Raw genomic sequence first — 70,193 nt, 5'->3', positions numbered from 1 at the left:
GGCGCTTGGTGTTGGGTAATGAATCAGAACCAGAATCATCAGAGCTTACCAAACTTCCCTTGTGACCGAAACAACTAGTACCACTACAATTGCAAGAGTCTTGGTGTTGAAGTCGCCGTGGTGGAGGAGAAATGGCAACCGGTGGAATTTCAATGTACTTTAGTTGGGGAGGAGGGTGCTCCCACTGAGGCAGCGGTCCAGCCAGGAGAAGGGTTTGAAGCAGCGGTCCGGCTTCAATCACTGCTTGAAGTAGCCTCCCTTTTTCCGGCAACGGCTTCATAGCTCCCAATTTCAAAGCAGCCAGTGGCAGTGGCGGCGGTGATGACAATGGTGCCGGCGGCATCATAATAGGGTCTGAATTCGGAGATGGAACAATGGTTTCTTCGGAGTCAGAAGAGGTAAAGTGTTTGTTAGATTGACTGCCTTTTGATTCATTATCCTCATCTTTTTGCTGCTGCTTCCGTAGCTCTTGTTGGAGCACGAGTTTGTCCAAAACTAGGGTTTGGCATTTTGCTTCAGCTTCATTTCTCTCTTGGAGGGCTTTGCTGAGGAGATCTTTGAGACGAACAATTTCTTCTTCTCTTGTTGAAATCTTCTCCTTTGCTGATAAAATTGTTGTCTCAAGCTCCAAAGTTTTGCACAAAAGAGAATGCCTTAGCTCTTCTATCCCCTGCAAAATAAAAAATAAAAAAAATTAATTAGCCATGCGTATAAGAAATAGAATTTGAAAAATTGAAAGCTGAAATAGTTATCATACGAGCTCGAACGAGACCCAATACCTCTTCCTGATAGAAGAATTCCCAACTAAAAGGGCTGCACTGAACCTCCATTGGGGTTAGTGTTGGTTGCTTGGAAGTATATACTTTGGTTTCTAGTTCTTGTGATATGATGGACGTTGAACAAAACACACAAGGCCAAAAGCATTTATAGATGCTCAATTGCGCGCCAAGTGCTTTTTTTTTTTACCCTACCTATTGTGTACACAAGGACTAAACTTTTGTAGGAATGTGAAATCTGCAGTTTGAGAGACCCAAGTCTTCATCAGCTGCACCTTATGCCTGTAGCTGAGCCCCGCATAGCACGTGTGACCATCGACGAATTTTACACAGTAGTATTCGAATTACCACACTCGCTGATTACACTGTTCAACGCGTATTTTATATATATATATATATATATATATATATATATTTTAATTTATAACATCACTAATCACATCTCAAACAAAGATAAAATCATTATCGCTTCAAGACGTTAAAGTGACAAGAGCTTCTCGAATCATAAACAACAGACAATCCATATCCATTACTTTAATGTTGGAGAAATTCCTTGGTCAGATAATATAACTATAAGAAAAAGATCATATTTGATCAATGATTAAAGCCGATTGATCTGTAACACTTTTCTCCTTTATGGTTTAATCTCAGGTGTTCTTTTTGACTCTTAGAAGGAGAAAAAGTCGAGCTTATACGTATTTCATTGAGCCATAACCATTGCTTAAATTTTAATTTATTGAATGTGAAAATATTCTACCATTGAAGGCAGACTATCACATAAGGTGACAACGTATTTTTAGCATTGAGTAAAACAGTATGCCAAAGCATAAAAGATAATCTCAAAAAACGCATGTTTGGAAGTTTGAACATGAGTTGGGATTTCAACCTTGCTCATTTTGTACTCGACCAAATCCTTAGAGTTAAAATTTTGAAACTACTAATATTGACAATGGTGACCGCACTAAGATATTGCGGCTGTAAAGCCACTGAATCTTGATGGATTAGGATGTGTGATTTGCGGATAATTGCATGAATTAGAAAATTACTTAAAAAATACAAATCTTGCAGCTGATGAATGAACAGTTATTATATAGTACGATAACATTGCAAATTCTATGTTGGAACAAATACATGTTCACGTAGCACACAATAATTTTTTTAAATAAATGAATGGATTTTATTACTCATTAATAAAAACTAGATGTCACTAGCAGTACAATTTAATTAGTGATATTACTTTTTGCATGTAAAATTTTTAAGAATAGAGAGATTTCAGTATGTTGAAATACGACTTGGTACACCAAGTATAATAATACAATTGGTTGGAAACTTGAGATAACGTTTTTCCTGCCAATTGTATTATAACACTTGGTGTACCGGACCGTGTTCACTGAAAATTTTCTTTTAAGAATGGCCAGCTCGATACTAATTATCCATGGTTGACTTAGCTCAACCTCCACCCTAAGAGATATTTTTCAATGCAGGGGCACATAAAGTGGAGGAAAATTTGAAAAAAAAAAATATATATATATATATATATATTCTTTCTACTTGTATAATAGTATATGGCGTACAACTCCTTGGTCCGAGCACATAAAAAATCTCTCCCAACCTAATCGTATATTAAAAATATTAAAACTTTGATAAACTCAAAATTGAAAACAACAATGGCATCATGTATGACGTTATGGTGTGTCGTAGAATTAGAATGAATATTTTTCCTCCAACCACATGTGACAATGTCTGCATGGAGATCTTCTTTCATCTGGTTCATATCCATGACTGAGATAAGTGAACTGCACCAAAAGTAACGTTCGACAAAATGGCAGAGGAGATAATGTTGGGTCCAGGACCCTCTTTAGGGTAACAAATTTATCCCAAAAGTTTGAAAAAGAGAGAATCCTCCTCCTATTCGATCCTTTGTTTTCAGATTTCGTGAGCTCGTCGTATTGGAAGATCTGTCCAACCATGGCTTGCGCGTGGGTCCTCCTACATCTCACATGCCATGATGAGTCCACGTTCTCCAATTTGTCATTTTTCATGGCTCTATATTCACATGCACACACATGCAAAGCAGATATGAAAAACTGGGCTCTTTTGCGTGGTGCAATAAGAATGTGACAGGTCATAAAAGATATTAAATAGAATAGTACTATTCAAACAGATCTTTTTACCTCACACACATCACATCTTTGTTAATTTTGTATATTGACCTTCTTCAATTGATTCGATCTTATAGTTAAAAATTGAGAGAGGTGTGATATTGGTCTATGTAGTGACGGATCCATAATTTGAATCTTAGGGGTCCCATTGTTAAAGACAAGTTTTTTAGATAGGAACAGAGTGCGAAATGCGCAAAAAAAAATCAGCTTATTCACTGAGGTTCGTCGAACGCTTGGTGGGCTTGTTGTTGTCAGCCAAACTATATTGCACACATGACAACAAATAGCGGCATATGCCAAAAGAAATCAATGAGTAATATTTGTTGAGTGTTGTTGACATAACCTGTGGAGAAATGCCCAGTATGCATTACATCAAACATTTAATAGGCACAAAAATGACCCGTCCAAACATTTGAAGAATCCTCATAAGACCCTCACAAGTATATTTTTGAATCTCAGGATCACTTTGACGCTACTTGCATCCATCTATAGGTGTATGGATAGCACCATAATGAATGCGCTTTTGAGAAATATAGGACAATTATAAATTCTTTTTACCGTTGGGAAATTGGCACGATGGACACGATGCATTGCAAGTGAAATGTCTCGCATGTTTCTTTACATATACCATGCAAATTAAAAAACGTGAACTAAGAATCTTGCATATGAAAGACGAAATTGAATTTAAGGTTGCCGATCGTATTGATTGATCATTTTCCGTGTCAAACTTCTTGTCGATTTCGTCGGTTAGTTCATTTTTCTATTTCAACAAACGGAATTTGTAATGTCCTATAACGCACATTTTCCTTATACATTTTCCTAAATGTTATGTTTCAATGGGTACAAATTTGAGTCTCGACCACTTCCTAAATTGAATTTGAGGTGTAGGATTGTTAGCGACACTTAAAAATAATAATCAATTCATTTTTCTTTGTTAAATAACAATACATGATTTTTTTTTTTTAATACAACGATATATTTTACATTAAAGGAATGAGAGAGTTCGGCTAGACCACATAATGGGCAACCTAATTTGGTATCGAATTCACCATCCACGAGATTCAAACCTAAGACCTCTCACTCACAAATGAAGAAAAATACCACCAGACCGTAGTATGCCCATTATAATTATATATACAAAAAATCTAGTCAAAGGGTACTCACAATTCCAAGTTTAAAGCATATTTGTTTGTTGTCCAACACTCTATAAAACAAGCTTTTTCCTCAACTTGGGTCATTTGCTTAGGCTTTCCTTTTCCCTGCTTTGTTCGTGCAAGAACGCGGCTTGGCGTTGTAAAGGGGTGATTTGATCACGATGCAAGAAAGAAAGAATCGACCCCTTTTGTCTCCTCTTTTGCATGTGAAGATGTGATATGGGCTAGTCATTTATTTATTCAAGATTAATCTAGGTTATATACGAAAGATTTTTTTTCAATTAAAATGAAAAAAGTTGTTCCTGAGATTTGAAATCGATAAAAGTTGTTCCTGAATTTGTCCACCCATCAATTATTTTGGTCTTTCCGTGAAAAATCTCTATTAAATGAATATAAAATAACAAAAAACACTCTATTTCTATCAAATGCACATTGTTTATTAAGTTGAGGATACCTTTGTCCTTCTTATTTAACATAATTTTTCATAGAATGACTAAAATGATTGATGGTGTACAAACTCAAGGACAACTGCTATTGATTTCGAATCTTAGGGAACAAAGTAAAGAGTTATGCAAATCTCAAAGACCATTTTAGCTAAAAAGCCAATACAAAAAAAAAAAAAAAAACCCAGAAGGGAAAAAATCATAAGCCCCTGTGATTAGATGACTGGTAAGAAGTAAGTACAATATTTACCTGCAAGGGAAGAAAAAAATCGACAGAAATCATATTTTCAATGATCACAATACCTTGAGAGAGAGAGAGAGAGAGACTTGAGTTTTGGATACAATAGTAGGGAGGAGGAGTTGAACTTAGAACCTCGGATGCAAGAGTATGCTCTTAACTGCTTGAGCTACGAGCCCCATTGCACATTTCAGGTTAAGTTTGTGCATTTTAACCCATCATCTGCTGCTTATATTAACGGAAACTAGATTAGCGTTAAACTTTACAAAGTTAAAGGCATGTTTCCTGAACCGAGAGTAATTTTACAAAACAACTAGTTAATACCAGAAGGCACAACAATGTAGTTAATCTTTTAAGCATCAACTCACTCAATTTTCTCTGCGCATCTTCACATTAACTGGAGTTTCCTTGTATGACTTAATCATCTGAGTTGCTCGCCGCAGTGGCCTTGCAGATGATCTCCGACATTCCTGGCCTTCAGATCTCGGGGCAGTGTATCCTTCATCCTCCTTTTTCACCGAAGAACATGTTGAACCACTTTCATGAACCACATCGTCACTTAGAGGAGAGACATGGACTGTGTCATCGTTGGTCTCAAACAATTCTTCAGTTTTAAACCTTGCAGATTGCCTAGTCAAACGCCTATCAGGAAACCATAAAGAATCTGTAAATAAAGTTAAAGCCGACTGAAAACATGTACATCCTTAAAGCAATCAAAAATACACAAACAAACCTTTTGTTGTCAGCCTTCTCTTTGGCTTGGACTGCTGCAGTAATAGGATCCTCTGTTTCCAACACTGAGCATGTCGGAGCACTTTCATGAACCACATTATGACATAGATGAGAGACGTGAAACTTTTCACCATTGGTACCAAACACTTCAGGTGCTGCCTGTACTTCGGTTTTTAACTTTGCAGACTGCCTCGTAAAACGCCTATTGAGTAACCATAAAGAATCTGTAAGCAATGTGAAAACCTAATGAAATCATGTCCTTGCTCAAAGCAATCAAGCATAAATAAACAAACCTATTGTTGTAAGCCTTCTCTTTAGCTTGGACTGCTGCACTCGTAGAATCGTCTTTTCCTCCTAATGGACATATCGTCTCACTTGCATGAACCACGTTGTCACGTAGAAGAGAGACAGGAATTTTGTCACCATTGGTCTCAAACATTTCTTCAGTAGCTTCCTGTTCTTCAGTTTTTAACTTTGCAGACTGTCTTTTAAAATGTCTATTAAGAATCCATAAAGCATCTGTAAGTAATATGAAAACCTACTGAAAACATGTACTTCACAAAACAATCAAACATACACGAACAAACCTTTTGTGGTAAGCCTTCTTGTTAGCTTGGACTGCTTCAATAGCAGGAGCCTCTTTTTCTGCTGATGAAAATGTCGTCACACTTTTATGAACCACATTATTGCAAAGAGGAGAGACGGGAATTTTGCAACCATTGGTCTCAGGCATTTCTTCAGTTGCTTCGTGTTCTTCAGTTTTAAACCTTGCAGACTGCCTTCTCAAGCCTCTATGAGGAAACCACAGAGCACATGTAAATAAAGTAAAAACCCGAAAACATGTATGCATTAGGAAATCAAACATATACAAACAAACCTTTTATTATCAGCCTTCTCTTTAACTTCGACTGCTTCAACAGTATGAGAAGCCACAACTGCATGCAAATTATATCTCAAGATTGTTAGCACAGAAACAAGATATCAGAAATACAATGAGTTGTCAAGTTAACATCTACGTGGATTTTTTGGATGTCGATCCCTTTGGGTATTACAAGGACCATCCTTCTTATCTGCTTGCAAGGACTCCCCCGCTTCAACACACTTAGTTAAACCTTCTACCTGTGGGTAGTGAAAGGAAATTTGTAAAGAATACAAGAGGTCAACAAAACAGACCACTCCTTCAAAGTTTAATTCAGAAACGAGAAAGGAATGTGCTAACTACCTGATTTTCTGTACTTTGGCACGTTACTCTTTTGGGTTTCTCCTAGGAACACAGGGTTTACAGTTCAACAAAAAAGTCTATAACCTTACAAAACAGGTTAAAGTCTTAATTAGTTAAACTCACCTCAGCCTCCAGTTTTCTCAGTTTGAGCAAACCATTTTTGCACCCGATTTCATGTTGAAGTGCCTTTAGCTAAAAGTAAAAGCATAATGCTGTTAGTTCATGCTTCTTCAATTGAATATAAAATAGAAAGTGAAAGCACATACTACTCAGACTTCACCTGTCGAAACTTAACTTACCTTATCTTTACCTGAACTGAGTTCCTGCAAAATTGAATTAGAAAGTCGATTTTATATTAGTTGATGAAATTACCAGGTATCGTGGAAGATTGGAATAATCAACAACTAAAACATGTAAAAAAGTACCCCTAAGATCTGGCTATTTGCTTGGGCGAGTTGTAAATTCTGAAGTTGTACTTTCTGCAGATTGATTCTCAAGTTCTGTATCTCTACTCTGCTCAATTCTATGATTTTGCTACCAAATAATTAAGAAAACCAAAAAAGCAAGCCATGCCGAAGCAGATTAGGAACATCAATGAGAGAAACACACAATGAGGAAAATAGATGGCCAAAAGGATACTTTCTGTCAGTAAGAAGTTTCATCAATGTCCTATTTTCCTGTGAACACGTTCAACAAACCCAAAATTAGCTAAACCAACCGCATCATCAACATACTTAGACATATGAGATTAAGAGAGATACAACCGAGAATGTACCTTCTGAAGATTGTCAATATACTCTTTATTTGTATCTGAATCAAATTGCTGCTTCACCTGTTGAATCGATGGTTTCAGTTGCTGCGGCTGCAAGTTGCTAATATCAGCAAGCCTCTTCCGTGAGTTACTTCCAATCGACAACCCCTTAGCAATTTTCTCACCTTTTGCCTTGTTATCTGGTATTCACACCAAACATTTTGTCATTTCAGCAAAACCTAACCAAAAAATCCCAATAACTAATTGGCTACCAAGCCTACCATCACAACAAAGTAGATGTCCACAAAAATTTCCAGATAACAGAAAGCTCCCGTGGACTGAATTGAATAGCTACACTGGTCAGAAATAAAAATTCACCTCTTTCCCTATATTTGTCAGCAACTAACCAGAGCTTGAAACTAGTTGTGCTTGTGCATCTCGAAATCCAACATATTTGCACTTATCCTACACAAATTTTACTCGAGAAAACCTCGATAGCTAGCAATATCGAGATTTAACGAACTTCAGCAAACCCTGGTCCTACGAATCCCACCCAAACAGCACCAGAGTTCGTAATTTCAGTTCGTCCTAAATCGTAAACCCTCAAACATTAGTTTATTTAATTCTATATCAAGAAATGAATTCATACCACAAATTCAAACGCTGATTCATGAATAAACAAAAAAAATGGCAGAAGATCGAGTTTCAAGACCTAAAGAAAATCAAATTCTGAGAAATTTTTACCTCCGGCGCCGCCGTTGTCCGTATCGAGAATGATGAGACCTTCCATCGTGAAACCCGAGCTGAAACCCTAACTTCTCTCTCGATATCTCTCTCCTCTGTCTTTCTCTCTCTACAATTTCATTGCTTGTGACTTGTGAGACTGTGAGACACTGAGATTGATGGAGGGAGAAACGCCGTCGTCGATCGTACCGTATTGGAAATTGAATAAGGAGGGAAATGGAGGGACGGAGGGAAGGGTATAATAGTAAATATGTCTTGAGAGGTTCGGGACACCTACGGCTTTCCGAAGCTAATCCCAGACCCCGGACCTATGGCTGACGGTCGCAATTGGCCAGTGGCCCAAAACAAACCCATTGGGCTAACTCAACTCCATTCGACTGTAAATAAAACTCAATTCCACTTGAGTGACATATAATAAAACTCAACTCCATTCAAAGGTCGGATTGTTGGGTCACGTCATCTGTCGGACACACCTAACAACAGATCCACATCAATTGAGTATGGTGCCTATTCAAAGTTTTCCACAAGAGTTTCTTTTGATGTAGGTACTTGTTGGGAAAATTAGATAAGCAAAATTAACTTTATTAAGTTTTAAATTTTAGTGCTTGTAAGTATATGAATCGGATGATAGTATAGCATTGAAGCACATATATTGTCCCACAGAGATCGAATTGATTCTCAAAATCTTACTAACTAAATTGAAACAAATTATAGTGGAGAAGCTTTAATGGAAAATATATGATATTTTGAATTATACTTAAAATTAGTAAAGCTTGAAAATAAAATGCATTATAAATTGAAACATAAGAAAAAAAGACCTAGGGCATCTGAATTCACCGTAACCAATTCTACTTAATTTCCTTAATATGTTATGCTCAAGTAGTTCTTCAATATTGTTGATCAATTTTCTCTAAATTATTCAACGGTCATGGCATCTAATTGCATCAAAAATATCCTTACATGTTAACCCTATATGGCATCTAATTGAATTTAAACAAGTAAGAAGTAAGAACCCATTAAGCTCTATGGAAATCGTTGGAAAATCACATAAACCCTAATTGTATGGCATCTACAAATAGGTGTACATGGTATCAATTGCAAGAAGCTAAACCCAAGTTAAGCATGGCATCTACTCTAACTTGTATCAAATAAACTTAATCTAAACCTAAATGGTGATCAAGCATCTAAATAAAAATCAAGCACATTACAAATAACAAAAGATACTCAATAAGGAAGAAAAACTTGATAATAACAATATCACGAGACAACTAAGTATTCATGATTAAGCTACATCATAGCCTTAGCAAAGAAAAACTCCAATGTAACTCTTCCTCTTTGCCCTTCCTTGCCGCAGCCCCTAAGTGAATTGTTCTTTGTGGTTTTTTTTGGTGGCTGACCCCGAGAAGGATCTCCTTAAATAAAACAAGCGGCAAGCAAGTGCTTAAAGGCAATTAAAAGCCTACTAATTACTAATCCTAATGGACTTTATGTCCTTATTTAAGAAATGAAAATAAACAGAAATAATAAAACTAGTAATTAAGCTCTGTCCTAAAATTCATTGAATAGTATTCCCATGTCTAGTTGATTCCAAAACTGCTCGGTTTCATCTTGTTGTTGTAATGCATATGTCTTGGTGCAGTTAATTAGCCTCTTGCTCCACCAAAATTACTCTAGACACCCAAAAAGCTCATTTTCCATTTCTTTTTCATGTAACTCCAATATTGAATGCCTATAAATAAAACAATAGAATTTAGTGCATTTAACCCATTCATATATACAAAATTCAAAGGAAACATATGATAAAAATATATGAAAATATGAATTATTAGAAAGAAGTATCGTCTGTTATTGATGCACACATAGCTCATTATCAAAATCATTGATCAACGTAAAAATATAAGTATACTACTTTACTGTACCTAAACAAATTTCTTTACTATTTCAAGTAATTTATGAGTGAATCTTAAATTGAGAAGATAAAATAAAATAAAATCGTAAGACATTTTTAACTGATTGTTATACCAACGTGGTAAAAACAATAACTTAAAAGTGTATCCTGAATTATTTGTAACCAATCTTTAAATTCATGTTACATACATATTTTCTAACAATGAAAGAAGATTCAAATTCGAATTCCCTCCCTTGTCGATAAAAAACAATATAAATTCTCCATGACAAGGAGGCATGGAAATAGACACATTGGATAATTATAGGAAAATGGGGAAGGCATTTTTGACACATGGTTTTGCCATGTAAGTCTTAGAGTAGGGCCATCTATGCCATAAACCAAATTTGACTCTTGTGTAGGTTTGTGGCCAGCTTGGATGAATTTGGAATTTTGGATACATAATTTTGATTCTTGTGGGTCCCATGCATGTTATATTTCACAACCCTACATTTCTTTCCTGGTTGGTTTAGAATCTTTCCCACTTCAAAAAGCCAAGAAATCATGCCTCAAAATGCTACTATTCCCTGCCCTTTTTCCAACTTCAAGTTAATCTATTTATTTAATTATTAAGCTTTTTTTTTTAACAAACGATATTATCTATACTAAGCATGAGGGGTGGGCTTAGCCTCACAATGAGTTAGTAATAATGTGGTTCAAATTTGGCTTTTGGCGAGAATTAAATCTAAGACCTCTCACATAAAAAGAAAGAGGAATATCACCATACCGTAGTATTAAGTGGCCTAATTTAATCCCTTTTGATCACTTTTCTTAAATCTGAATTGCTTGTGTTTTTATTATGTTTTATGATTTAAAAAAAAAAACAAAAAACATTTTGTTTTAGTTACTTAGTACTACGGTTTAGTCGTATTTCTCTTCATTTATACGTAAGAGCTCTTAGGTTTGATTTTCATCAAATGCAAAGCTGAACCATATTATTATGGCAAACTCATTGTAAGGCTTAGCCCACTCCACTTTCCCAACCTCTTAATATGGATACTATCGTTTATTAAAAAAAATAATTGTTATCTCTTCTTTTAGTGGAAAAAGAAACTTTATTGACGAGTCCTGCAAAATTCCAAAGCATATACAGATCGGCCTAATTTCTCCGTGGGCTTTCGGTATCTTTACATAATGGATCGTACTTTTCTTGCCATCAAAACAAATACAAGAAGATTAAGCACAATACTTTTTATCCCAAACGCAACTTGGATGATGGAAACCCTAATTGCATTCATACATAAATTAGACATTAAGTTGGAGTACGTATGAAGATATAGAAATAACATATGTTGAACGGCAGAAAGAAGGGAGTTTCATGGCAGAAAGGAGTCGCATTTGAGCTACCTTCTTTCATAGACAAACAATTATAACGAGTTTGGCAACTTCTCATATCGTCATTTAGTTTTATGATGGACCATCAACCTTCTTCAACATAACATATTTTACTAATGATACTTTTATTATCATTCTATACTCTCAATAAAAAGATAAATAGAGTATTTCAGCCTCCTCATGGTCATCATCGTGCGATTCACCAACGTTAGGAATCTAATTCAAGACTTGTTGTGTGGAATAAAGTTTTTTTTTAACCCACTGCATCTTGAAATCAAACCTTTCTCTCTCTTTACAGTGTAGTTTCGACAAGAAATATCGCTTGTAATAACAACAGCTACTTTAAGTTGCTGCAAGCAGCCCTACGATGATGACTGAATGCTTTTAATAATCAACGACTATGAATTAATATTATCTTCAAAATTGCATTTGTCATGTAACCATTTATATGCATGGCAGGGAGTCAACATATACTGCCTACTAGTGAGTAGTGATGTAACCTTATTACTATACGACATTACCTTTATTAATGTCGTATTCCCAAAACTCTATCGGTTACGAATTATAATACTGTCATTTTTTCTTTTTTCGTGCATTATCAATCCGAACTTCGAACATTTTCTAACATTTGAAAGAGCAATATTATTGTACTAAAAGCTAGTCTTTAGTTCGAGTACAGCCGGTTTATTTGAACAAGATCCAAATTTTCTCCATCATCTTGTGCTCTTTAATTTATTGGACGATTATATTAGGGTAAACAAAATATTTAGGGCCTGTTTGATATTCTATTTGAAAATTTTTATCATTTCTCAAAACATTTCTTGAAAACAATTTTTTTTAAGACTCAAAAACTTGATTGGTTTGCGATTTAAAATTTTTAAATCTTACGACTGAAACTAGACAATAAAAAGAGGGGGTCGCATGAGAGGGAGAAAGATGAGAGAGGAGAAAATAAAGTAAGAAATGATTAAAGGAAAGAGAAAGAAGAGAGGATCAGACCAGATCGAGAGGAAGATGAGTGAAAGAAAGAACCGAGATAATAAAGAGAGCGGATTAGAGGAGAGACAAAAATAGGTTGAAAAAAAAAAGAGAGAGAAAGAAGAAAAGAGAAAGGTAGATTTGGAGTGAGAGGGGAGGAGGGAGAGAAAAGAAAGGAGTGAGTTTAAGTTTAAAAACTCTAAAAACTCACTTTTTATGTTTTTAGAGAATACACTATATTTTTGAATTAGTCTTGAGTTTAGTTTTTTAAAATAGTCTTACCAAACAAGTTTTTAAGGCCTAAAACTTGAAAATTGTTTTTTAGTTTAAAAAGTTGAATTCAAGTAAAATACCAAACATGCCCTTAGCAACTTACTTTATTTATGTGTGGACAACCATATATACATGCATGCATTTAGCTTCCTGCCTTTAGTCATAATCTTGGTTTAAAGATCACTTTAATCAACGAGGCAATTAACTTGACTTTTCCGAAAATCAACATAGATTTTGACTTTACATGACGAGTTAAGATCGTGATAGGTTAAAAGCAGCTCCACCATATTCAATAGCCCGGTGGACCGGCTATTGCTCTAACCTAATTGCCCCAGCTAGCAGCTCCAGCCCATGCGGGTAATGGGGCTCGAGGGAGGCCTGAGTGAGAGGCCAGGCGGGGATTAACAGCCCAAGAGCTTGCGGTTTTTGTGACATGTGGCTGATGTGCGGCATCGGTGCATGCGTCGACCTTGACATCTCCTCGTCCTTCTTCGACATGTTGATGTTGAAGCTAAGGCTTCCAGCGGAGTTTTGCACCACTAGCCCAAGGGCTATTGATACTGCTGATGTGGTTGAGCTGCCGACTAAGACTCCTCCGTCTGCATTATCTTCTCTTTAACCTCCTCGACTTCCTCTTCACAAAAACAAAAACCAGCCCTTTTCGTGAAATTCTCTATATTTTCTTATCTCTTTCTCTTTTGCTTTTGCTTTTGGAATAATGGGGTTTTGAAATTTGTGGTGGAAGTACTCTGGTTTTTTTTTTTTTTTTTTTGCTGAGGTTATGAATGGCTGAGGCTGGGAACTGAAAGGCTGGCGTTAAAAGGTTTTAAAGCATCAAGCCAACAACTGATTGTGTTATTTAGTTCCACCGATGTTGCATGCAAGGCCATGGTTGTGTTCCTTGAGTTACAGGGATTCCAAAAATATTATTTTTGAGCTTGATTTGTTGAAGGTTTGAAGAGGAAGGATGAAAAGAGCTCACGAGAGTGAGCTGGAAAAGAGGGAGAGAAAGAAGGAAAAAGGAAGAGAGAGATAGAAAGAAAAGAGAGAGAGAGAGAGGAAGAACCGGTCAAATGAGGGGAAAAAGGGGAAAAAAGGAAAGGGTGATGGGGATATTTGATGGATTGGGTGAGGAAAAAATACTAATATTTTATTGCCTATTGCCATAGCTATTCAGTTTTAGGGGTGGAGATGCAAAAGGCAATTACTGTTCACTAGGTGGATTCAATAGTGAGTTGCCCTAGGGGGCCTTTGCAACGCTGGAGTTGCTCTAATTAGTTAATAGTTTGACCGTCTCACTCTTTTCAAATGTAAGGAAAAAAAAGCTTCGGAAAGTAAATCATTAGAAATTGGCTTTTTTACTTTTTTCTTTTGGGGTACTAGGTTAAAATCACGATAGTTTAATTAGTTAAATGGTTCGACTAACCCTTGGAGTATGATTCTCTCCCCTTTTTTTTTTTTCCCTCCCATCCTATTTGAACGGTCACGGTTAAGTCACGTCAACATCTTATATTAATTTTTTATAGAAAGAGAAAGACAAAATAGAGAATGTGAAAGGAGGGGATGGAAAGGGATGGAAAGAGGAGGGGAGAGAATCCTAGTCCCTCCCTTAAATAGTTGGAAAAGTTGTTTACAATGTTCTAAAAATCAACCTAGGTGCTAGGCAGTGGGGTTCCGTGGCGATTTTGGAAAACGGTCACTAAAATCGGGGAGGGACTAGGCGGTCTAGGCGGCACGCTAGGCGATTTCAAATAATTTTTTTTAATTAACTAATTAAGTTAAAGTGAGTAACGCGTAACCTATCCAAATGAAATTGTTAAATTAATTCAGTTGTGAAAACCGTTCTTATATTTGTAATTTGTTAATGGGAGTTTATTTGCTTACTGAGTTTATGGTTTTTGGCCTTTGAATTGTATATTTGCTTACTAAGCTTATGAATTTTATTGCATTTTATCTTTATTTTATTCCCAATACGATTACACAAATATAGTTTTTTTTAAGTGTAAATATGTATTTATTTATATGATATAATGTTAAATTATTTAAATTCACTTAGTCCGCTTAGGCGGTAGGTGTTATGTCTTAGCCACCCGACTATTCTAGCGTCCCTTAGAACCTTAGTTGTTTATGAACTAATTACTTCTCAACATTATAGTTTTAAGCATCTATATGTTTAGAGAATATGAGCTGTAGCCATTCATCGTCCAAGCAACCACCAGGTAGAGCTATCATTGTGATCGCTCACCCTCTTATTTGTCTTCATTGGAATTATACCTCTCGGGCTCCTCACAAGTCACATTACAACATCACAGCTATTTATTTATTTGTGAACAATTATAAAACAGTATGTTAATCAAGGTTTTCTCCTAAACTAATTTCTCTTTTTAATATAAAATTAAGACGAATCATTCTACCGACCTAATTAATTGAATTTCTGTATTTCATCAACTTGCAAATTGCGCTCCCAGCAATAGGAAACAATTGTATAATATCACAGTAATAATTAATTATAAATTAATCAGATGCACCTAGGATTTGCAGGGAAGGTCGGTCCTAAATATAGATAATTTCACGTCGGAGAGTATTTATTCGGTAACTGTTATTGCAGTTTTAAAATTTTAATTGTGACTAGTATTTTTATTTTTTAAATATAGAAAGTGTGGTGTGCAGAATTAGATTTTTGGAGTGCTATTAACAATTTCTTATTTATTTTGAGAAATGCTACGGAGACTCTCTCAATAGTGAGAATCTCCATGGACTATATGTCACTTCATATTTTTTGCACAATGATTTATAATGTTGATACAAGAATTTACATTAAACTGTGAGTTGGATAGAGACTCAATAAAAAATCCTACTTTAAGAAAATATTCTTAGCATTTCTCATTTATTAGTGTATAGTTTATATAATATATATGGGGTCATTATATTATGAATTTCTATCCAACTCATATGCCAAATATTCCTGGATTCAACCTCATTTTGCGAAGTGCATTTCATTGGTCTAATCTCTGTTCCTTTGCAGTTCCCACATCGATTTTCAAGGAGAAATTTTTAGTTGTGACAGGAACACAAGTGATATACCATATGTTTTAATAGAAATGGAGAGAAATTTTATTTTTTAAGTTATTAACTTTTTAGCACACATATCCCACAATTTGTTTAATGATACATGATGTACTACCTCGTGTACCGGTCACATTGAAAAATCTCACAATTTCAAGATAGTATTTTATCTTCATTCGAGTTCAAATTTGCCTCACACTACTAGATAAGATTAATTAAAATATCGTTTCAATAAAATAAATATTATAATATAACCTCAGATTATCTTAAGCCCTTGAGTTTGATCCAAAAAATAGGGTCCCATTAGGCTTTTGATTATTGTTTGCTCCATGAGCTTGCCTTGCCATCATTAAATTAAACCTGTAATCCATTTGGCCCCAATGCAAAATTTATTTTAATAAAAATAATTGAATAAAAAAAGGATACGCACTTACAAAGTTTCAAAAATTAAGTGCATACCAAATGATATAAAACAATTTGGGTTAATTACAAAAAACTACCTCAAGTATGGGTCAAATGACACTTTCATACCTCATCTTTTAAAATTGACAATGTCATATCTCATCTTACGAATTTGTGTCAATGTTATACCTTCCGTTAGTTTGGCCGTTTATTTCTCAGTTAAATGCTGACGTGGCTTGATCCGGGACCCATTTTTATTAAAAAATTAATAAAAAAATTATTAAAAACAAAAAAAATCATTTAATATTATTTAAATATTAAAATAATAATAAAAAGTACATAAAAAAAATTAAAAACATTAAACATCATCTTCCTCTCCTTTCGTGCATCTCCCCCCTCTCTCTTCCCATCATCTTCCTGCAACCCAGCAACCCAGCAACCCAGAAAATAAGAAGGAGAAAGAAGAAGAAGAAGAAGAGAAAAAAAAAAAAAAAACCAAACCAAACCCAGTTCATCCCCCCTCCCCCCACCACAAACTCAACCCCCTGCAACCTAGAAAGGAGCAGGAAGAAGAAGGAAACAAAAAAAAAAAAAAAAAAAAAAAAAAAAAAAGGAAACCCAGTTCGTCCCTTGCAGAAGAAGAAGAAGAGGGAAGAAGAGGGAGGAAGAAGAAGAGAGAAGGGAAAAAAAAAAGAAAAAAAAGCAGCAAACCCGTCCCCTCCCACCCAACCCCACCCCCCCCAACCTAACCCGCAGAAGAAGAGGGAAGCAGAAGAAAGAGAAGAAGAAGAAAAAAAAAAAAAAAAAAAAACCCAGTTCGTCCCCCTGCAGAAGAAGAAGAAGAAGAGGGAAGAAGAGGGAAAGAAGAAGAGGGAAGAAAAGAAAAAAAAAAAAAAAAAAAAAAAAAAAAACAACCCAGTTCGCCGCCTGCAGAAGAAGAAGAAGAAGAAGAAGAAGAAGAAGAAGAAGAAGAAGAAGAAGAAGAAGAAGAGGGAAGAAGAGGGAAGAAAAGAAAAAAAAAAAAAAAAACAACCCAATTCACCCCCTGCAGAAGAAGAAGAAGAGAGAAGAAAAAGAAAGAAAAAAAAAATCGAGTTCGTCCCCTGCAGAAGAGGGAAGAAGAAGAGGGAAGAAGAGAAGAAAAAGAAAAAAAAAAAAAAAAAAAAAACCCACTTCGTCCCCCTGCAGAAGTAGAAGAAGAAGAAGAAGAAGAAGAAGAGGGAAGAAAGGGAAGAAGAAGAAGAAGAGAGAAGAACAAAAAAAAAAAAAACAAAAAAAAGCCCACGCCCAGTTCGTCTGCAGAAGAAGAAGAAGAAGAAGAAGAGGGAAGAAGAGGGAAGAAGAAGAAGAGAGAAGAAAAAAAAAAAAGGGTTTTTATTATTTTAATATTTAAATAATATTAAATGATTTTTTTTGTTTTTAATAATTTTTTTATTAATTTTTTAATAAAAATGGGTCCCGGATCAAGCCACGTCAGCATTTAACTGAGAAATAAACGGCCAAGCTAACGGAAGGTATAACATTGACACAAATTCGTAAGATGAGGTATGACATTGTCAATTTTAAAAGATGAGGTATTAAAGTGTCATTTGACCCAAACTTGAGGTAGTTTTTTGTCATTACCCAAACAATTTTATACGGGTTTACCTAATAAGAAACCAACAAGAACAATAAAACAGTCCAACGGGGGCTATTGGGAAATACAAATAAATGCAAACTCAATTCAACAACCAAAAATAATAAAAAAAAAAAAAAAGGACTTTTAGATCTATGTCCAAAAGTATAGGTTGTTTTCAGGATTGAGTCAAGTTATCTACTTACGTATTTTTGTATCAATTATTCAATTTTGTCTTTTTAGACGAAAATTTTAAATCCATTAAATTTTGTGATAAAAGGTATATTATAAAAAGAAAAGAAAAAAATTTGATACAATTAATCTATGTTATAGGTAGACTATGAACAAAAACTTATGGCATATGTAGATAAATAATTAAATGTATATTCTACCTATAAGCGAGATATGAAACCTAACTACAAAATACAAAAATATAATACCTACAAGTAAGATACATTAAGCAGTGATAAATGTTAATTATAAATATGAATCTTTCATATAGGTAGATAAATTGACACACCCCGACCCGGGATGTTCACCTGGATTCCAAATCGAGCTGTGTTGGCTGACACCAGGAGGGTGACAAAACCATAAAGTGTAGTGATGTAGAAAATGTGAGTAAATTTAAACCTAAAAGTGCCTAAGTATAAGAGTGCGTTGGTGAGCGAAAATGAACCCATATCACACGTGATGTCAAAGTATAAGTAAAGTACAGTAGAGTGGATTGAGAATTATATCATCGGAGGTAGTCTCCAATACCAGATTTGCCAAGAATCCTCATCGATATGAAAGTTCAGCTGCTAAAACCTGGAGGGGTGAAAAACAAGGGTGAGTAGGCCTAAAAATAAAGTTTTATAAAAACCTTTTGAAAACATTATAACCCCTTGCCATAAAACAAGTATAGTTTTCAAATATACATACTACATATAGTATGAAAATACTTACCTATTGATAGAAAGTAAAAATATTGTCTACTTTGATATTTTGATTTTAATCGCTTAGAACATCTCCTACAAATCTCGTTAAGAAATAGTAGTCCCTCTATTTGAAAAAGGGTGGTGTTATCCACATATCCATCTTTACCTTGAGTAATGCTAGATAGACTAAATTTGGAGATTTAATTTGTAAACTAAATGATGTGTCACCAATAAGAAATAAACACGTTAATCAACACTTAAAGTAATAATCCAATCATCAACTTCTATATTATTTAGTTTACAAAATTTAGTCTCCCTAACCCTACTTTTTTTACCTCTCACACGTCTCTCTCAATTTCTGGTTGTTAAGTCGAATAAATTGAAAAAGATCAATGGACAAAAAATTAACAAGAATGTGTGAGAGGTAAAAGTCATATTAACTTCTTCCCCTAGAAATGCTATTACTTCGTTTATAGTTGATTTGTGCAAATAAAGTTGAATAATTTAATTTTGAGGTTATCTAACTTAGTAGCAAAAACACCTGGAGGAAAAGAAAAGATTTTAGGAAATTTTATTCAAACCTTATTTTGTATCACTACACCTAATCTTTACATATTCTTGACAAAAAAAAAATAAAAAAAAATCTTTACATTCTCACATTCTATTTTATTTATTCAATATTGTCTCTTTACCTATGACTGAGCCAGAAATTATTTAGCGGGTGGATTAAGATAAAATTATTACTACGAAATCAAATACTCAATTTTCTATAATTTGTTACGACCATAAGGTTGTATAATAGTGTTGACCCTAAAAATTACAAAGCCTACATGGAGCACAAGTCGAGTAACTAATGAGCTAACTACGTCATTCGGTTGATGCGGGGCGTGCCAACTCATCGGCCGAGGAGTAAAATTTGTTGATGTTGCGTTGAGCGTACTGCTAACTTCTTGATCTTACAATTATGACCGAGGAAGGAACACGTCTCGGCCTTCGGGTTCTCGAGCCTGAAGACAAGGCTATTAGTTCTGCGAAGTTCACGAATCGTTCGTGCCAGGTTCGGTCACGGTGATTATATTCGTAAAAGTATACGCACGTCAAACCGGCTCCAAACTACACAGACACACGTACTCAAAAGAGATGTATGTCTTGATGGTAAATGTGGTTCGGCTGTCAAAATGCCGAACTCTGAAACTCACTTGGCGTTCAATGTGCCGAATGTAGTAACTTGTAACACCTTATGTCGCTGAGAAGGCTAATAAGATGACCTCTGCCGATAAGGATTCGGAAACCCTTCTCGACGGAGACTTGAATAGGTAACCAGTCGGCCTCAACGCAGTACTGTTTATCCAAACTGAAGGTGCTCATCGGTCTGCTGATTCTACGGTAACAGTGCTGTTTATCCAAACTGAAAATGTTCGCCGGTTCCCTTCACAGTGTTGTTTATCCAAACTGAAGGTGTGTTGGCGGAAAAATAAAATAAAAAATCTCAAGATTTTTGAGAGGTTTGCGTAGGGCAGTTGTGTGTTGAATTGGAGGGGGCTTGAATGATGCACTCTGCTCTTTATTTACAGCAACAAATCATCCTTAAGATCGAGTTGAAACCATATTCGGACTAAGACTTCTTATTCTGATCCAACCTTATCTTGACCAATCTTACTCCTATTAGGACTTTGAACTCACCCCTCTTTTCAGGTTGTATTCATTTCCGGCCAAGAATCCTCATTGCATTAGGATCCCAAATGTACTAGGACTTCGACCCATCTGCTCTTGTCCAAATCACTCAGTCTTGCAATTGGACTCCACCACCCTAACTGAGCAGCTTAGGACCACCAGACAACCCATAGTACATTTGAAAAAGCTTTGGGCCGAACATAAACCTACGCTCGGCCCAATAATATTATTTTGGGCCCAAACAAATAGTAAACCTGAAAATATTGTCTCCTTACTCACAACGGAGCCAGAAATTATTTAGCGGGTGGATTAAGCTAAAATTATTACTACGAAATCAAATGCTCAATTTTCTATAATTTGTTGCCTACATAAGGTTGTATAATAGTAAACCTGAAAATAATAATTTAAAACAAGAAAATTATAATCTGTTTTATAAGCTTCTGGCCTTCAAAATTTTCAAATGAATAAAATAAGAAACCGTGTGTGGTCTAAAAATTTTAATTTATTACTATTAAATTTTAGTATAGCATTCCTAAAGTTCAGAATTTTCATTTGCTAGGTGAACTATGACAATTAAAAATAGCCCAAAATAATTAGTTTTTTTTTTTTGAACAAACAATATTATCTACACTAAGACCATCTCCACCCTTGGGCTAAAAGTCAAATTTTTTAGCCCAGAAACAGTTTTTCTGCTTTAACCCTTCTGGCCTAAAATTTTAGCTCGGCTAGGCTAATTTTTTTCTTCTTCTTAAATTAACTTTAAAAAAAAAAATTATGTAGACCATTTTAAATTAATTTTATGAACATTTTTATCTAAAAATATTTAAATTCTGATAAATATTGAAAAATCACTAAATCTTTCCACAAAGCAAGCCTTCAACTTTCACCAAACTTTCAACTTTCACCAACCGTTCAACTTTCACTATATAAACACATGTTCAATATCGATTGATCACACCATCTTTCAACCTTCAATCATCCTCTATATTCACCAATCTTTCAACTTTCAAAGTGTTTTTGTTTCCTAAAAATCCTCAATATCTCATCAATGGGTGATAGAAGAAGGCGTATCAGGGCAATGCAGATGGCACAATACCAAACAAGCCTTGACATTGAGGATGCAGAAATGATCAACGCAGAAGCTGAACTTGCAAACTCGCTTATGCAATATGAGCACCATGCCGAATCTAGCTATCGTGGTTCTGTCACGGGGCGTTCATTTGTGCAGCGTGATAGAGAAGAGTGTCATGACCGAATGATGAAATATTATTTCATTGAGCGTTCGAAATTTCCTGCTCATGATTTTCGGAGGCAGTTTCGGATGAGAATATAGCTTTTTGAAAGCATCTTGAACGTAATTGTCAATCATGACCACTACTTTGCAAGGAAGATAGATGTTGTAGGCCGACAAAGTCTATCACCTCATCAGAAGCTCACATTTGCATTTCGGATGCTAACTAATGGGTGGCCTGTAGACTCGATTGATGAGTATTGCCGACTTGCAAAGACTACTGATATTGAGAACCTGAAACGCTTCTATGGGGCAATTCAAGCCATATATGGAGCCACATACCTCCGCAAGCCAAATCGTGAAGACTTAAAAAGGCTTATGCGCAAGGCAGACAAAAGAGGCTTCCTTGGCATGGTAAATGGTAATAGGTATGAGCTAGGTTACTACTTAACTGATTGTATTTATCCTAGTTGGTCTGCCTTTGTCAAAGGTTTTTCTCATCCCGATAGTGCAAAGAAGAAATTATTTTCGCAAAGGCAAGAGTCTTACAGGAAGGATGTGGAGAAAGCGTTCGGGATTTTACAAGCTTGATGGGCCATTGTTAGAGGGCTTGCATGACTTTGGCATACCAAAGACCTCCATTCAATCATGATGACGTGCATAATTTTGCCCAACATGATTATGGAAGATGAGTACATCGAAATTGAAAAAGATTTAGATGAAGATGTGGATGATGACCAACCAACGCATGCGAGAGTTATTGCAAGAGATGTTGAATATCTTGCTGTAACCACATATGAGACCCCGACAGGATATGGTCACATTGAGTGAGTATATGAGACGTTTAAATAGAATTCAAGCTCCTCAAGGTCATGACACACTTCGCAAGGATTTGGTTGAGCATGTATGGCGCCAAAAAGGTGAACGTTGATGATGTTGGTTGAGCATTTATGTAATAATTTTAAGTGTACTATGTTGGTATTTTCTACTAATAAATTTAAGTGTCTTCTTATGCAAAATATTTTATCTAGTACGTTGGATAAATTATTGGATGGAGGTTGAATTATTGAAGGCATCTATTCTACATCAAAGCGTGGAATAATAAGTACAATAATTATTGAAGGCATTTAGATTAATTGAAACAATAATTAATAAGCCATAAATTTAATACACACGACAATTAATAAAGTACATAAACTTAATACAAACGACAATTAATAAACCACATAAACTTAATACAACCGATAATTCATACACTACATAAACTTAATAATGATATCCACCATCTTGACTTGGTGATGGACTTGGGATATAGTAGGGTTGAGATGATTCATCATCTTGAAATATACTCCTTGTGGCATACTTTCGCAAAATTTCCTTTTGCTTACCACGTAAGAACTTCTTCCTCTCTGGAGTGTCTTTGTTGAGGTCCTCCATCATGAAATTAATTTCAAACCTATCTTGCTCCCTATCCCCTTCTTCCTTCATTTGCAAATGCATTCGGGCTGCTTCTTCTTGGCGAGAGCTATGGGTTTCGCTCAATTTTGCAATTCCGATAGCAATGTGTCCACTCATCGAATCTTGGGACTTCCTTTTTCTCTTTGCTTCCTTTTGCTTATCTTTTCCCGGGGGCCTTGCAAAAGAAGGAGTTGAGGGTCATTTCATTGACACCTTCATTGATACCTTCATTTTTGACATTTGTCAGTGCGGCTTCACGTTGAAATAATCTTTTCCATTGTTGGTCCGCATCGGTTCCCCACTTCAGACAATCCTTGAGGACGTCCCAAGCATGTTGCAACTTAAAAACTTGATTTTTTGGTGTTACTCTTGTCTTCTAAATTTCCAATGCTTTGTCACCCTATGCAAAAAATACATAAAAACAATTAGTTGCAAAATAATATTATGTACATGACAAATAAAATATCAAGAAAAAAAATCACAATTTATTTGGCACTCCTTCCACTAGCCATGCCAACCACGGCTCTCTCCAAGCTTCCCTTCCATAAAGTGCATGCTTTGTTGATAGTCCTCCACCGATCGTAAGCACCACTATCGTCCATCGCGCCGCCATTGCAGTTTTCATAAAACTTTTCAATGATTTTATCCCACAAAACCTTTTTATTTTGATTCGTGCCAATTGCACCATCTTCACTAACAACCCATGCCAAGCATAAAACAACATCTTCCTCACAGGTCCAATTACAACCTCTAATATGCTCTCTTGCCATGTTGAACAATTTGGAAATGGAAAGACATGGTAGAAAGAAAAATTGGAAGAATTGTAGGAGAAAATTGAGTTTTGTGTGGATGTTTGAACATATACATAGGTATTTATAGAGTTTTTGGGTGAATTTTGAGTTAAATAATTTTTTTTAATTATTTTAGCCGTTCGATTTAAATTTGGGCTGTTAAATCTTTTTTTTTTTTTTTTTTTTTTACCATTAGATTTGATTATATTCTATTTCAGCCGTTGGATTCAATGTATTTTAAAATAACATTTAAAAAAAACCCAAAATTTGAATCTGGACCGTTGGATCAACCAACGGTACAAAAATGCCAGCCGTTGGATGCAAAAAAGAGTCGTTGGGCTCTGGGTTGTGGCAGATAGCGGCCTTGACAATGGGCCCCCCTGTCGGGCGCTGAAGGCTCACAGGCCGCGTGGGGCGAGTGAACGGGTCGAGAGTGGGGTAATTTTGGGCAAGTCCACGTGTTTGTGGGCTAAATCTTGGGAGAGGTATTTGGCCTTGGTTTGGCATTTAGCTTTTAGCCCAAAGATTTGGCTTGGGTTGGGTTGTGTTTTGGGGAGGGGGGAGGGAGGGAGGGAGGGAATAAGTGGGGTATTTTGGCTTTTCGCCCAGGGTTAGGTGTAGTCTAATGGACAAGGACTCTTTTTTTTTTTTTTTCCCTTCCTTTCCCACCCCTCTTGTTTGAATGCTCAAGATTTCATCATTGTAAGGAGCGAAAAAATAAAAGGGGAAACTTGATATAAGTCCAATTTTTTGAGTCAATTGTAGGAATAGTCCAGTTTATTAAAATAAACCCAATTTGTTATATTTAATTATTTAATTATCAATAGTTATCTGTTCAATGATAAGATTTATTATAAAAATCAAATTTCTTCCCAATTATCTCTTTGCTTATTTCTTTTTATTTATCTTTTTGTTATTTCTCGTTCTTCTTCCTGCTTTAAACCCCATTTATAGATTTTATTTTTAATTTTTATAATCAACCTATATCACAGGTTAATTATATTTATCTGCCTATATGACATATTCTTTTTTTATAATCAACCTGTCACAGATTAATGTGTCTTGCTTGTAGGTATGTTATGTTTTTTCTACCTTTTAATTAGGTTTCATATCTCACGTTTAGGTATTATATGCATTCATATATTTGTTACTTGAGTTAGGATATAATGTTTTGCAGATAAATTTATGTTATTATATTAGTTTTTTTGTTATAAGATATTAAATATATTTTTTTGGAGTTGGAAAATGAATAATATTAGAAGATTTTAATTGATTTTTAATATTTTTAGAAAATATAAAATGAGTATAAAAGAAATAAAAATATATAATTAGATAATTGGACTCATTCCTAAAAACACTCTAGATTTTTGGACTTTGATTTAAAAACCCTAAAATAAAAAAAGTAGAGAGAGAACAAAAAAAAACTGGGAGAGAGGGAGGGATGGAGCGAGGGAAAAAAGAGTGGGGGGGGGGGGGGGGGGAGAGGAGAACCGAGATAATCCATCCTATAACGGCAGCCGCGGCGCCTCCGGTTTTCACCCGGCAAAAAAAGAAAATTACTGAAAGCCTGCAAATCTTTTATTTTTGGTAAAAAAAAAAGCCTGCAAAGTTTTAATCAACTGCTAATTAACCGGCAAAATCTTTTCTAATCACATCACCAAAAGCGGAAAGGGTTCTTGTCTACACTCGAACCCGAAAGAGGTTATAATTTACATCTCAGGAATAAAACATTCATAACTTTCAGCAAAGAATCTTAATCCCAGCACAAAATCTAAATTTCGGATAAGCTCTCACCCTAGATTAGCATACAAGGTAAGAATGTGAGTGACTGAAAGATTGCAAGGCAGATTTCTTGAGAGAGAGAGAGAAAGAGAGACTTCCTCACTTTCTCTCTCCTACTCCTCCGCCGGCCTCCACTGCTGTCCCTATAAAAGCCAACGGCAGCAGCCAACCTTCCTTTCAACCCTAGAAGAAAAGTTACCACATTTCCCCCAATTTAATAATTTTAATCAAGTTTTTCCCTTAATTTAATCATTGTTTATTATATAAACCCACATCACATTTCCCCAAATTTGCAGCTTCCGAAGTTGTTTTTGTAACTGGGAGGCAGCCAAGCCAAGCAAGCAAGACATCTTCCTCTAATCCTCCTCCAAAGGAAGAGTCTTGCACACAGATGCAATAATACCCCAACAACAAACAAACCATCCAAATCCAATCCCCCTCATTATTGTTCAACAATGCTTCTTCCTACCACCTGCATTCTCTTAATTTGTTTCTCTCTATCCCTTCTCTCTAAAGCTTCTTCTTCCTCCTTGAACCTCACCCTCCCTCACCAGCACCCAGACCCTGATGCTGTTGCTCATGAAGTTCAAAGGTTAGAACCCTAATTTCTGCCCCCAAATTACTCAAATCCCCATCTTGGCTCTGCTCATTTTCGATTTTGCAAACTGGGTTTTGCTCATTTTTCTTTATTTTGCAAAAAAGGGTTAATCTTGGCTCCCCATTTTTCAGCTAAAACCCGTCTGGGTTTGGTACATTTTGGTGTTTAATGCTCTGGCACACTCTGTTTTCAAAAATCCCATCTGGGTTTTTCACAAATCATGCATTTTGAGCTGTTAGACCAAAAACCCCAATCGGGGTTCAGCTAATTTTTTCTGCATTTTACCTCATTTTCCCACTAACCAAATAGGGCACTCTGTTTTTTGTTTTCAGGAGAGTCAATGCGTCTGTTTCCAGGCGCCAAATGCTGTCCATTGATGTCAAGGACCAAAGCCAGTGCCTCAGCGGTAACCCAATCGATGACTGCTGGCGCTGCGAGGACTGGAGCAACAACCGCCAAAAGCTCGCCGATTGCGGCATTGGGTTCGGCATGGAAGCCTTGGGGGGCAAAGGGGGCCTGATCTACATAGTCACCGACTCCTCCGATTCCAACCCGGCGAACCCAACTCCGGGCACGCTCCGCCACGCCGTCATCCAAACCGAGCCCCTCTGGATCATCTTCTCCGCCGACATGACCATCAAGCTCAAATACGAGCTCATTGTCAACAGCTTCAAAACCATCGACGGCCGCGGCGTCAACGTCCACGTCACCGGCGGTGGATGCATAACCCTCCAGTACGTCTCCAACATCATCATCCACAACATCCACGTGCACCACTGCAAGCCCGCCGGCAACACCAACATCGCCTCCAGCCCCACCCACGTTGGCTGGCGCGGCAAATCGGACGGCGACGGCATCTCCCTCTTCGGCGCTCGCAAAATCTGGATCGACCACTGCTCCCTCTCGTTCTGCGCCGACGGACTGATCGACGCCATCATGGGGTCCACCGGAATCACGATTTCCAACAACTACTTCGCCCACCACGACGAGGTGATGCTATTGGGCCACGACGACAAGTACCTGCCGGACAGCGGGATGCAGGTGACGATTGCGTTTAACCACTTCGGTGTGGCGCTGGTGCAGCGTATGCCGCGGTGCAGACGGGGGTACATCCACGTGGTGAACAACGACTTCACGCGGTGGGAGATGTATGCCATCGGCGGTAGCGCTAACCCCACCATCAACAGCCAGGGGAACCGCTACACTGCTCCTCAGGACGAGAACGCCAAGGAGGTAAGAATTGTAATTTTTGTTAAGTTCGTGTCTTTTTTATTTTTACGTTCGGATTAGAGGGAAAATTGAAAAAGGTTAGCATGATTGTTTCATGATTTTGGGAATTGGTTCTTTGGCGGGCCCAGTGGGCGGCGCGTTGGGTTTGTTGTAGTCACGCGCTTCCAGCTGGCATAGGTTGTCCCTTTATGCCTACATGTCAAATGGGAAAAAGGGGTTACATGGGATATAAATCATCCCACTTGCACTGGCGTTTAATTTGCATACTTGAATAAAATGCATAATAATCCGATTAATTTGTAATACCGCCACAAATGTTTTTGATGTACTTAAAAATGAGTTTAGGGTGAGAAAAGGTTTTACCTTTGCATGTGTGATTGTTTGAAAGTGAAAAGGGCATATTGGACATTATAAGAAGCTACTGACAGAGACAGTAGTGCCCGACAGTGAGCATGCGTAGGTAGCTGTTGATTTGGCATGACCTTGTGAGAGCCAAAAGACCAAATTGGTTATGATATTTTTGCTCGCGCGTGCTTGCACAGGTGACAAAGCGCGTGGACACGAACGAGGGCGACTGGTCTGACTGGAATTGGAGGACGGAGGGGGACATCATGGTAAATGGCGCGTTTTTCGTGCCGTCCGGCGCAGGAATGAGCACTCAGTACGCCAAGGCCTCAAGCATCGAGCCCAAGTCCGTTGCTCTCATCGAACGAATCACAGCCAACGCCGGTGTTTTCGGTGACCCAAGGTACGTAAAATTACCACAACACCCTTCCCCTCTTTACTTTCTCAACCGTACTACCTGCCACATTAACTGTCATATGAAAATATTTAAGTCGAAAGAAAATTTGGACAAAATGACTAAAGTACCCTTGCATTGCATGATAATTTCTTACTGGGTGGCTTTTTTGGGTGGGAAGCACTTTTGTTAGATGTCTGTCTATTACACACTTACAAGTTAAAATGGTTCTCATCGAAGCACTTAAAAAGGGCAATGAGAACAATTTTACATAAGAGAAGCGTTTTTAGTTATCCGAAAACAAGTTTTATTATTGGTAGTATAGTTAGGTGGAAATGAAAAGAGTGGGAAAATGGAGTTGGGTTTTGTATGGCTGCACGTGATCATGAGGGGACCATTGGGAATCTAGCTGCTTTAGCAGCCCTTACAGTTGTTTGAGCTGTCTAAGTCCTAGTGTTGCCCGTTGTCTTTCCACTTCTACTTTTCTGCTTGGCAAAAAGCACCCAATGCACTATTCCCATTAGTTACAGCTTATTAAATTACAAATCTGTTATGCTTCCAAAAAGAAAATTACAAATCTGTTTTTGCTTAATTTAAAACAATTAAGCTGTGACCTTGGGATTATATGCAAGTATGTCCGCCCACTCTCCTTTTTGTCATTTGATGCTTTCTAGGCTTCTTGGGCGTTTGACCTTCTCAAAAGACCATCTTATTTTACAAACCAACAAATGGTGCAAATGATGAAGTGTATGAAAAAAAACATCCTATTTTACTACGAGAAATGCTAAGAGGACTCTCTATTGATTCTCTAGCATATTTTATTTAACGTTGATTTACGTGCTAGCATTATAAAATGTTATGCAAAAAAATATGAGATGTTAAAGAGTTCATAGAGAATCTTATTTTTGAGTCTCCTTAGCATTTTTCTTTTACTACTGGTCGGGAAGTGATTTTTCACTACTATTACTATTTGCTCTCTCTGTACTCCATTTGTTTAAGCCTCTTAATTGAATAAATTAAAATTAAAGCAGAACTTAGGACGAAGGAAAAAACGGGATCAACTGAATACCAAAAATGCCCTTGTGCTTGAGATGTAGTTACATTGGGGAGGGATAGGTTTGTCTTTGTGGGGGGAAAAGGTCGGTGCAACATTGTCAACAACTAATAAAGAGCGTCCCCATTAGAAGAAGCTTGTGAGATGTTTGGATTAGTGTGAGTATAAGTGTGTGTAAACAGGAGGAAAAGTACTAAAGTTTTGCATGTGGAGCCTTCTTTTTTTGTGATGGCTTGTGCTGTAGGAGGCCCAGGTTTGGCCCTGTGCTCCGCATTGGGAAGGTGACTCACATATTCCCATCATCTGCTTTTCAGCCAGCCAGTGTATGGCCCGCCCCTGCATTTTATTTTGCTATTGGGTCCACTCCTGTGATTTCATAATAATCAAATCCAGATATGGACAACTTGCCCATGCATTGGACCCCAGGTCCTGAGTCTTGACTGATTCTTAACTTTGATGCCATTCTGTCCTTTTAGTTTTCAGATTAGATTACTCTGTAGGGTTTTTGTAGATTACTCTTCTTTAGTTTATTTAATCCGACGCTCGGAAATTGAGAGGGGTGTATGAGAAGTAAAAATGAGTGTCTGGATGACATTACTACTGATCAACGAGTCGGAACAACCCAAGTCCATGAGCCGTTCATTGAGAAAAATAATTATTGACGAACGCTGGCATAACGATCTCCAGCTAGCTGTTTGTACTACTTCCGCCGAAGATTGCTTCCAATTCTGTCAAAATTTCAGTAGATTTCTTAGCTGACTTTTCCTCGGATTGTTTCTTTGCTGTATTGTTTTCCAATCCTTTATCCCAAAACGGCTAAAGCAATTCCAACAACTTGAGAAAGGGCTTGCCAAACTAGGAAAGCTCCCCCCACAGCCCCTTCCCAATCTTAGATTGTTTACTGGTGAAGGCTAACGACAGTCGTCCTCAAACACGTTAGGCAACTGTTCATGATCTTCGCAGACGTTGCTACATCTTAAAACTTGTTGCAGATTGTTAATTGTATAGGGTTTATTTTCATGGACTCTTCTGTTGCACCAAATATCACCATTCATGTCCTTTTATTATTCGTTTACTTATCTGGTTGTAACTTTCAACCCTGTTGTCATGTTGTAGGGAAAGCAGTCGCGTAACAAGCCCTGATGACGGGACCATCACCGACGGCGGCAGCACCACCAGTGGCAGTGGAGGATCGAACGGCAAGGGCAATGACGATGACTATTTCGGAATGATATTTGGGAACGGTGCTGGACCAAGCTCTTCATCATCTTCAAGCACAATATTCTTGTGTCTCTTAATTATTTTTATTTTGTACGTTACCACTAATCATGGTGGCACTCTATTATCTTTACCCTTATTATTAACATTATTATAAAATTCAAACAAAACAAATTTGGGACAAAAATTTCCCAAATTGTTTGATTGCTTCTGTGGTCCCCACACATGCTTTTATTTATCTGCATTATTATAGGTTTCTTGTTCCTTAAGATGACATAATTTTGGGTTTTGCACACTATCAAGTGAGTGAGGTGGTTTTTGAGTGTGTTTTTGACTTTGAAAGATCATGTGTTGGATGTTTTGATTGGTTGAGATTGGTAGGTTTATCGAGGAGAGAAACTTGAGTAGGAGGATCGATCACGTTGTCCGCAGGTCACTTCTCATAAAAGGTATAAATTTATCAACCAGATCGTTTACAGGGCACTTTCCTCATAATGAATAGAACCCATTGTAGTTTTTTAGTTCATGCGACTCCACGATAGTCTCGCTCAATGTGAGATTTATTATAGTCAGGCTGCTTTACCGAAGTTTCTTCCTTGATGGGGATGATGTCGGAAAGAAAAGAAAGGAGAAACTTATGGGGAGAAATAGGATAGGATATGGTTGGTCGAGACGGCATTTTCGGATGGCAAGTCAAATTCAGGGGCTTCTCTCTTTTGTTTTTTTATGCATCATCAACCGACTATTCTTGAATTTTGAGTGCTTCTCCGAGTGATAATAATGTAGTTTAACATGGCATGTTTCTTCCCTCGAATCTCTCTTATCTTGAGAGCGCCCGCCCCCCTTTCCCCCTTTTCTCCTCTTCTGTTCTTGTAAGCTAAAATCTAAAAGTGCTTCTATGAGTGCTTTTTTCACATTCGTGCACAGTGCTTATTCTACCTTTGTGAATTGCGGCCTAGTAAAATAAAATCTAAAAGTGCTTCTTCGAGTGCTTTTTTTTCAACATTCGTGCAAATGCTTACGATACTTCTGTGAATTGTGTGCTAGTAAAACAAGGAAACAGAAACAGAAGAAAAAAGTTTTACATAGCGAGGTTTATTTGAAAGCCGGAAATGGTGTGGTGCTCCTACCTCTAATCGCAGAGCATTTTTCAAACACATTCCACGGCAAAGATTCTGAGTCTAGCCTTCTCTGTTCATTGCCCTCGACAACGAAGGAAGAAAAAATAAGGCCAAAGTGGTGAGTTTCGTACTGCATGCATTCCCAGAAAGCCACTGCGATAATCGTTAAGAAAATTGAACAAAAATATATTTATAAGCTTGTCGAAGAACACGAAATCACCGAGTAATTCGACCCAGAGAATGAACACAGCCTAAAGTAGAAAATGTATAATCAAAAGAAAGTATGCACATAGCTTTTCCCTTTTGGGAAGAATGGAAAACAATGGCAAAATCTTTGCAAGCATTCACAATCTGCCATCACAGTCATTTCACCTTGTTACAATATCTATATTTTCCTCCGTTACGGATTATCTGTAGGCTTGGAAGGACTTCGACATTGCAACAAGTTTGAAAAAAAACCATCTAAGTAGAAAATTTGAAATATTTATGTCCTATATTTAGTTAATTAACCAAGACCATATCCTCACCGCCTGCATTTGCCGCCACTGCTTCTATTCTCTTCCAAGTCAATTCCCGCTGCTCTTCCAATTCTCTAGTCCTGTTTTCTCTCTCAAAGTATTGCTGTTGGCACTCTGCAAACAATTCTGTGTCCATTTCCTGGAACATCCTTCGGACGTTTCCTGTCAATCCATGGATTGCTTGGTTCCAGTGACCTTGCGTATTCTTGTCTAACGCTTCAAAGACTAACGGTAATATCACATTACGGTTCTGAGAAATTAAAGTTACAATGTGCTCACTGTTCCACAAGTAAAGAGCTCGTTCAGCAACCTGCCACACATGTTTACATTAGAAACACTTTTCAAACAGAACCAGAAACACTTCTCAGTTAGCTTTCTACTTCATTGCCAAGAAGATATTTTGTTGTGTGATGACAAGTAAGATGCATGTACCAATAGATTCCGACCCAAAATTAGTGGTAATACAACAATGCGGTAACTTTATTGATTAAAGAGGAGAGCAAATGTGAAACTATAGACACTGCCTAGCTGTTATGAAAACTCAGGACCAAGCAAAGGTACTTGTTGGCTAACCTGTCCTTAACCCTCTTTGGGGACAACAGTTTTTGTTTAAAAAAAAGTACTCTAATTTATAATTGGAGTGTTATACTCAAATTTCAAACCAATTATTCTCCAATCATCTATAAATAAACCCTTCACAATCCAAACTTTAGAAGGAAAAAAACACCAATTTGATTAATAGAAGGGCCCAATCATGATAAGTAGTTTATACAAAGGCTAGAAAATTACAAGCATGCCATCAAATTTAAAACCAAGCCCAATGCCCCACTTTTACAAACCTAAGTAAAACACCTTTGGAATGGCCCAATCATGATAAGTAGTTCATGTACGTTGCAGAGGTGGATGATTATCAGCCTAACACTGCCAGCAAGCTACACACAGCTATGTATAGACACCCAAAACCTGCTGTCCAAAAGACTGGCACATGTGTAACATAAGAAATTAAAACACTATTGGGAGATCACCAACTTGGAATGACATACACATCGAAGGAATCATTCTCATTCGGTTTAGGTTCAATCAGTCCCGGGTGACAATGGAAGAGGGCAAGGGAAACCATCAAACAGTAATCAGCATACAATAAACAGGTAATTCTCTATCAACTTATTAACTTATTTCATAGTATCCGATGTAATTAATTAATGACACATTTTGATCACATTTATCTCAACAATGTTAGAGAGATTACTGATGAAAAGAACAACATTCCAAAACCAAAATGCCCTCTAAAGATAAAGATGCTTTTGAAACGCAAAAAACAATTAAATGATATCTACCATGCTACTTGTGTAAAAGGAAACAGTGTCTTTGGCATTCACCTGGAAATGAGGGCTATTAAGACAGCGTCCAATCTGTCTAAAAAGCGGAAGCATACATCTTTGAAACTCGTCAGCCTGTGTAGCCTGCAAAACGTCTTCCAACTCTGCGAGAAACAGAACCTCCTTTTGACAATTGGTGACCGGCCAATACTTCAATAACCCCTTGATCACCGGTTCGGCCAACTTAGAATCCTTGTCTACAAACTGTATGATACAATAGGCCAACTGGTAATGATACGCAGATACGGACTTGGGTTTGTGCAGGGGAATAAGTGCCCTAATTAGGAACAGCTTATGCTCCTCTTTCATCGGCAACGCAAAGCCGTTTATTATACTCCCTAGAATCTCCAACAACTCACCAATCCCACAATGCTTCTGTGTCTCGAATATAAACCTATAAAACACATTGTTCATGGCCTTCCTAATAAAGGGTCTATGAACCATGAACTTCCCATAAATCCTATGCAAAAGGGTTTTCAAATACTCGCGTTCCCGGGGATCCTCCGAATCGAACAACTCCATTAACCTCAGCACAAATACATGATCAATGTAACGCTTGGCAACTTTAGCATCGGTTTCAGGGGAGGCAATGTACCTTAACAAGAGTTCATAGACAATTTGGAGGTGGGGCCAGGAGGGTTCCTGATAAGGTTCATCCTCGTCCGGTTCGACTAGGTCCCATGACGGCGGCAGGCACCGGAAGATGTTGATGGACACCATGCGGATGAGCTCCTCTTGCATTGGACCGGTGAGCTTGCAGGAACCGGAGTCGATGAAGTCGACGAGCTCCATTAGGGTTTGGCGCTTGAGCTCCTTCTCCCCAACAGATTTGAGAGAGCTGGAGAAGTCGCAGCAGAAAGAGCAAAGCTGGAGCTTTTTGAGAAGGAGGGCCGGGCGGTCCGAAACGGCGGCGTCTCGGAAGAGAGGGAGAGTTTCCATGGGTGAAGAGAGAGCGGCGAGTCGTGACTCGGGGTCGAACTCGGAATCCGTGGAATCGGGTTTTGGGGATTTGCGGTGGCCGCGTTTTATAATTTTGGTGAGCATTTTTTTTTTTTTTTTTTTTTTTTGGTAGGGAATTTTGGGAAGGGATAAGGAGGACCTAGGAGACTGGAATGGAGAGGAAAGTTAGGGTTTTGGGGAAGGGATAAGGAGGGATTTGGGGGGAGGGGGATTGGGGATTGGAAATCATTTGGGTGTTCGGGAGGTGGGAAAATTTGCAGAGAAAGTGTGGGAAAGTTTGGAGAGTGGAGTGTGATTGAGGAAGTAGTTTATGGTCACTCTTGTTCCAACTGGGGGAGTAAAGCTAAACCATATATGGAAATTTTACTAAAATATCAAAATATCTCGTTTTATTTGGAAATTTTACTAAAATATCAACTACTTTAGTGTTTTTTCTTTCTCTTTTGGAAGCGTACAAAAGTTTTGGGGTCATTTGCTGTGTTTTTAAATTATCAAAATCGTTTTTAAAAAAAATATTTTTGAATTCTAAAAGCATTTGAAATGTGTTTTTTTTTTTTTTTTTCAAAATTAACTTGTATTTTTACCAAGATTTAGTTTAAAAAAAATTTTCTTCAAAATTTTTCGCTAAAAATGTCTCCAACCGTTTAAACGTTCTTCCCAAACGAGTACTTACTACGTGTTTCTTTAAATTTTCCAAGTCTTTACTAAGAGATTCTAACACGTCACGTCACCATATATATAGGATATAGCCACATAACAAGAACAAAGAGATTTTGCCTTATCACCGAGTGTGTATATCACCAGAAAACATGTTTGTACAACCACACCCCCAAGCGTGAGATGATGGAGAACTGCAAGAGGGGATGGTTGGAGCGCGAAAATCATTTCCCTGGAAAATAAGGTAAAGCAAAAAATTTGGAAGCATATTTGTCGAACAGATTAAGAGACTTTTCATAAAGGAGGAGCGGAGATCCAACATTTTTACTGCCAAAATACCAAATCCTCATTAGTAACTTGAAAATAAGAAGGAAAAAGAAGGTGAAAAATTACCACATCAAAAGGCATCATCACCATGGATCCATGTTTCGACAGATTGGAAGCAACAAGGATGGCCCACAAAACCAACATACAGGATTACTGAAAAGAGTTCGGTTTGATTCATAGAAAAACCCGATTAAATTAGGCAAAAGCTCCAGCAGCAGCAGAAGGCATTAAGGGTACGATTGCTGGTTTAACCACTGTTGGGGCACTCCCTTGCGAAATGGCCGGACTGTCCACACTTGTAGCAGCCACCGGAAGCACCACCGCCTCCACCACCGCTATGGCCGCCACCACCATAGCCTCCACCGCCCTGGGAGCAGTCCCTCGCCATATGCCCAGACTCACCACACTTGTAGCAAGCACCACTGCTACCACCTCCACCGCCCTGGGGGCACTCCCTAGCCATGTGCCCTGACTCACCACACTTGAAGCAAGCACCATTGCCGCCACCTCCACCACTACGGCTGCCACCACCATAGCTTCCACCGACCTGGGAGCAATCCCTCGCCATGTGCCCCGACTCACCACACTTGTAGCAAGCACCACCACCACCTCCACCACCACTGCGGTTGCCACCACAATAGCCCCCACCGCCCTGGGAGCAGTCCCTTGCCATGTGCCCGGACTCACCGCACTTGAAGCAAGCACCACCTCCACCACCTCCACCGCCCTGGGGGCACTCCCTCGACATGTGCCCGGCCTCACCACATTTGAAGCAAGCACCACCTTTACCGCCTCCACCGCCCTGGGGGCATTCCCTGGACATGTGCCCAGACTCACCACACTTGAAGCAAGCACCACCTTTACCGCCTCCACCGCCCTGGGGGCACTCCCTCGACATGTGCCCAGACTCACCACACTTGAAGCAAGCACCACCTTTACCGCCTCCACTGCCCTGGGGGCACTCCCTCGACATGTGCCCAGACTCACCACACTTGAAGCAAGCACCACCTTTACCGCCTCCACTGCCCTGGGGGCACTCCCTCGACATGTGCCCAGACTCACCACATTTGAAGCAAGCACCACTGCCCCCGCCTCCACCTCTACCCCCAAAACCCCCTCTACGCCCACCATCTCCAAAACCCCGTCCACCTCTCCCACCACTTGAATCCTCAGGTTGGTCTACATTCCCACCATCTGTTGAATTCCAACCGCTTTTACTGCCCCAACTAGATTTCTGATTTGCATCACCAGATCGTGAGTTCCAACTACTTTTTTTGCCCCAAGTTGAATCTTGGTTCCCACCAGTGTCATCAGATCCAGATTTCCAATCACTTTTCTTCCCCCAACTAGAATCTTGATTGCCACCAGTCTCACTAGATGGAGAATTCCAGGTACTCTTCTTCCCCCAACTAGAATCAAGATTTCCACCAGTGTCACTAGATCCAGAGTTCGAGTTGATTGTCTTGCCCCATGTAGAATCCTGGTTCCCACCTGAGGAAGTAGATCCGATGTTCCCATCACTTTTCTTACCCCAACTAGATTCTTGATTGCCATAAGTCTCACTAGATCTTGAGTTCCAAGTGCCTTTTTGGCCCCATTTAGAAACCTGATCTCCCCCTCCACCACTTGACCCACCTTGCCAAGCTGTAGTTTGACCCCAGCCTGATGATTGATCTCCCCCTCCACCACTTTGTTCTTCATTGGTGGCAGATCCTTTGCCCCACTTGCCTCCGTTGTTCCCCACTCCGCCAGTGGTTACATCAGCTTGTTTACCCCATGAAGACCCTCCAGTTTGTTTACCCCATGAATCTCCAGCTGGCTTACCCCAAGAAGAACTGCCATCTTGCTTACCCTCTGTTGAACCGCCACCTGCCTTACCCCAGCTTCCAGTCTGAACATTTTCAACTGGTACTGAACTTTTCCACCCTGCATCGCCAGCACTTGATTCATCTTTACTGCTCCAGTTCCCTGTGGCTTTATTCTGAGGCTTACCCCAAGCAGGCCCATCACTACTGACTGCATTTCCTTTGTCCCAAGATTTCTGTTGACCCCACCCAGGACTTGAAATATCCCCAGATGGTACATCAGAATTCTTTCCCCATGATCCTGCTTCAACAACATTTTTACCTTTGCCCCATGAATCCAGTTGACTCGTCCCAGCAAGTTCAGCCTTCTGCCCCCAAGAGCCACTTCTTCCCCAGTCAGCACCTTGATCATTGTTATGTGGGGCACTGCTGTCACCCCCAGTTTTAACACTTGATTTCCCCCATGAGTCGCTTTTTCCCCAGCCAGTGCCTTGATCATTGTTATCTGCTGGTGCACTGCTGTCGACCCCAATTTTAGCACTTGATTTTCCCCAAGTGTCTCTTTTTCCCCAGCCAGCACCTTGATCATTGGTATCTGGTGCACTACTGTCACCATCACTTTTGGCACTTGATTTTCCCCAAGCGTCACTTTTTCCCCAGCCAGCACCTTGATTGTTGTTATCTGCTGCTGCTGCTGCTGCACCCCAGGACGAACCTGTACTTGGAGCTGCTTTGCTCCCCCAAGAAGTATCATCATCTACAGGTTATGAAAAGAAAATAAATGAAGCATCTTTGCTGAAAAAAGCACTGATCATCAAAGACGTCGATATCATTAAACTTCAGAACCGAACATACCTTTTTTAACATCATTAATAGGATTTGCACTAGCCCAAGAATTACTGCAAGAAAGTGGCCATCAGCCTCAGATTATACACAGAAACATGGTAAAAAAACATATCAAATAAACAAACAGAAAAACTACGTTTTGTACAAATATAAGACAAATTTTGTTGGGTTACCTTTCACCAGATGGCCCTCCAGCATTCCACCCACCACCCCCGGCTGATGCCCCTCCAGCATTCCACCCATCACCCCCAGCAGATACCCCAGCTCCATTTGTCCAGTCTTCAAATATAACAAGCACCATAGGTCACATTTTTAAGGGTCAAAAACAAAATATCTGAATACAACAGTGCTCTTTCCATATATGCGGCATGTCATGTTGACTACATTGATAACCAACTGAATGCGGTCAAGATTAATAACTTTAACAGTATACCATGTCAAATTGTCCGGAATAGAGAAACATTGCCCCATATATAGCTTTAAGATAAAACTAAAGTATGGAATGGAAGTAGAAATTGCTTCCAGAAGATTCATACCATTAGAGCCTCCTTCCGTTCCAAGCAAATCAAATGGTTTTAAACTGGACTCCGGATCCTCACTTTACAGAGAAAGAGGACATTAGCAGACTTATTGAAAAGACAATTAAGTAATGAAAAGCTTGGCATAAATGATGAATTGACTAAAAATAATTACCTAATCAGCACACTAGAACTCTTTCCACGAACTTCAGAAATATGCTCTTTTGTAACTGCATAACGATGAAACAACCAAATTATGACAGATGTAGAATTGCATTCACTGATCAACCAGCCAAACTCCATGCAGTAATCAAAATGATATTGACCAACCTGTGAGAACCTTTTGCTGAGAATCAAGCTTAACAGTAATATCAGCACGGCGTATAGCCAAGATTCGACAGAGGTATCCCTTCAACGGACCCACACGGATTCTTACAGTTTGACCAATTGAGAACATTCCATCTTTATCACCCTGATTGACTGCATTAAATAATTAATCAGGAGGCAGAAAACTTGATATTAACAATTGAAAACTTAAATCACAGCATTAGCACTGATACATACAGTTACTATCCCTTTCTTGCCATGGCTTTTTTGGCGATAGCGGGGATTTAGGAGACGACATGAAATCTCCAAAACCCAGAGCACCTGAGTCCCCATCCTGAATGAGAGAGAAATATCATTACCAACACCTTCTTGCTAATATGTAATATACCGTACAAGAATACTCAAGGAACACAAAAAAATAAGCTTCCTACCTTTTCTTTGCTAGAATCAATGTAAAGCTTAACTTTCTCACACATTTGGGATTTTGAGCAAAAATAACCACCATTTTCTGTCTCGTTCTCATCATACAAGAATATGGTGCCTCTATATATTTGCTTAACAATACCCTGCCTACCCTGCAAAATTGGGACAAACTAGTGTAAATACTCCAGACTATGGAGGCATATGTACAGTGTACCTCAGTAAACTCTTTTTCAAGTACTAAGATAATGATCTCAGGTTGTGTCAAACCTCCAAAGGTCCTTCCGATACTTTGACAGTATCACTAACGCATATGGCCTTCATGTGCCTATCTAATGCCGTAAATTTCATATCAGAAAGAACAGTCTTTAACTCACGCTTCTGAACCATCAGCACAATAGGTCCTTCCACTCCCTCTTTCAGAATCTAGGACACACATTATAGAGTGTTAGTACGCATTTTAAATCATCTGAGGAAACAAACTAGATTTTGTACCTTGTAACTATCATCTTTCTCCATGCCTATTACAAGACCAAAATCTTTCCGGCTGCAAAAGAAATCATGACCAGTAAAAATCATTTTGATGTACATAAGCAGTTCATGGAAGGTCACCAAGGTCACATAAGTTCATACAGGACTCACCCAAAACAAACAAGATCATACAGTTCAAAACCACTCCCACCAGAACCTGAAGAACCCCCGCCTTTCCCCATAGACGTTGATGAGTCCTCTCCCTTCCCCATTGAACCTGACGAACCCTCTCCTTTCCCCTTAGACCCAGATGAACCCTCTCCTTTCCCCATAGACTGCGATGAGCCCTCTCCTTTCCCCATAGGTCCTGATGAACCCTCTCCTTTCCCCAAAGACCCTGATGAGCCCTCTCCTTTCCCCATAGACCCTGATGAGCCCTCTCCTTTCCCCATAGACCCTGATGAACCCCCTCCTTTCCCCATAGAACCCGATGAACCCTCTCCTTTACCACCACCTTCTTCAATTTTGATGGTCCGCCTTTTCTTTTCTGTTGTACCATAAAGTTCTGTAAGCCAGTCCTCGTCCTCATTTTTGGTGTTCTCAGAAGGCTTGAATTTCAGTAGTTCCTCTTCTGATGGCATAACACCCCAGAAGCTTAATGAATCTATTGATACTTTTTTGTACAAATATCCATCCTTGAACATCAGACCATCAAGAAACTCAAACTTCATGCCACTTTCACGATCAGTCCTGTACTGAATGAGAGGGCGGAACTCCCTACACACAAAATAAATAAATAAATAAATATTAGATCAGAAACTAGCATGAAATAATGAACTACCAGCCAATGATCTGTGTCATACTCGAGTTCGTTTGAGCTGATCAATCTCGGGGCAGGAGCAGGCCTTTTCTTTCTAGTACCTCCTCCACCCTATAGAGTGAAAGGAATCAAACACATACAGAATCTTAAATCGTATTCAGATTCAAAATAAAATCTGGATAGCAAAGTTGCAGATACACAAAGACATCACATATCCAAAACCAATTAAACAAGCATTAGAGGAAAGATATTGATGACAATGAACCCGTTACCAACAAACAGGAAGAGGAAAGCATGTGATAAAGAAACTCAAACAACAAACAGAAACAGGAAAGATAGTTCTTACAAATTTTGCAGCCATTGCTTGAAGATCAATTCTGGGGATCAGCTTTAAGGTTGCTCTTTTTCGTAAATCATTCACAAACACAACCTACAGAAACAAAATCCAGATAGGGGAAACAAGTGTCAACCGTTAAAGCAACCCAACCAACCCAACTTGGGACAAATTATACCTGTGCCAAATCACCCTTGTAGTTCCCATTCTTCACACGGGCCCACATGCCCGCAGTAATTCCATTGGATTTAGTCCGAGGAGACAGCAAATGAGAAACTTCATTATTTGGAACTGGCATTACTCGGGAAGGGTATATACTACAAATTCCTTTACATGCCTAAGAAAATCAATGATGGTTCAGATATTAGTAAAAGAATAGTATTGCCCAAACAAGAAACTTTTCCTGTATTGACTAATAAAAAGATCAACTTTCTACAACATCCAAAGAAACGATCACCTCATTAATATCAGACTGCTTGTCAGCTTCAACGAAAACAAAACCCTTGATGTGCTCAACAGCAAATGCAGAAACAATCTGTAGTTTGGTACCTAGTGATCGGAAGTCAACAAACTTTTGCATCATACAGAAAGCTGAATGCCTCTCACGTCCAACCTACAGCCCAAAACATTTGACTGAGAAATGATTGTGGTTCTTTATAGAAGAAGAAAAAAAGAGAGAGTCGTTTGGAGCTATTTCAGAACTTTTCTACCCAGAAAAAAATATGTAACATAACATTCACTGTCATACCATGCATTTTACTTTCCAGATGACTGGATCCTTAACAGTAGGCAAAACATTTCCATCAATCGACCTTTTGTTCTCATAATTATCTTCAGCATAGGTTACATAGCTAGAACCACTCCTGTATCGTTCTTCCATCATTTTTTCAAATTCTTCACCATCCAGATCCTCCTCCTTAGGAACGAATGGAAGGTTATGTGCTTTCCCTGGGTCATTCTGGGCTACAGGTTCTGTTTCAAATTCTTCATCCATAAAATCTGCAATCAATCATTTCAAAAGAAACTTCCACTGTAAACACAGATTTCATAGGTGAAATGCAGAGACTCATTTATCATGGTACCTTTTTTGCACACCTAAGACATATATTCCATGACTAGTCATAACTAACCCTGTACAATTACGCCAAAATTTCACCATCTACCGCAAAAGTGCAGCTTGTTTTGATGGACTTCACGATGTGGGCACAGACGCTTGTTATAACCGTTTTTTTTTTTTTGGTCAAATGATAGATTTGTTTTTTTTTTTTTTGTCAAACGATAGATTTTGTTAGATTAGATGTTAGATTAGCTACCAGCAGGGTTTCAACCCACGCCGTCATGCAAGGGCTCAACACCTTTCCACCACTTTGGTAAAGGGCCACTTGCCAAACGATAGATATGTTAGATTAGGGAGTCAATGGGGTTCAAACCCACACCGTGGTGCAAGGGAAAAACTCCTCTCCACCACTGTGGTAGAGGGCCACTTGCGTCACTTATCATAACCATCACCAACCCAAAAATGTAGTTTAGATGTCCCATATAACACAGCATGCAACTGCAATAGTGCATACTGAACAACATCAGCACAACAATGTCCAAATGAACATAAGTTTCATTGTATGAAATTGAAGAAAGTCTCTCAAAACCATTTTACATTATGGTCAACAAACAAGTTTAAGAAATTAAACAACCCCACTATACACTTCAAAAATAAATTGATCAATAAACTTTATAAAAAAATTGAACCTCCACCAAGCAAGCACAAAAGCCAGAAATTCAAACATACAAAGGAAAACGCATAAAAATTAATAAAGAAAAACCTGTCAACATGCACAAAGGAAGCTAAAAAAAATACCCATTTCAAAAACCCTAGAAATCCGAAACCAGATGGAAAATGCGCGATCCAAAACGAAGTCAGAAACAGAATATACCGTCATCGAAGTCACTGTCGATTCCGTCGTCGGATTCGGCAGCGGCGTCTTCGAAGAATCTGAGGACGCCGGGGTTGCTCCTCTTCCGGCCACCACCGGACTTGTCGTCGTCGTGCTTGCGCTTGCCGCCGGAGAATCCACCTCCGGTGGCGATCCCCTTTCCCTTCGACGCCATCACAATGTGAGGTTTCCGAGAACGAATGCCTCAATCTCACATGCAGCGAGACAGAGAGAGAGAGGTTTCAGTCTTTGGTGCCACTGCTGACTGGTGAATTGCGCCTCAAAGCTCTCAGCTTTTTTATGTGTAGGTGGCATGTGGGGAAATAGAAAGTGTTTGCGATTTTACACTTCTGTCCTTCGTTTGTATGCTTTTTGACGGCTTTGGCGGGAAAATTTTTAGGTGTACCGGGTACACCAAATTTTTTTGGTGTACCCTCACTCATTAGAATTTTTTTGGTGTACAAAAAGTGAGGGTGCACCAAATTTTTTTGGTGTACCCTCACCATTATGAGTGAGGGTACACCAAATTTTTTTGGTGTACCGGGTACACCGAAAAATTACTCCTTTGGCGTGGTTGTTGGCAAGGAGAAATTTTTGAGAGTGACGGGAACACCACCTCAACAAAGCCAGATGGTGTTCCCAACCAATTAAATGTTGACAGCTAGATGTTGTCATTTGTTCACTTAAAAAATACTTGAAAAAGCTGAAAACTCAAAAACCAAAAGATTCCTCATAACTCTGTTAACATCTCCGTTTCTTTGTTTCAAATCAAAAGCTTTTTGCAAACTTCAAGGGAAGTTGCAGACTCACTTCCCTCTTCTTTCTTTGAAAAATAACAACAATTCCCTCCATTTCTCACAAACTCAAACCCAGACCAAGGTATTATGGATGGAGACTTAAACCCAGACCAAGGTATTACGGATGAAGACTCAACCGCAGACGAAGGTAGCTTTCTGCAGGTAGCCTCAAACCCAGATGAAGGTATTTGATTTTGCCTTTGAATAAGTTGTATGTGTGAGCTCTTAAAACATTTTGCATGATTATAGGACATTGCTTTTTTGCTCTTGGCCATGATATTTTTTTTTAATAAAATCTGATTATTGTTGATCTCCCAATGAATAATGCAGTCATTGATATTGAAAGCAATGTAGAAAATATTCAATGCAATGCTCGAGAAAAAACTCCACCTATTGTAAGTCTTGAAGAGAGTTATGTTGGAGATTTGTATGGAAAGATTGTGAAAAATGAGCAAGAAGCTTATGATCTCTATAATGAGTATGCAGCACACATTGGCTTTAGCATTCGAAAGAAACAAAGAAGATATGACAAAAATGGAGATCTTTCAACACTTAATTTTTGTTGTTCAAAAGAAGGTTTTCGGCAAGATAGTGACCCTTGTGAAGAGAAAAAGACTAAGAGATTGGACGAGAGAACAGGCTGCCAAGCCAAAATTCGATTTTTACTAGAAGATGGTGAGTGGAAAGTCTCTACCTTTGATCCTGAACACAATCATGAACTTGCAATGCCAGAGGAAAGACAATTTTTAAGATCAAATCGTAAAATTTCAGAAGCTCATATGGGTGCGATTAAAACCATGGCGAATGCAGGTATAAGAACTACAAATACGTACTCATATTTAGCAGAAGAAGTCGGTGGGTCTCAAAATGTTGGGTTTACGAAAACAGATTGCTACAATTTTGTTAGTAGGGAAAAAAGAATTATGCTTGAAGCAGGGGATGCTCAAAGCTTGATCAATCATTTTAAGCGCAAGCAAGCTGAAGATCCAATGTTCTTCTACACGGTGCAAGTTGATCAAGAAAACCGAATGACTAACTTTTTCTGGAGGGATGGAAGGTCCAGAATTGATTATGAGTGCTTCGGGGACGTAGTAGTATTTGATACTACATATCGAACCAATAAGTACAACATGATTTGTGCTCCTTTCGTTGGAGTTAACCATCACTGGAGTAATGTGTTGCTGGGTTGTGCCTTTTTGTTGGATGAGAAGACTGCTACATTTGAATGGTTGTTTGAGGCATTCTTAGAATCAATGGGGAATCAAAAGCCTATAACCATTTTCACTGACCAATGTCAAGCTATGGCAAATGCCATTATGGTGGTGTTTCCTGGGACATGCCATCGTTTATGCACATGGCATATATCAATGAATGCTACAAGAAATATACCAACACTTTATGGAATCCCTGAGTTCAAAAAGCTATTCAACAAGTGTCTTGACGGATGTCAAACAGAGTTAGAATTTCAGCATACTTGGGATGCAATGATTGAGGAATTTAACATTGCACAAAACAAATGGCTTAAAGGTCTTTATGCCATTCGTGAGAAGTGGTGTCCAGTGTTTAGCCAAGATGCTTTCTCTGTGAGGATAAAATCCACACAAAGAAGTGAGAGCATGAATAATGTTTTCCACCGTATGTCTACTAAAACAATGACTCTTACTGAATTTGTGCTTCATTATGAAAAACAAGCAAATGGCATGCGTTCAAAAGAATTAGAAGAAACCTTTCGTTGCAAGCAAGGTTTGCCTTCTACAGCAGCTAAAAACAGTGGTTTTCTTAAACGTGCTGCAAGTGTCTACACAAGAAAAATTTATAAATTTCTTGAGTATGAGTTTGTTGGCAGTTTGGCGGTAAAAATGCGTGAAGTTGAAAGTGATGGAACCCTCCAAACCTTTGAACTTAATGAGGAGGGTCACAGAACAGTTTATGTTGTCAAATTCAATTCCTCAACTTTCAACATCTCATGTAGTTGCAAGAGGTTTGAATCCATGGGTTTGTTATGTCGTCATGCTCTACGGGTAATGAATGTAAAAGAAGTTTCTCAAATACCAAATCAATACATATTGAAGCGGTGGACGAAAGACGCAAAGAAAGAATGGAATGAAAATGAGCATGGAGAATCTTTACATGTAAGTGACAATTTGTCAGTGACGTTACGTCGGAATACTTTGATGCGGATTGCTTATGGTATATTGAGTATGGGAGCTGAGACAGAAAGTTGCCATAGAATTGCAATGAAAAAATTGAAAGAAATGGCACAATTGCTTGACAAAGAAATGAAGTCAAATGGGGAAGAAATTGCTAATAAAGAAAGCAATGACGTTTTGAATGATGCTACTGTTCGTGATACTGATGGAGTCAATAACTCAGCTGATGAGGCACCGGTGTTGAATCCTCCGAGTGTGAGGCCAAAGGGAATAAGTAATGCTAGATTGAAAAGTCATATGGAGAAACGTAAAAAGAAGACATCAAATGTTCTTGGCTCATCTAGTAAGAAACTTGTACATTTTAAATGTTCACATCTGTGTTATTCTTCTTATATATATATATATATATATATTAATAGTAGTTGTTATTTACTGGTTCAGAGAAAACCAAACCACCAAGTAGTGGTGGTCCTTCACATACCGCCAATGCCAATGTTCGTTTCCCTTCAACTAATCAGGTAACTAATATGTATGTTTGATTTGGATTTTCTATATACATTTTGCTTAATTATTCATATTCGATATTCGATATCGATCAATTTTTTGTAGTTCTATCCAACTATGACAATGCCAATTATTTATGTTGGGTCTCGTATCAATGTTTGTAGTTCTATCCAACCACGAGATTGTCAACCACCAATGTCCAGACTAGTTTGCCTTTATCTAATCAGGTAAACAAGTTTATAGGTTTGAAATTTGTGTTGGTGTTGTCAATATTTATTTATTACAATTTTCATTTTTCTTTTAGAGTCCCAACTACAGTTGGTCATGTTCCCCACCAAACTTTGCCTTCACCAATGTGCTCCAAAGTCAAAACTGTATGACACATTTAAATCAGGTATTGTGTTTTTCCTTCTACCTTTTGCTTTGAATTAGGTATTTGTGTAAATTCTTTGTTGAAGTTAAATTCTATGTAATGCAGGATGCCTTTCCTTGTGGCTTTGAGGAACATGAAGATGCTTGTAACTCCTAATTCTGATCATTTTAGAATTCACGTCAAGATTTCAGTGGTTTTGACAAACATCAAGTTCATGAAAGAATGTTTTCTTGTTGTACTATGTTAGACTTATTATCATAAATCTGAAGCTCCATAATTTGACATTAGAATATGTGGCTTGGAAGTTTGGAATTTGACATTAGAATACATATGACTTGAAAATGGTTAAAGTTGATTTTAGATTAAAATGTGATGGTACAAGAAGTTTGGAATTTGACATTAGAATACATATGACTTGAAAATGGTTAAAGTTGATTTTAGATTAAAATGTGATAGTACAAGAAGTTTGGTTTAACCCCAGAAATGAGTTTGGGATTTAACCCCATATAGTGATTAAAGTGTCAGATTTGCAAATATAGAATGCAGGACACGGACATGAGAAGTCTTGTAACTTTACCTTCATTAAATCTTGGGGCGACAACCATTTAGTGGAGACTAGAGATGATCAATGAAGTTGATAACAAACCATTGATCATCCAATTTTCTTGCTTAGACCTCTAGATTGCATTTGGTAGCTCCAGTAAAACGGCATAAGGTTTCTTGTTTTCTGAGTTGTGAACAGGTAATAAATAGAGTTTGTTTGAATTTATGCAAGTGTTGTATGAGGAAGGAACAGAGCACAGGCTGTGTTCAATGATACTCACATGTGCAAAATGCTAATCCTATGGTCTAAAGCTAACTGGTTTTTAGTGTAAAATCCCTAATTTCACTGCATTTGGATTGATCACAGTTCCTGACTTATTAAACTTAATATCTCCTTGTACATTTTGGGAACTTGACAGCTTAAAGAAGTGCTCATAAAAGCAAATTACACAATATCTACTAAAAAAACTTAGAGAAGGGACTCAGTTAGTCAACAAACATGCACCTCACACTTAAATATTAAAGAACAAAGAGAGAAAACCAAGCCGAACTCTTCAAAATTCGTTGGCACACATGCCTCATTGGCTCAATTGAATGTATAATGCATACTTAGATAAAACAATTCGAACAGTAGCTCAGAAACAGTGCTGAAATTCCATTAGCACTAATCACACACTGCCGGAACAGAGATCCTAGCAAAGCTACACCAATTAAATGATAAAGACTAAGAACCATAAGGATGAGGAAGAAGATGGACTTCAGATTGCTGGCAACCCTGTTGTGATGAGGCCAAGTCTCCATCCAGAATTTGGAAAACCCCTAAACTAGAAAAGCAAAAAAATTTGGCAGTTGCCCTGTTGTGATCACCCGACGACGCAAAAGCTTTTCAATTGAAATTTAGGTTTGAGTCTGAGAAAACAACTTCAACATTTAAGGTTTTCAGACCACTTATTCTACCCATAAAAATCTAACAAAATTAAAAATCATACATGCAGAAAGCTAAATTAGGTTTAGGGCAGCTCTACCACCGCTTGCACCGCCACAACAAAAATAACCAACAACAACAACATAAAGTGTAAGGGCAACGGAGGCCTTGACAACAAGAAGTTCAGGTACCGCAGCGTGCGTCAGCGGAGCTGGGGTAAATGGGTGGCTGAGATTCGTGAGTTGCGTAAGCGCACGCACAAGTGGCTCGGGACCTTTGCCACGCTGCCCGCTCCTACAACCGGGCCGCCATCATCCTTTACGGTTCCAGGGCCTAGCTCAACCTCCAGCCCTCCGGTTCCTCGTCCCAAAACTCCACGCAGGGCTCCTCTTCTTCCTCTTCCTCCTCCTCCTCCACCTCTTTGAGTCTACCTTCGTCTGGGTTTGAGTCTCATGGCCAAGAGCAACAATAATCAGATTTTATTCATTGGGAGATCAACAATAATCAGATTTTATTAAAAAAAAATATCATGGCCAAGAGCAAAAAAGCAATGTCCTATAATCATGCAAAATGTTTTAAGAGCTCACACATACAACTTATTCAAAGGCAAAATCAAATACCTTCATCTGGGTTTGAGGCTACCTGCAGAAAGCTACCTTCGTCTGCGGTTGAGTCTTCATCCGTAATACCTTGGTCTGGGTTTAAGTCTCCATCCATAATACCTTGGTCTGGGTTTGAGTTTGTGAGAAATGGAGGGAATTGTTGTTATTTTTCAAAGAAAGAAGAGGGAAGTGAGTCTGCAACTTCCCTTGAAGTTTGCAAAAAGCTTTTGATTTGAAACAAAGAAACGGAGATGTTAACAGAGTTATGAGGAATCTTTTGGTTTTTGAGTTTTCAGCTTTTTCAAGTATTTTTTAAGTGAACAAATGACAACATCTAGCTGTCAACATTTAATTGGTTGGGAACACCATCTGGCTTTGTTGAGGTGGTGTTCCCGTCACTCTCAAAAATTTCTCGTTGGCAAGTGGGTGTTAACGTCAAATCAGTTTATGCTTGGTGAAATGATGGAAAGAAGGTTTTGGTGACATGTTGATGCTACAAATTTGGAATTTTCTTTTTTTCTTCCTAAATTTCTATTTTGAAAAGAACAATATGTTTCGTTGAAAATTCATCAGTCACTTTTGTTTTTATCCAATCAGATTTGGATACGTGTCTAAATCATTGAAATTATAAACACAAGCTAGACACTATTTAAATCTAATTAGGTGAGAGTAGAAGTTGTGGATGCAAATTTCTTCATCTTTACTCTTGGACAAAATTGCATCTACAAAACAAATAACATCTTCGGTCAAGGCCAAGAGTCTCACGCGCCCATGATGATTGAGGGGGGGCTTTGGGCGAAGAACCTCCGATGCCAAAGTTAGAATTTTGAGGGAAAATTGTTTGGAGAATTTAGAGAGTTTAGCAAGAGAATTAGGATTGAGTTTTGGAGAGAATGAAGTAGTATTTATAGGGGTGTGGCCGGCCGCCTTGGGTGAGAGAGGACCGGCCACTTGGCTCTTTTTGGGGGCTAGGTTCTTGATTTGTGTTCAATTGGGAATAATTGAATAATTAACTAATTAATGAACCAATTAATAGAATAATTGACTAATTGATTAGCTAATTAATATAATAAAAGGGAAAAGATTTGGAAGTTACCTTGTGAAGAGGATTTGATGAGGATAGATGAAATAAGTTTTTATTTGTTACCTATTTTGGGCACTTTTGACTTCGTTGAGGGATGATTGCCTGCTGCTCACGCGAAGGAATCCCGGTGTGCCTCGAGGGTAATTTGTCCTTTTTTACCCAAAAATCCACGTGTCGCCTTGTGATTATTTTTGGCTCCACAAATGCCCCCACACCTGTTGGGCTGCTCGCAGGAAAGGGCAACAAGTGTAGAGATTTTCTTGCTTTAGGAAACTTAGGACTGCTTCCTATTTTGATGTAGATTCCCATATTAATTGGAAATTAGATCTTTCTAGGAAAAGGAAATAAATTTCTTCACCTTAAGTGGATTATTAAATCAACTTTGGAGAGCGATTTATTCTACCCTACAAGAGAGAGAGAGCTTAGATGATACGTGTTCCCCCTCCTCTAGCAATCTTCTACATCTTGCCAGTGCAAAGGATTGTCTTTCGTTGCTTGCTTTGTCTTCTCCGCGCTACACCGAAGCAAGAAAAATTTAATTTTTCTTGTCTTTTTCTTGAATAGTGCTGTCGCGGGGCAACTGTCGGGGTGGTATGGCACGTCCCCTAGTAGGGGCTAGGGGTCGGCTCGGCATGGGCCGATGAGGTGGTGTGGCAGGGACCACTGCTTAGGTTGCATGGCTTGGCTAAAGCCAAGGGCAGATTGTGCGGATGGGGCCGCGGATTGAGGTGCTAGGGCGTAGTGTTAAGCGAGATGCATGGCTCATGTTCTTTGGCCTCTTGGACCTGGATCGGGCCAAGCTAGCGATTGAGAAAAATAAGAAGGTTGTGAGCCTCATGAGTTACTAGAAGCTTGGCATGCAGGCCTTCTGCCTGCTGGTTCGAGAGAAAAAAAAAGGGAAAAGCCAGTATGGGTTGAGCTCCCTTGCTGAGTATCGTGAACGACGTTGGCTACTTAGTTCTCTTGGGCGGGAGAAAGGTGGGCTGCTCCCAAGATGTGAGGTAAAGAGGATCAAGGTGAATGCATTAGCTCGTCTGATCGTTGTCGTGGAGCCTACCATGAATGAAGGTGGAAAGAAGAGATATTCCCTACCTGCTCAAGAGATGCCAGTTGAGAAAAAACTGAAGACATAAATGCTTGTTTCTCTATTTCTCTAGAATGCTTGCTTGCATTTACTTTTAAGGTTTCTATTTGTGAAGTAGTAAAAAAGATTGGTGCTAAGGCTGGAGCAGCCGGGGGTGAAACGCTAAATGGTGCAACTGTTGAGAATGTCGCGACTGCTGAAGATATGGCAACCGAGTAGTCGTGGAGTGTCCAAGTTGCTGAAGAGTTGTCTTCTTGGTAGTCTTTAAAATTTTCTTTGTGTTCCTTGTTGCTTTTGCTTTGCTTGAACTCCTTCGATTTTTGTTAGTCGTTTATCAATTTTGCTAGAAAATTTAATAAACTTGTTTTCTTCACTTTTCTCCATCTTTGCTTCTTTTGTTCATGCCCTAACCTTTAGACTTTATAGACAGGCCATGTAACCTATACAGTCGTAGGTGTTGGTGTAGAACTTTGCAAAGTTGTTAGCCATAGGGTCGGTAACCGGACGCCTTACTTACAGAAATAGACAAGTCCGCGTGATCACTAGGTCGTTAACCTTGGCTTTCTCCAATTCCGTAGCTTGCGTAGCAAGTATCACAACACTTTAGGACTTGGTGTAGGTCGTTTTGCACTTGGTAGGGGGGAAGCTTATCAACTACGTAGCATGTCAGCAGTGAATAAAGCTTTGTATATGCACGTTAGCTTGTTTAACTTTTCACAAGAATGTGCAGTTGTATAAGTCTAGTGTGGCTTTACTACTCGAAAGGCAAGCCATAGGCAGTCTTCTACAAATCATAGGCTACCTTAGTGCATTCAGTAACGACTTTAGGGTTCCAGGGCAGCCTCATGTAGGGTGTACTGCGTAATGTGCCCCATCCGTCTCTAGGGCCCGATTCCCCTCGAATTAGGCCAAGAGACCCAAAATCCTTCAGCTAGCTAAGCCTTGAAAAATATCATTGTGGCTACTTTTAGGAATCCCGGCACAAGCCATCTTGTACCTAGTTATACCAGGGCAACCCGACTCATCCACATATGGATATTTGAAGTGTAAGTTTATCCTCTCGCCTTGGAAAGCAAACTCATATGGGTGTTGGGGAATTGGTTTACCCTCTTGCATTAGAGAGCAATTAGTTTATCTTCTCGCACTGGAGAACAGACCCATGTGGGTGTCGAGGAATTCGTTTACCCTTTCCTATCAAAAAACCTCTGATGCCAAAGTTAGAATTTTGAAGGAAAAGTGTTTGGAGAATTTAGAGAGTTTAGCAAGAGAATTGAGACTGAGTTTTGGAGAGAATGAGGTAGTATTTATAGGGGTGTGGCCAGCCTCCTTGGGTGAGAGAGGACCAGCCATTTGGCTCCTTTTGTGAGCTAGGTTCTTGATTTGTGTTCAATTGGGAATAATTGAATAATTAACTAATTAATTAGCCAATTAATAGAATAATTGCCTAATTGATTAGCTAATTAATATAATAAAAGGGGAAAGATTTGGGAGTTACCTTGTGGAGAGGATTTGATGAGGATGGATGAAATAGGTTTTGAAATGTTACCCATTTTGGGCACTTTTGACTTGGTTGAGGGATGATTGTCCGCTGCTTGCGCGTAAGATTCCCGGTGTGTCCCGAGGGTAATTTTGTCATTTTTTACCCAAAAATCCACGTGTCACCTTGTGATTATTTTTGGCTCCACATGAATGATTACTGAAATTCAATAACCAAGTATTGTTCTTTTGAAAAATATGGATAATTTATCAAAAGAATTATTTTATTAATTTTTGTGAAAAATCTAGTAATGCCTTATGAATTGTGGATCTCTTTCATTTTGCTCTCCATACTTTCAATTTAAGTTCTATAATTTCATCAGTCATGTGGAATGTAGATGATCAATTTTGATTTACAAGGTAATTTAATACGTAGTTGGAACTCATATAATTGACAAATGATAGAAAAAAAAAAATGAAATTTACACATACTTTTTGTAGGTTTTTATTTTTTTGTTTTTTATTTTATTTATTTATTTATTTTTTAGTTTTATCACATATAATCTTTGAAATTGACCCACTCCATCAAGATGGTGCACAAAGTTGAAAATTAATCAATGTTGTCCCTGAATAAGGGCGTTGCAAATCAATGTCGTTCTTCTATTTAAATTCTGTTAAAAAATCTGTTAATATGCTGACTTGGTGTGGGACTCTCCACTCTAGTATTATGATGCTATTAATTTTTAATTTAGCCCTTGCATCATTTAAACTAGATCAAGCCCACACATTATGTGTGTAAATATAAAATACTAAAAAGAAAAATAAAACTATAATATTGAAAAGAAAGAAGATGGGTAGAAATGTGAAAGAGAGAAAATGTGGATTTTTTAACTTTTTTTTTTTAATTAGAGATACTATGTTGATATGTGGGTGAGGTTTGAAAAGAAAAAAAAAATTAGTTTGTCAATATTGTAAGTTATGATGCTATTACAACAAATATGATATAAAATTAAAAATTTACGTAAGTTAAAGATATTGGTAAGCTCTTTACTAAAGTTATTTGTGTAATGAAATTTTTATCGTCAATTTACCACTAATAAAGTGAAAATTTGTTAAATCAACCTTTTTTATTTTATTATTATTATTTTTAACAAACGATATTATCTATACTAAGAGGTTAAAAAGAGGTAAAGCCAACAAACATATAAAAACAGGTGCTATTGCGGCTACACCTCCCGATTTGTTAGGCTGGAAAGTGGCTAAGCCTCATAATGGGTTCAAATTCACTTTTGGCGATAATTGAACCTAAGACATCTCTTACAAATGAAGAAGAATATCACTAAACCGTAGTACTAAGTGGCCACTACCATCATAATTTAAAACAAAGAGATAACACTCTTATTAATTAAACCCACCCAACATGTCTATTTAGCACATAACCTTAATTTACCAAGCCCCCATCATTCACCACCTCTATTTCAGACTTATTTGCTACCTCATCTTTGTACTTGTTATAAATATCACTAGTATAAAATTTCGTAGTCTGAACCACCAAAATCAAGGATATTAGTACACCAAGATATGCCAGCAATAATTATAATGAAAGACAATTTGTAACATTGTCCACCAGTACAATTTAATCATTCCCCATGCTTCCTCTCCAATCCCATAGCTCTCAATTGCTTCTCTGCCTCCTTATCGTATAGAAACCCTGTGACCTTCACATTAAACAAAAATGACCTAAGTGGGCAAGCCATTTGCCCAACATTGGTCAAAGTAGAACAATGTTTAAGCCTGAAAATCTCAAAAGTGATTGCAAAAATCAATGGCCACTATGCACCAAAGCAAAATCATGTGATGATTGAAGCCACATAGAGGTCATTTGGGACATCGAATGCAATTAGAAGGTGGCCGATGCAGGACAACAAGAGGGACAAAGTGAACATTAGAGGCCTAGGGCATTTGCACTTTGTGATAAAAATGTCCGAGACTAATCCTACTATGACCTATCCTAGGTAAGTTCATATGCTTGTGATGGAAACAAAAGTTCTTACGTTGTCCAAGGAGTACCTTAGGGCTATCACAATTTGACCTAAATTATCCATCATCTTCAACATGCCACCGATACCGCAGAGTGTTGTCAAGAACAAAGTTATCATCTCAATGCTGAACACTGCTTGGAGTATGGTGTAGTCTTGCCCTATCTCCGGATGATTGAATATATTTTTCCAACAAGTAGGCTTGTTCTTGTGAGACATTGATGCCGCAGTCGAAAAAACGCTTCTTGTTCGATCATTATCATGATTTTCACTACTTAATCTCTTGTTCCTCCAGGAATTATACTCTTCAGCAACAAAATACCAAGTGGGAGAAAGAGCAAGAAAAGTGCCACAACTGAGCTCCCACCATACTCAGCTTTTGTGAACTTCACCTTTTGCTCTACGAGGGTTATCATTAACAAGAACCCTGCCATTCCTAGTGAAATAAATAAGAATTTATACAAAACCCTAGTGTCATTCTTTGTTGGTGTAGCGTTGATAATCCGAATGGTATGAAGAAAGATCAAGGAAATTGCTAAGGGAAGCCATGCTATAAAGAGAGTGAAGGACTTTGTGTCATCACCATACAAAGCATGGTATATTTGTGTGATCACCGTAGAACTTAGACTAATGTAGCCATTCAAAAACCCCAACAAGAGGCCTTGGCTTCTTCGGAAGTTTTTTACGCACGTAACTATTGCCCCGGTGTGTGAATTTGCACCCATTGTGATGTACAAACACATATGCCAAACTTGGGGCTTGGTTATTTTTCTGGTTACGGCTAGCCATACCATGAAGTACCCAACAAAGTTCAATGTTGCACCAATTGTTATGACAATCCGTGGCGGTGTGACTTCGTTGATTAGACTGGAGTGGATGCCAATGTCAGCAACCAAGTCATTGAAGAAGGCGAGCATATTGATTGTAGTTTGGTCGTAGCCAATGACATATTTGATATCGTTCGAGTAAAAGCTAAACATGAAGCTTGCACTGGCACTAGTCATCACTAGTCAAGAGACAAATAGAATGAGCCAACGTCCTGTGAGGACTTGCATGGCGAAGCCTTTCATGTCAGACTATGAAGGCATAACACCACCACCACCAACACCACCGCCATTTTCATTTCCATGAACTCCCATATCTAGAAATAGAAAAACAATGATATATGTATATATATATATGTTTTTAAATAGAAAAACATAGATGTAATATACCTAGCCAGTCATTCATATCCATATAAAAAGCATAATTCAAAACGGAAGGAGAATGTTCACTAATGCAAGCCATGGATTGGATTGCAAAATGTAATTACAGATGAAATGTTTGGCGGTTTATTATTTACTGTAGTTTGTGGGAAATATAATTGTAACTTAATTAGGGGTTAACTTGCTGATCATGTTGGACCAGAAACAGAAAAGAAGAGAAATTCTCATGCATGCTTATCAACACATGGATATGTTATAGTGTAAAACGAAGGACAAATGTTTTAGTATCGACCATATAAGTTGACATGTAGATGATTGGTTGCATGGTTCATGCATCACAGATTCGCAGATAATATATCGATCATCATTAATTCATATTAAATTGTGATTAGTGATATTTTTGAGGAATATTACAATCGATCATATTCTTCATAGTTCATACAAAAGTTGCAAATATTATGTAACTCATGCTAACATTCAAGAACTTAATTAACATGTAAGTAAACATCTTAATTATGAAATGTTGGTATAGACAAAAGTGAAAGCACCTAAAGAAATCTACAAAAGGGTCCATGATCATTAATTTTCCCAATTAGTAAATAAGATAATTAGTAATTTACTAGACTAGCTTGGATAAAGAAATTAATATGAGCGCAGAATTGGGATGAATTAAGAGTGAGTTGGATATACATTACCCAACTTGTTATTCTCCAGATTAGTAAAGCTGCAAAGATGATCAAAGATGCGAAGGTTGCAGAGCTTGAGCCGAATGAGCCCACGGTGATTACATGCACTTGTTTAATTGTGTGGGTTTTTGGATTTGGATTGTTGGGTTTTCTTCTCTTCATGAAACGGTTGTTGGGTTTCAATTTATATATGTATATGTGTATACACACATAAACATATATGGTGGTAGTTTGCATTGGATATATCTTGTTTTTTTCTTTCTTTGATTTGGTTTTATAGTTCTTTTTCGTGTAACGTGTTGCGTGTCTATGAGTGATTTTTTTTAAAGGTAATAAGAGTTTATCAAGGTAACCTCAACAACGTATAGGACAAAATGTCAAAAGTAACCAAAATGTCACGTGCAAAAAAATTTCACATAGTTTTATAATTATAAATTCATTATGAATACAATACAATTACGAGGACTAAACAAGAAAGCTAATACTTACGATGGCTAAACATTGCAACTCATATAACCCACATAACTGCATCACAAGGAAAAGTTCACACACTCTATGATGATCTTGCAATTATTAGTAAAGAAGCACTAGTACAAGTCATTTTCAACAAAAGTCGAGCTTCCGTCTCATATTCTTTTGGTATGTGCACAAACCAAAAGAAAGAAAAAAAACAACCTTAACTTCAAACAATAGACACCACTCAAAGATCTGAGTTTGAACCATAAATTATAACCACCACGAAGGCTCCCTTTCACAAAGCAAAACAGCAACCACAATTACAAAAAACTTTCATATATAAGTGACTTGAGCCAATTTAGTGAGTTCTGAGTTGTTTTTGATAAACATGTGTCGAAAGAAGATGAAAGACATATGATTTTAGACCATCTCTAATGGATATGCCCAATATGCCAAATATGACTAGAAGAAGATGTCATAGATCATGTGGCAATAGAGTCATTTGACTCCTTGCTTTCTAGCTTTTTTATTTTTATTTTTATTTATTTTTTATTTATTACAACAAACAAAAAAGAAGTCAAATATATTTTATTTAATTTTTAATGCATGGTCCCATTGACAACCAATAGAATAAAAGCTAAAATTAATTTTAATTATTTTTAATAGTTAATGAACTACTGGGCCAATATAATAATAAAATAAATATTTGACACATCCATTGAAAAAGAAGAAGATTTAACATTTACATTCAATATACCACATCAGCCATCAAATAAAATTTTGACATATTATATTTGACATCTCTAAGATAAATTTTTAATACCAACACACCATACATACAAGACTGGAGGCCTAAACACACAGAAAATGCAAAGCTACAGAGAAGCCTCCAAAACAACCACCAAAGAAAAGCCCAACTCGAAAGTTGAGCCCAATATAGAAAAACACACAAGGAAACTATGAACTATTAGATCCTCTTTAGCCGCCGAAACACCTGCCTCCAAAGTACTTGACACCGACCAAGATCTAGTCCCCTGCAGAACGCCAGAGATAAGAACTAGCCAAGCCCCTGAAACCGAAAAAGAAAAATTTCATTGTCCTTAAGCAACCTCCCTTCAACTTCAAATTGTAGCCACCAAAAGAATAAAGGGAAATTATTCCCTGTAAAATCCCACCCCCTATTTTAAAAGAAATTTTGGTTTTTTATTTAAAAATGGGTTTTGAGTCTTAATTGGTGAGCCCAAGGGGCCTACCCCTTTATTTGTGTCTCCCGGCCCCAATCTCTCTTCATCCTATCATTTTCTCTTTTTTCCCTAACTCTCTCATCTCTACATGTGCTCTCTTTCTGCACTCTTTCATTCTACTCGAGCACCACACCCACGCACCCATCACTTCAACCACCTTATCACTTTGGCGAGCACACCTTTAAGCAACCATCATTCTAGGTCCTAAACTAAGCAAGGAAAACTCTTTTTCTCTTTCACATAGCACGGAACAGTTACTGTGCATCCATTTCTGACAATGTATCGCCGTTTCCGACGAAGGTGAGCTTCGAAACTCCTTCTATCTTCCTCCCCCGTAGGCTAGATCACTTTATTGACGATTAAAAGTGACTTTGGTGAAAGTTTGGACGTGAAAATAGATCGGGAAGTTTCCCCCATATTTTTCGACGAGAACTCGACCTTTGCAGGCGTTTTCTGGCCGACTCCGGCCACCAATTGCCTCGAAATTGGTATAGATCTCTTCCTTGCTCCATGAGCTTTATTTTGGTATTTTGGTTTACATGAAATGGTTATGTTTCAAGCTCCGTCGGATCTAGGGAAGTCCTCGACTGTGTTCTGGCCTTCCTTTTCCTTTGGGTCTGGTGACCCATGTGTTGGACTCGGGTCGGGCTTTCAAGCCAAAAACCCCAAGGAGTCGAGGCCTTTTGGGCCAGGCAAAGAGGGCCTAAGGCCCGTGAAACCCCCAACCCTTTTACCTAGAAACCTAAACCCAACCTAATTTCCTAATTCTAAAACCCAACCTAAAGCCTTAAGTGAACTAAGGCCCTTGGGCCGTGTGAAGCTTATCCAAGCTCAAAAACCCAAGGGCCATGCAGCCCAAACCCTCCAGCTTATCAGAAGGAATATTCCCCTGTTGACTTTTCAGAAATTTACTCGGGACCCTTCTTAGGGTAATTCGACGTCTTGAATCTGTTTTTGACGTCCATTTTCCCAAATTCAATCATTTGAATAGAGTTTTATTAATTGTACCCTTCATTTGCTTAGGTGCATATATTGCGACGTTTCCATTTTCGCTAGCTTACGCAGCTTTTGGATGACGAAGTACTGTGAATAGACCCCTTTTGAACTGCATATTTTAATAGTAGAAATACATACATGAAAAACATGATTTAATGATTACGTTTTATGAAACTTTTTATGAGAAATTGATTATCATGCTATACTGAACTTATTTTGGAATACCATACTTTCTATCAAACCCATGTTCTTGTAGGATATCTGATAGATGATGATATACTATTTAGAACATGTTTTCACACACTTCTTTATAGTATAGATGATGAATGACTTTATACTATGAATATGCTTTTGAGATATATGTACCTATGTTTGGAAAGATTATTTTCAGTGGTTTTGTGCATATCTAGTGGTCCCTATTATTGACCTTCAGGTTAGGTGTTGTAGGAGCCTTCGGGCGATGATACTTATATATGCCTTCGGGTGGGTGTTGTAGGAGCCTGTGGGCGATTGATATTTGTGAAAGAAGTGTTATGAAGGAAGAGTTCTATGTTCTGCCTTCGAACGATCATGACACCACTAATTAGCACACTATATACGAGATATATTTTATGGAAGGTTTTATGGCATGCTAGGGTTTTCGAAAAACCTATTACATATTATGCTATTGAGTTTTCATAAAACTTAGGGGTTAATATGTTGATAACTGTTTTATTATATATATATGTATATATCAACTTGATCCACTCATGTTTGCTTTGCGCCCCCTTCAAAACTTAGAATTGAGGCATACAATCCCAGCGTCAAGGCAGTTTCGCATCGGCATCTTCGAGTCCTCTCGGTGTAAGATCCATTCTTTGTTCATTCAAATTTCATATATATTTCTTTTAGTGTTCTAGATTAGATGTGTGCTCTGAACACGTTCCTCATTTGCATATTAATTATATTTAAATTTCTTTCATCTTATTCATATTTTAGTTCTCATGTTTTCAATAAATGGCTTTCGTCACCCTCAAGTGTCGACCAGAACGTACCTACCTTGGTGTTTGGGGAACATCGGGATCGAGGCGTGTCATTCCTAATAGGTAAAAGTGTCGAGATTGACACACAAGTGGAAAGTGGGGGTCTAAACACCCGAATTGAAGTTGTACGCATGTTTCGATATTTGACATCTTCAAACTTTTAGCATTCATTTCCAAATTTCGGTGACATTATTTTACTCCATAAGTAAATAGTTAATTTGAAATCAATTTCAGTACGTTATTAATTACCTTGTCTTGTCCGAACCAAATTGTTTCTGTTCCATTCTAAGAGATGACCTATTTTGTCTATCATATAATGAATTTATAATGTCTGTTTAAATAAAAAAAAATCGTAGCAGCACTGGCGACGGGGGACCAGCTGGTCTTGATTCCTTATCTTTCCGACGGATCGACAATTTTCAATTCCTTCGTACCATTTAGCTTTACAGGAGTTGGAACAACAAAGAAGAAGAACAACACCAATGTCTTATATAAATTATTTTTTTCTTTTACTTGGATTAACATTGTTCTTGCTAGCACTGATCATAGTGGAGCAGAAAGTAAATTTCACACAAATAAAGCATGGTGGGAGTTCAGATGTTTTGATTTTCTTGCTTATTCTCTCACTTCTTGTTGCCCAAGAGAACAATTCTTACACATAAAATTATAATTGTTTCAAATCTTTTCTTTCTTATTTTTCTCCTGTTAGGAGGAAACATATATATTACCTATCTCCTTGTGACACAAGGAATATTAAAGAGAGTTACAACCAAACTAGGAAACATAAATATTCTCATAATCTATCTAAATAGTTTGCTCATGCCAACACTCCCCCTGCATAGATATCTCTTAAGCCAACATTTGTCAGCTGCTTATCTGTCTTCATAAACAGAATGTCAACTAACTTGATATCCAACTTTTCTTTTATGAAGTGCCTATCCACCTTAACATGTTTAGTCCTATCATATTGCATTGGATTATTAGCTATCTCTTATGCTGCTTGATTATCACAGTACAACAACATAGGATCCCTATGCTTAAACCCCATCTCAGTAAGCAAGATCCGAAGCCACAGAAGCTCACAAATACCATATACCATTCCCATGTACTCAGCATCTGCCGAAGACCTCACCACCATATTCCGTTTTATCATGGTCGCGTACTTAAGAAGTATGGGTAGGGTTGTCGTGTTCTGCTTCTGCATCATTGAAATCGATATGAAGTTGTCTATCCATTTCAGGATTCCTACCACTTGGGCCTGCACCATTAATCACCAAACTAGGCCTACTCTGGCCACCACTAATTCTCTCCAAATTTTACCTACTTGGGTTGGTAATAGCAAGCTCATCATGACGCCCACTTGCGCTGTTTTGACAGTCTTGTTGCCCATTCATTCCAGTAGCAGGTTCTGTGCTGCTAAGGTCTCGATCAGCAATCAGCCCGTTTGGGCCACTTGGGCTAGTGTGATCTGCAGGTGGTGTTAGAAGTATTGTTTCAGTTATCCCATTTGGGCTAGCACGATCTGCAGGTGAATCAGAGTGCGATGAAGGTAATATTTCAACTTCACCAAAGCTGCCATAGTCGTTAATTAAGGTCGTCTTCTGTTGAGGAGTATGCAATGAGGGAAGAATAATTCATCTTTAGATAAGATAACATCCATGGTGATGTACATATGTCGAGTAGATAGATGATAGCACCAATAACCCTTTTGTTGAGGACTAAATCCAATGAAAACACATTGCACTGCACATGGATCAAGTTTCATGCATTGGTTTTTGTGAAGATGGACGTATGCCTCGCACCCAAAAACTTGGGGTTTGAGATGAAGGGTGGAAAGAAGTGAAACATAATCAGCAAGCACAACCAAAGAAGTTCTAAAAGAAAGAACATGCGATGATATTCGGTTCATGAGATAAATGGCATAAGTTACCGCGTCGGCCCAATACGTCTTAGGTGCACATACACCAATGAGGAAGACACAGGTAATCTCAAGTATGTGTCAATTCTTTTATTCAGCTACTCCATTTTACTGTGTGGTCTGAAGGCAAGTAGTTTCGTGGAGAATACCATTTTCTTTGAAAAACTGAGAAAGATCTTGATTAAGATATTCGCCACCATTGTCAAACCGAAGTCTTTTAACAGAGAGCGAATATTGATTGTAAATCATGTGATAAAATATTTTGAAGATGCCACCCACATCACTCTTATTTTTCATGAGGTACAACCAAGTCATTATGGTGCAGTCATCAACGAATGTTACAAACCAACGTACTCCATGCTGAGTAACTGGAGATGGTCCCTGCACATCAGAATGTACTAACTCAAAAGGAGCTGTTCGCTTACTAAAACTTGGAGAATATGAAGCACGATGGCTTTTAGTTAATGTGAAAACATTACATTGTAGAGAAGAATATGAAATATTCCTAAACAATGTCGGAAGTAATTTTCCTAAATAACCAAAGGAAACACGACCAAGACGACGATGCCACAATTGCACAGTCTTCAACTTTCCACTATTACAACCTTGAACTTGATGAACACGGCCTTGTACAACATCGCCAACATAATACAACTCCCTTCTCTTACTACCATGCCCAATGATAGCCTGAGTCCATATATTTATGAGTAAACAGAAAGATTGAAACATTTGCACAACACAATCTAATTGCTCAATGACCTACCCCACAGATAACAAATGGCTAGAGAGTGTGGGAACAAGTAAATAGTTATGTAATGAGAGAGTATAAGTGAGTGATATCGAACCCGCCCCTGTAACACTATCTCGTGATGGTGTTGTTGTAGTTAAATAAAGTATGATTATAAGTCATATGATCAATGGCTCAGGAGTCAATAATCCCACATGTATCAAAACTAGCATATGCAATTAAAGTTGTGCCTGTGTTACCTGAATCATCGGATTTTTCTTGAGGCGAAATAAAGTTTAATAGGGACAGCTGCTGGCCCAAATTATCTGGGTCTAAACCGGTGTCCAAGTTGTCTGCTGGTGGGCTCGACAAGGCCACATGAATTTTGTAGTTGCTTATATCAGCGCATGGCCCATCACATGTGCATGTGCTCTTTGCATGCTGGCCTATTTCACCTTGGGCTTTAAACCCAACCAGCCCATCCCGCTGGCACGAAGATTTGCAAGGCTTCCTGGAGATAAGTGATCCCCCAATGGGAAAAGAAACTTGTTGCTCAGCCACGAAAGCGGCCATGTTTAAATTTTTAGATTGAGATTACGCATGAAGGTTTCTTGCTTCGAAACCTTTGGGCTTGAATATGGTTGTTGGTTGCAGATAGCTGTTAGGCAGCCAACGATTAAATCTCAAGTCGGTGGTGAATGAATCTTAGGATTTAGAGGAAGAAACAGACCGAAACCTGGATTGTTACCAACATAAAATTATAATTCTTTCAAATATTTTCTTACTCTTCTCCCATTGGGAGGAAACATATATATTATGACCTCTCTACTTGTGACACAAGGAACAATAAAGAGAGTTAAAACCAAACTAGGAAACATAAATATTCTCCTAATCTATCTAACACCAACAGTTACTAGCAGTACCCCATGACCATCTCCACCACCACGATCATTTGGCACCGCAACTCCGTCACAGAAGAAGCTTGTTTGGAAGAATGTGTTTACTCCAATAAAGGTTGGACATGGACTTCACATTACTCCAATCACTCTTCAGCATTGAGCATTGAAATGTGACTTTGTCTTGTACCACATTGTTTGGCCTTGGTGGCATGATATAATTTACGTAATGAGATCCATAAGTAATTTTTTCATAACCGTTTCGTTTTTAGTTTTTCTGTTTTCATTTATAGTTTTGGTATTCATTTTTCAATTTTTTTTTTGAAATTTGAAAGTACACCAAACAAATTTTCAGTTTTTCATTTAAAAAAGCAAAATAAGAACTTAAAACTAAAACGAAATAATTATCAACCGACTCCTAAATAAGATTTCCATTTTCCTTGACAATGAACGGAACTAGTCTCAAATCACCACTTTGAGCGCCTTGCTGGTGTATCAGACATGTGGCTGCAATTACAAAAGTTTCTCTTCTCCTACACGGAAAAGAAATCTCGTGAATTATCGGGCCTCTATAAGTACAGGTCAGTGTTCCATATATTCAAATTTGAAACTTCAAGTTACGTGTAAAATTGTCACCCTTTTAGTTGAATCTTCCAAACGATCTCATATGGTTGAAATGTCATGAGCTGTAACTTAGTTTACCAGGAATTTGGGTTTTGGACTATGCACTCATTGGTTGGAATCAAGTATTAATAGATTCTATAAAACTATAAGAAAATCTTAAGACAGATTCCCAAAGCAAAAAAAACATTATTCATTTGTTTGTGATGCCTCATTGGTATTTTAAGAAACCTGACACCTTTGCTCGAGGAACATTTTAATTTGTCTGATAAACGATAGATCTTAAATTTTAAATAATAAAATATACCTTTGCGTGAGAAAACCTGACACACTCGTCGTGTATAAGTTGCCATAAATCAAAATGTTGACTGTTTTTGCCCGACGAACATCTGAAATTTATTTATCTGACGAAAGTATGTCCATTGGGCAAACTTTCGTCGAGCAAATGATAATTTCTGGTGGTGATTATTTATTAAAGGCATGATTAGGATCTCTTCGAACCAGCATCTTCTAATACCAAAATCTCTCCGTTTGCATTTCATTGGGTTTTCCATCATCCTAAACCTCGTAAGTCCACATGCAATGTTATTCAATTCCGAGCAAATTTCTGGAGCAGCAGCGACTTTGTTGCATTTGGTAGGTCAACTATCTTATCATATATCAACTAGCAAAAACCCATGTTCCAAGTTATTTATACTAATTATCAAATTCATATGGTTTAGTTACTACCATACCAAACTGTTGAAGAAAAATTAAATAGAACAGATCAAAGTAGCAAACACTGAAGAAAAAATATTGAGATTCTTGGGAAAAAAGAATTCATTCAATGGCCTAACCCAGCTGATGGCTTGTGCTAATTCATACATTTCACAGTTGACGTCTATACTATATATGATCCATCAAGAACTATATATTAAGCTCAATTGACGGCGGGTGGCATCCAATCCAAAGCAAAACGCCTGCTATTGGCCTTTTAAACTAAGAAGTCACCATTAAGGATGATCACCAGCCTACCCTATCAAATATATATTGATATATATATACACACACATATATTGTACAAGTTTTTTATACCAAGAAGTCATATATGAAAGTCAATATATATATATAATAGATTATTACGATTTATGCATGTATACAATGAAGGTGATAAATTTGCAACAACAAAAAAACTTGTAAATCAATTAAGTGCTTAAGAACAGTTACTCTTGCAGGATCTTGTACGTGTTCGATTCCCACAAATAGTGAAACTTTTCGTGTGTGCCGTATGCAAACCTTGTGGATATCCCACCATTGTCGCACGCATGTCTAGTTGTCAACTCTTTAGAACCAAATGAGTTCGACTTTTGCATGCACTGTTTACTATAAGCACATGTTTCGTGTAAATCAAATCAAGATAAGGTCGACCAGCTTGGCAGCAACAAAACTTACTAATATATACGCAATTTGTGATTAAGTTTATGGTTTAACCGATAAATCACACATGCATTGCTTAGTTACATTGATCTCTAGCAACTTACAGAACGATAATGGTGGAAACCCCAATGAATGCACATAGATTTGGAATCTTTTGAAGATGTTCATTTCTAACTTTTATGCGGTGTTTGAAATTTCTTCGATTCGGTCAATATTTTCGTAGAATATTTGAAAAGTAAGAGAAATTAGGTATGAAACTTCACCTCATATAAAAGAACTCTTAAATTTTGGCTAAAATTGACAAATTTTGTCGATTTTTTTGACATATTGATTAAATATCGACAAACTGCCATAGGACATTAATTTTCATGTTTTTAAACAAATTTTCATCATATTTATATTTAAGGTAACTGATATCAATATTTTTACAAATTTATATATTGATATATTTTCATCGATACTAATATTTTAAATTTGGCTTCCAAGTAGTGATCATTTAATAACAAAAAACAAATAAATGAAAGAAAAGAAAAAAAAAATCGTCGAATTGACCAAAAAAAAAAAAAAGAAGAAAAGAAAAGTCGTCGTACAGGACTCGAAATTTGCAAGTAGGCTCAAATATCTATTTATTATAATTTATTTGGATCTCCATCACTCTATCTTTGCTAGCTGGGAAAATGATGATAGAGACACACAAGTTGACTGAGTCTGTGTACATCTAGAAACCTCAAATTTAAATTTTTTTTTTTTAACCTCAGATTAATGTTATTTATGTGTATTTTAAGTTAGAGTAATGCTAAAGAGAGTAAAATTGTAAACCAAATGATATGTCACTCATAAAAAATAAGTACGTTAATTGATACTTAATTAATAATTCAATAATCTACACCTAAATTATTTATTTTACAAATCTATTTTAAAAAATTTGACCAAGCATTACTCTTTTAAGTTGTATTTGGATATGTCAGATTGTCAGGCGTCCAAATAAAAATGCCGTTGCACAAGTGGCATCCCTTGAAGTCAGAACTGGCTTGGTCACATCTTTACTTTAATCTAGAACTGATCACAAAATTTTAATTAAATATGAAATTCGTGGTTCACTTCACTATAAAAAAATAGTAAATTTTAATTTATATACCGATATGTAGTTTCATAAATAAGTCAAATAAGATGACTTGCACAACGAAGAAAACAATACTTCTTTCATATTGGGGACCACATAAAGAAATGGACAAACACTCTTGCAGTCAATCAGCTGAGGCCGACATCGTATTTTTGTTTTCAAGTTGGAGAAATTGGGAAAGCAAACTGTATAATCTTTTGCCAATAATGATGTAAAAAAAAGTAAGAAAAAAACAAGAAAATTCCACACCAAATGCCAATATTACAAATCATACAAGTCCATATTTTTTTCCCTCTTTTTTTACCCTAACATATATTCATCTCTACTTCATGGCATGTATATCTCTCTACGATCTTCCATTGGTTTCCAATGGTTTGGCACCATTTTGATCTACTGTGGCCATCTCTCTCTCAGCAGCTTCTGTTTCCTGTCTGAACTTCTTGTATATATCACTCTGGTAAAACTTTCTCGTTCTCATCACCAAAATCAGTGACACGAATGTGCCAAATAATGTCGCTGCTGCAATTATAATGAAGGACAATTTGAAGCACTCTCCCCCAACGCAAGTCAACTCCTTGCCTGCTTGTCTCACAAGCCCTTTTGCTGCAAGCTGCTTTTTGGCTTCTTTGTCATATACGTGCCCAGTGAGTCTCACGTTGAGCAAGTACAGTCCAACCGGGCTAGCAGACGACCCGAAATTATACAAAGTGGAGTAGTATTTGAGGCCGAAAAGCTCAGAAATTATGGCAAAAAGTAGAGGCCATTGGGCACCGAAACAAAACCCTATGATCACGGAAGCTAGGTAGAGACCATTTTTAACATTGAAGGCAACGAGAAGGTGGCCAACACAAGAAAGCAAGAGGGTTAGGGTTAACATCAGAGGACGAGGGAATTTGTATCTTTTCAACAAGATTTCGGAGCCGAAACCCGACACAACACGACCCAAATAATTCCATATGCTTACTAGGGACACAAAAGTGCTTATGCTTTGTTTAGGGTACCCTAAAGAAGCTCCAATCTGACCCAAGTTGTCTATTGCGGTCAATGTGCCACCAACACCACATATGCATGAAATGAAAAGAATGAGCATGTCAATGCTGAAAAGTGCTTGGAGTATGGTGTAGTCCTCACCTCTATCCGGTGGCCTAAACATAGTTTTCCAACACGACGGTTCAGTCTCTGTGGTAGTGGTGGCGAGCGCTTCCCTGGGTCGTGACATATCAGACGGAACGCTTTCTTCTTCTGATTTTGGCTTTTCGGTAACTATCTTCAAGTTCGAACTGCCATTCAACGCAAGCTTCTTGCCTTCCAAGATCTTAAATTCCTCAATAATAACCACAGCAATTGGGAGGACAAGCAAGAAAATAACCATGGCAGCACTAGCACCATACTCGCCTTGAGTGAAATGAACATTCTTCTGAATTATAATCATAACCATTAAAAATCCAGCAAGCCCAAGTGAGATATAAAGCATATTATAAAACACTTTGACCTCATTGGGATGTCTAATAACCTTCATAATCCGAATTATTCTAAGAAAAACAAATGAAATGGCAGCAGGAAGCCACCCAATTAACAAAATCAAAGCCTTGGTGTCATTATAATAAAAAGCATAGTATAATTGAGTGAATATAGCACCACTTAGGCCAACATATCCCTTCAAGATTCCCAAAACCGCGCCACGGCTCTCCGGGAAGTTTTTGACACAAGTGACAAGTGATCCGGTATTGGCAAAAGACTGAGAATTTGCACCTATACAGATGTACAGGCACATCTGCCAAACCTGAGGCCTTGCAATTCTTTTGGTCACTGCCATCCAAATCATGAAGTAACCAAAAAAATTGAGGACTCCACCCACTGATAGGACCACCCATGGGGGTGTTACCTCGTTGATTAGACCAGAAAGGACACCAACATTAGACCCCAAGTCCTTGAAGAAGCTGAGAAGATTGAGGGTACTTTGGTCATACCCCAGCACATCTTTGATGTCACCGGAGTAGAGACCAAACATGTAGGTGGCGCCAGCGGCTGACATGATTAAGAGGGAAGCAAACATCATGAACCACCTCCCATAGAGGACTTGGAGGGCTAGGGTTTTGGTGTTGCTCCATTCCCCTCCTCCACCAGGTCCAGAAACCAACATGATTTTTCCCCTCTAAACTGCACAAGCAGTCTCTCACAAGTTTGTTGTTGTGAAGAAGTTGGGGGAGGTTTCAATATATAGACGCAAAGGGAGTGTGTGGGAGCAATTAAAAAAATGAAAAGCAAAAATAGAGTACTGACAACTAACATTTAGAGTGAAGTGCAAATATGAAAAGGAAAGAATAAGAAATTAGAGGTTTAAGAAAGAATAAGATATAAGAGGTAATTTTAAACATCATGTGGTATTAATATTTCATTTAAATTATACCACGTAAAATAACAATATTGTGTTCACGAAAATAAGAAAGAGAGGAACCCTCTTATAATTTGGTTTTGTCCATAAGAAAAAATCGTCAAAACGGTATGGGAGTCAGTTATTTTTGCCTCTCTTTTATTTTTAAATTTTTTTTCAAGAAGTTTTAATGAAAAACTCACAGTACTGTTCACTTTAACTAAAAATCATATTTTTACACTAAAAAGTCAAATCTGATACTATTTACTTTACTTTTTATTTTGTCCTTATCGTTAAAACTCAAAATTTTCAAATATTTTTTTATTAATTTTTCTTTTTTTTTATTTATCACAAGGTGCCTTTGTCTTCAATATTGGCAAGTTGATATAGGGAAGAACTTTATGAAGTATGAACCACCTCGATCTCTAGCTGGGAACGTTGACTGCTCAAATATCTAATGCATGGGATACTGAAATGAAGGCCACCATTTGGACAGAGCTTGCTTTATCCTTTTTTTTTTTTATCCATTTGATATGTTTCTTTGTTTGGTTTTTTTCAATTTGGTTTTCGATTAAATCATATACAATCGCTAACTCGCAAGCTGGCTGTCCATGAAAGCAACATTTTGGAGAGAGTTTTCCATTTGAAAATTTTGCGTTTATACTAAATTTATTTTCCACGTGTTGAATATTAGATAGATATCATGAGAAGCAAGTAAACGGAAAGTTCAACGGAAAGGGATCCTCTCCGGATTCATTTCTCTTAATCTACCAAAATAACTGATTTGTGCCATTGAAATTTAATCCAACGATTACAAACGGGAGTCCACTTTAAAAGTTATAATAACTTCAGCCGTTAGAATCAAATTTCTAAGGTATGAATCCCTTGATTTGGTGGATTAGGAAGAAGAAATCCTCAGATGATCATTTCCACGTTCAACCACGTTGAAATTTCAACAAAAACTCGCGCT

General features: G+C 37.9%; 8 protein-coding genes across 9 annotated transcripts in view; 3 read left to right on the top strand and 5 right to left on the bottom strand.

The window, feature by feature from the left end:
- Positions 1-1,000, bottom strand: part of LOC103958438 — a 1,344-nt gene extending 344 nt beyond the window's left edge. The window contains exons 1-2 of the mRNA XM_009370696.3: positions 780-1,000; positions 1-670 (exon numbers count right to left, since the gene is read on the bottom strand). The exon at positions 1-670 is cut by the window's left edge and continues 344 nt beyond it. Of these exons, the coding sequence (XP_009368971.3) occupies positions 1-670; positions 780-830 (721 nt within the window). The 5' untranslated portion in view covers positions 831-1,000. The remainder of the gene's footprint in view (positions 671-779) is intronic.
- A 3,063-nt stretch (positions 1,001-4,063) lies between these two features.
- Positions 4,064-8,402, bottom strand: LOC103958415 (SHUGOSHIN 2). Its single transcript, XM_048565753.1, has 14 exons — positions 8,223-8,402; positions 7,503-7,678; positions 7,367-7,404; positions 7,153-7,261; positions 7,027-7,050; positions 6,851-6,919; positions 6,728-6,769; positions 6,522-6,624; positions 6,383-6,440; positions 6,093-6,296; positions 5,799-6,002; positions 5,507-5,707; positions 5,142-5,415; positions 4,064-4,998 (listed from the first exon to the last, which is right to left on the bottom strand). Exons 1-13 carry the CDS (start codon positions 8,266-8,268, stop codon positions 5,142-5,144), a joined length of 1,548 nt encoding a protein of 515 aa, XP_048421710.1. The 5' UTR covers positions 8,269-8,402; the 3' UTR covers positions 4,064-4,998.
- Positions 8,403-21,475: 13,073 nt separating this feature from the next.
- LOC103965227 lies at positions 21,476-22,249 on the top strand. The gene is made up of 2 exons (XM_048565247.1): positions 21,476-21,738; positions 21,814-22,249. The coding sequence occupies exons 1-2, from the start codon at positions 21,476-21,478 to the stop codon at positions 22,247-22,249; spliced, it is 699 nt and encodes a 232-aa protein (XP_048421204.1).
- Positions 22,250-25,926: 3,677 nt separating this feature from the next.
- LOC125468726 (probable pectate lyase 12) lies at positions 25,927-30,739 on the top strand. Its single transcript, XM_048565020.1, has 4 exons — positions 25,927-26,281; positions 26,620-27,520; positions 28,060-28,265; positions 30,427-30,739. The coding sequence occupies exons 1-4, from the start codon at positions 26,145-26,147 to the stop codon at positions 30,683-30,685; spliced, it is 1,503 nt and encodes a 500-aa protein (XP_048420977.1). The 5' UTR covers positions 25,927-26,144; the 3' UTR covers positions 30,686-30,739.
- A 1,151-nt stretch (positions 30,740-31,890) lies between these two features.
- Positions 31,891-34,853, bottom strand: LOC103958413 (serine/threonine protein phosphatase 2A 57 kDa regulatory subunit B' beta isoform-like). The gene is made up of 2 exons (XM_009370667.3): positions 33,547-34,853; positions 31,891-32,477 (listed from the first exon to the last, which is right to left on the bottom strand). Exons 1-2 carry the CDS (start codon positions 34,588-34,590, stop codon positions 32,151-32,153), a joined length of 1,371 nt encoding a protein of 456 aa, XP_009368942.2. The 5' UTR covers positions 34,591-34,853; the 3' UTR covers positions 31,891-32,150.
- Positions 34,854-35,242: 389 nt separating this feature from the next.
- LOC103958410 (protein RNA-directed DNA methylation 3) lies at positions 35,243-43,264 on the bottom strand. Of its 2 annotated transcripts, XR_007251119.1 has the most exons (18): positions 42,963-43,264; positions 41,780-42,030; positions 41,489-41,644; positions 41,210-41,368; positions 41,044-41,127; positions 40,741-40,808; positions 40,049-40,654; positions 39,902-39,953; positions 39,677-39,832; positions 39,418-39,561; positions 39,224-39,320; positions 38,990-39,139; positions 38,835-38,889; positions 38,678-38,739; positions 38,315-38,420; positions 38,151-38,194; positions 35,557-38,052; positions 35,243-35,395 (listed from the first exon to the last, which is right to left on the bottom strand). XR_007251119.1 is itself a non-coding variant. In XM_048565059.1 (17 exons), exons 1-17 carry the CDS (start codon positions 43,135-43,137, stop codon positions 35,738-35,740), a joined length of 4,680 nt encoding a protein of 1,559 aa, XP_048421016.1. In that variant the 5' UTR covers positions 43,138-43,264; the 3' UTR covers positions 35,461-35,737. The 2 variants fall into 2 exon arrangements, 1 of the variants encoding a protein (XP_048421016.1); XM_048565059.1 differs by lacking the exon at positions 35,243-35,395 and having other exon boundaries at positions 35,461-38,052.
- A 582-nt stretch (positions 43,265-43,846) lies between these two features.
- On the top strand, positions 43,847-46,942 carry LOC125468787 (protein FAR1-RELATED SEQUENCE 5-like). The gene is made up of 6 exons (XM_048565246.1): positions 43,847-43,943; positions 44,090-46,252; positions 46,351-46,427; positions 46,578-46,640; positions 46,718-46,807; positions 46,892-46,942. The coding sequence occupies exons 1-6, from the start codon at positions 43,847-43,849 to the stop codon at positions 46,940-46,942; spliced, it is 2,541 nt and encodes an 846-aa protein (XP_048421203.1).
- Positions 46,943-66,914: 19,972 nt separating this feature from the next.
- LOC103958461 (protein NUCLEAR FUSION DEFECTIVE 4-like) lies at positions 66,915-69,087 on the bottom strand. The gene has a single exon (XM_009370724.3). It carries the CDS (start codon positions 68,990-68,992, stop codon positions 67,196-67,198), a length of 1,797 nt encoding a protein of 598 aa, XP_009368999.2. The 5' UTR covers positions 68,993-69,087; the 3' UTR covers positions 66,915-67,195.
- Between the last annotated feature and the right edge of the window lie 1,106 nt (positions 69,088-70,193).

This window comes from the organism of the source record quoted next, unplaced genomic scaffold (assembly GCF_019419815.1).
Source record: "Pyrus x bretschneideri cultivar Hongxiangsu unplaced genomic scaffold, Pyrus_bretschneideri_v1 Contig4, whole genome shotgun sequence".
Taxonomy (NCBI): Eukaryota; Viridiplantae; Streptophyta; class Magnoliopsida; order Rosales; family Rosaceae; genus Pyrus; species Pyrus x bretschneideri.
This window is presented reverse-complemented; position numbering and strand designations above follow the sequence as displayed.

Excerpts from the sequence above, each read along its gene's own strand:
- LOC103958415 (XM_048565753.1), bottom strand. The coding sequence starts at position 8,268 with ATGGAAGGTCTCATCATTCTCGATACGGACAACGGCGGCGCCGGAG. Across the intron at positions 6,441-6,521 it reads TCGACATCCAAAAAATCCAC|TTGTGGCTTCTCATACTGTT; the intron begins GTAGATGTTAAC and ends ATTTGCATGCAG. Across the intron at positions 5,708-5,798 it reads GAGAAGGCTTACAACAATAG|GCGTTTTACGAGGCAGTCTG; the intron begins GTTTGTTTATTT and ends GTTACTCAATAG.
- LOC103965227 (XM_048565247.1), top strand. The coding sequence starts at position 21,476 with ATGGGTGATAGAAGAAGGCGTATCAGGGCAATGCAGATGGCACAATAC. Across the intron at positions 21,739-21,813 it reads CCTGCTCATGATTTTCGGAG|GAAGATAGATGTTGTAGGCC; the intron begins GCAGTTTCGGAT and ends CTACTTTGCAAG.
- LOC125468726 (XM_048565020.1), top strand. The coding sequence starts at position 26,145 with ATGCTTCTTCCTACCACCTGCATTCTCTTAATTTGTTTCTCTCTATCC. Across the intron at positions 26,282-26,619 it reads GTTGCTCATGAAGTTCAAAG|GAGAGTCAATGCGTCTGTTT; the intron begins GTTAGAACCCTA and ends TTTTGTTTTCAG. Across the intron at positions 28,266-30,426 it reads GGTGTTTTCGGTGACCCAAG|GGAAAGCAGTCGCGTAACAA; the intron begins GTACGTAAAATT and ends GTCATGTTGTAG.
- LOC103958413 (XM_009370667.3), bottom strand. The coding sequence starts at position 34,590 with ATGCTCACCAAAATTATAAAACGCGGCCACCGCAAATCCCCAAAACCC. Across the intron at positions 32,478-33,546 it reads TTAATAGCCCTCATTTCCAG|GTTGCTGAACGAGCTCTTTA; the intron begins GTGAATGCCAAA and ends CATGTGTGGCAG.
- LOC103958410 (XM_048565059.1), bottom strand. The coding sequence starts at position 43,137 with ATGGCGTCGAAGGGAAAGGGGATCGCCACCGGAGGTGGATTCTCCGGC. Across the intron at positions 41,128-41,209 it reads ACAAGGGTGATTTGGCACAG|GTTGTGTTTGTGAATGATTT; the intron begins GTATAATTTGTC and ends TTGTTTCTGTAG. Across the intron at positions 39,562-39,676 it reads TATCGGAAGGACCTTTGGAG|GGTAGGCAGGGTATTGTTAA; the intron begins GTTTGACACAAC and ends CCAATTTTGCAG.
- LOC125468787 (XM_048565246.1), top strand. The coding sequence starts at position 43,847 with ATGGATGGAGACTTAAACCCAGACCAAGGTATTACGGATGAAGACTCA. Across the intron at positions 43,944-44,089 it reads AGCCTCAAACCCAGATGAAG|TCATTGATATTGAAAGCAAT; the intron begins GTATTTGATTTT and ends TGAATAATGCAG. Across the intron at positions 46,253-46,350 it reads AAATGTTCTTGGCTCATCTA|AGAAAACCAAACCACCAAGT; the intron begins GTAAGAAACTTG and ends TTACTGGTTCAG.
- LOC103958461 (XM_009370724.3), bottom strand. The coding sequence starts at position 68,992 with ATGTTGGTTTCTGGACCTGGTGGAGGAGGGGAATGGAGCAACACCAAA.